Below are 72,089 nucleotides of genomic sequence, written 5' to 3'. Positions count from 1 at the left end.
CTTAATTTTCACAGATATTTTAGCAATAAATACCTTGGCTTCTGTCTCTTAGAAGATCTGAATTGACACTTAACAGAGAGAGATCCCTGAAAAACTTTGTGTTTCTTTATGACCATGTTAGTTTTGTTTATTTATATAAAGGATATATTGCTATAGATTACTTTTGGAATTATTTTATTTTATAGTTTTCCTCAACATTATGTTTATTGGGGAGATTTATCTCTTTTTAATTTTTTTTTTTCCAACATGGACTATTCTACCATAAGAATATATCACACATTGCTTTTCATTCCCCTTTTCATGTAACCTTAAGCTGTTTCTGGTCTTTGCTACTATAAAACATGTCATTTTAAGGATTCTAGTTATTTTCTTCCAGTGAACTGGTGGAAGAGTTTTTCTAGGGTATTTGAAATACTGGTTGTATAATTAATTGTACAAACATTTATTAAATGATTTGTAATTTCCATAAATACTAAAAAAGGCTTTCCCAAATTCATGCATCAGTTAAAACTCCTACTAGCAGTGCAGAGTCCTCTTTGCCTACATCCTTATTATCATTTGCCATTATTTCCTTTTGCAATTTTTGCCAGTCTGGTGAGAGATATATCAAATTTCATCTCTCTGGTTTTTAGCGAAGCTGAGAATCTTTCTATACATATATTTGTCACTTGGGATATCTTTTCTGTGAGTTACTTATTCATACCCTTTATCATTTGTTTTCTACTGGATTTCCTATCCTTTTAAATTTATAATTTCAAATTTCAGATTCTCCTTTCTTAAATGTCTTTCGAATACATGTGTGTGTGCATGTGTCATTTGTGCTTATTTATTGTAACAGGTTTATCAAGATATATTTGGCATACAATATATTGCACATAATTAAAATATATAATTTGACAACAATAGACATATGTATACACCCAGGAAACTATCACCGTAATCAGTATAATAAACACATACAACTCCCCTAAATGATTCCTTGTGTCACTTTGCAATTCTTTTCTCCAACCTCTTCCTTCCATACTTTTTTCTTTCTGCAGTCATCAGTTGTCTAGCTTTCTGTCATGATAGGTTACTTTGCATGTTCTTGTTCTTATATTAATAAACAATACATCATGCACTTGATCATGTACTGTCTCTCATCATAATAATTTTAAGATTTATCCATGGTATAGTGCCTACCAATGGTTCATGCCTTCTTTTTTTTTTTAACATCTTTATTGGAGTATAACTGTTTTACAATAGTGTGTTAGCTTCTCCTTTACAACAAAGTGAATCAGTTATACATATACATATGTTCCCATATCTCTTCCCTCTTGTGTCACCCTCCCTCCCACCCTCCTTATCCCACCCCTCTAGGTGGTCACAAAGCACAGAGGTGATCTCCCTGTGTTATGTGGCAGCTTCCCACTAGCTATCTAATTTACATTTGGTAGTGTATATATGTCCATGCCACTCTCTCAATTGGTCACAGCTTACCCTTCTTATTTTCAAGTAGCATTTTATTCATTTGTATATACCAGAGCTTGTTTTTCCGTTCACTTGTTAATGGACATTTGGGTTGTTACCAAATTTTTGCTATCTCAGATAAAGCTGCTCTAAACATTTCTGGAATACAGTTTTATTTATCTTATATAAATACCAAAGAGTGAAATGGCTGTGTTGTGTGGTAAGTGTATGTCTAACTTCTTAAGAAACTGCTAAAGTGTTTTCCAAAGTGTTTGTACCATTTTAAAGTTCCAGCACCAATGTATAAAACTCAGTCATGGTGCTTATACCCCAAAACATTGTGTGATCAGCCTTTTAAATTTTAGCCTTTCTAATTGGTGTGTATCTCATTTTGATGCTAGTTTGCATTTTCCTAATGAACAATGATTTCAAGCATCTATTCATATGCCTATTTGCAGCCTGTATATCTTCTTTGGTAAAGTTTAAAACAATTTTTTTTAACCTATCAGTATTAGATTATTTGACTTATTATTATTGAGAATTTTTAAAGTATTCTGATACAAGTTCTTTGTAAGATTTGTAAATATTTTTATCATTTCTTTATCTATCACTACCAGTTCACATTACAAATTTAATTTATTTTCTCTTTTATGATCTTTTTCTTATAATTCCTTCCTGAGAGAAATACTACTTATTTTAATGTTGTTAATTTTGTTGAGAATATAGAATAGTATGTTCATTGCATTTCCTAGAATCATATTTTATCTAGAGTAGATTCTCAAGGTCAATTTTTATTTCTTGGTTTACTTTTTCAACTTTTTAAAAGTTTATCTCTACATAGATTTATTTTTTTTTATTTTCAAACTTATTTTAAAAAAATTGGGGACTACGTACCAGTTTTACCATTTACTGAGAAATAAAGTAGATGGGCATCCATGTGAACTACTTTGGCCAAGAGATTTAATTTTTTTTTTTTTTTTTTTTTTTTTTTTGTGTGTGGTATGCGGGCCTCTCACTGCTGTGGCCTCTCCCGTTGCGGAGCACAGGCTCCGGACGCGCAGGCCTAGCGGCCATGGCTCACGGGCTTAGTTGCTCCGCGGCATGTGGGATCTTCCCGGACCAGGGCACGAACCCGTGACCCCTGCATTGGCAGGCGGATTCTCAACCACTGCGCCACCAGGGAAGCCTGAGATTTAATTTTTTATACATAATCTCAGAGCATTTGATCAAAATGTATTCTTTGACCTGTGATATAAGCATATCAACCAATGAAACAGAATGGAGAGTTCAGAAGGAGACCCACAGTTATATGATTAATTGATTTCAGTAAAAGTGCCAAGATGATTCAATAGAAAATAATTTTTTCACCAAATATTGTTAGAGTAAAGAGACAATAAAATTTTTTTAAATGGGAAAGAACTCACATAGGTAAAAAGACAGAACCTTTAGCTATCTCGCTGTGCTTACCACATACAAACATTATTGGTATTGGATTACAGTCCAAAATGTAAAACCTAAAAATACAAACATCTAGAAGAAAACATGTAGAGAATCTTTATAGCTTTGGATCAGGCAAAGTGGGTTTTTTTTATTTGACATAAAATAAATATGAAATATAAAATTTAAAAAGTGATGTAGAGCTTTATCAATTTTTAAAAATAATATTCAAAAGAATCTGTTGAGAAAATAAAAGATAGGAAGGAAGATCAAGATGGTGAAGTAAGAGGACATAGAACTCACATCCCTCCATGAACACATTCAAAATACATCTATATGTAGAGAGATTCTCACTGAAAGCTAAGTGGGGACAGGCAGAAAGACTCCTGTATAAGCAAGTCTGTATGAAAGATCCATAGGGAATCAGGTAGAAAGACAAAAGAAACAATTGGGCCTTAAACTATGCCCCTTGGAGGAGACTCAGAGGAAAATGGATATTACACAAGTGGAGATCCTTCCTGGGGAGTGAATGGTTTGAGCCACATATTGGGATCCCCAGCCCTGGGGTCATACACAGGAAATACGAGGCACCTTGGTTGGTTGGAGGGCCAGAGGGGCTAACAGAAGCATTGTGGAAAGCCTGGACTCTGCTCATGAAGAGCACATGCATGCTTTCTTGTTCTCAAAGCAAGGAAGAGAGGGAGAATTAAAAACTGCTCCAGTGATTGGCTGGTTTCCCATGACTGCCCAGGTGCTAGCCGAAGCCTGAGCTGGGCAAAGGCTCCAGCCCTGCTTGCTTTGCAATGCAGCTCCACACTGGGGTAAGGGCTTCACTGTGAGACAGAGAGGCAGCTGAGGCCTAAAGTAGCATCTGAGCAGGGTGGGGGCAGCCATTACTTGTGCTTACCCAGGCAATGCATCAGAACCAGTCTGGGTCTAGGACTCTGGTCAGACCACCACAGCCTGTTCCTAGAACCATGCTGAGTGCCCACATCAGACCCTCATGCTCCAGCACTGCTCCCTTCTGTGGTGAGGGTGTCAGTTCTAACACTTGGAGACAGTGAGCTGATCCTCAGGACTTTTGCTCCAGGAGCCTTGGACGTGATTGTGCCTCCAATAGGGTGGAGATGAGCACAGAGTAGAGGGGAAGCCCCTGCTCACACCCGGCTCTGGCCCTAGTCCCTTCATTTTCAGCCACACCTTCTACCAAGGTAATAGCTGCCACCATATCCTGAGGAAAGATATGACTTGTGTTCACAGCAAATTCTGCTCTCCCAACTAAGCCACTGGACATACACAGACTGTATAGGAGTGGCCCCAGCCAAGGACACCCATTCAAGACCACTATAGGAAGTTGTTCCACCTAATTTCATAGAGACAGAAAAAGTTAAGCAGAATGAGAAGACATAGAATTTTGTCTCAACTGAAAGAGCAAGAGAAAATGCCTTAACAAAAAACTAATAATGCAGAAATAAACAATTTATCAGGTAAATAATCCAAAGCATTAGTAATAAGAAAGGTAACTGAATTAGGGATAAGAATAACTGAACACAGTGAGAATTTTAACTAGGTGTTTGAAATAACAAACGAGAAAAATAACCAGTCAGAACTGGAGAATACAATAACTGAAATGAAAAACACACTAGAAGTAATTAATAGCAGACTAGGTGATACAGAAGAATGTATAAATTGATCTGGAAGGTAGAATAATGAAAATCACCCAATCAGAAAAACAAAAAGAAAAAATTTTTTAAAAATGAGAATAATTTAAGTGATTTCTGGGACAAGTTCAAGCCTACTAATATTTGCATTGTAGGGGACACAGAAGGAGAAGAGAAAGAGAAGTGGGTAGAAAATATATTTGATGATATTATGGATAAAAACTTCCTAAACCTGAAGAGGGAGACAGATATCCAGGTACAGGAAGCACAGAGGATTCCAAAAAAAACCAAAAAACAAACAAATAAAAATGAACCCAAACTGACTTACACTAAGACATATCATTATTAAGATATCAAAAGTTACAAAGAGAATTTTAAAGGCAACAAGAGAAAAATAGTCATATACAAGGAAACCCTCATTAGAATATCAGTTGATTTTTCAGCAGAAACATTGCAGGCCAGAGGAATGGCATGATATATTCAAAGTGCTGAAAGGGAAAAACCTGTGATTTAGGATACTCTATGCAACAAGATTATCATTTAGAACTGAAGGAGATATAAATAGCAACTCAGACAAGCAAAAACTAAAAGAGATCATCAATACTAAACCTACCCTAAAATAAATGTTATAGATTCTTCTCTAAGTGGAAAAGTAAAGGCTATAACAAGAGTAAGTAACTATAGGAAATGAAAAATTTCACTACCAAAGGCAAATATTTAGTAAAGTTGAGAGTCAACCTCTTTAATAAGCTAATATGAAGATTAAAGGACAAAATATTGTAAAATCAACTATAAATACAACAATCAGTAAAGGGATAAACATGAAGATGTAAAATACAAGCTCAAAACTAAGGGAGAGGTGTATAAAAATATAGATCTTTTAGAATGTGTTTGAACCTAAAAGACTACCTGTTTAAAATAAGTGTAGTTATAGATCAACAAGTATGAACCCCATGGTAACCAAAAATCAAAAACCTACAATAGATACTCAAAAACTTTAGAGAAAAGAACACAGGCATATCACTAATATAATCATCAAACTACAAGGTAAGAAAGAAAAAGAAGAAAAGAACATAGAAGAACTATAAAAACAACAAGAAAACCAGTAACAAAATGGTGATAAATTCATACTTATTGATAATTACTTTAAATGATAAAAGAATAATTGCTCCAATCAAAAGACATGAGTGCCTGATTGGATTAAAAGAATAAGACCCTTTAAAATGTTGTTTGCAAGAGGCTCACTTCTGAGCTAAAGACACACACAGACTGAAAGTGAGGGGATGGAAAAGGGTTTTATGCAAATAGAAATGACAAGAAAGTAGGGCTAGCTACACTTACATTAGACAAAATAGATTTTAAAAGAAAGGCTACACCAAAAAACAAAGAAGGGAATTTTATAGTGACAGTGATACAAGAAGAGGATATTACATTTGTTAACATATAAGCACCCAACACAGAAACACCTAAATATATAAAGGAAATATTAACAGATATGAAGGGAGAAATTGACAACAATACAATAACAGTAGGGACCTTTAACACCACATTTACATCAACAGACAGATGGCAGATAATCAATAAGGTAACAGTGGTCTCAAAAAACACAGTAGAAATGTTGGACTTAATAGTTATCAATAGGACTTTACAACTCCAAACAGCAGAACACACATTCTTTTCAAGTTCAGTGGAACATTCTCCAGGAGCAATCACATGCTGGCCACAAAAGAAGCCTCAACAAATTTAAGAGGATAAAAATTATATCAAGCATTTTTTTCCAAACCACAACAGTATAAAGCTAGAAATCAATTACAGGATGATATTTTGGAAAAGCACAAACATGTGGAGAATAAACAACATGATACTAAAAAAAAAAAAAAAAAAAAAAAGACTCATGAAAAAATCAGAGAGGAAATGAGAAAATACCTCAAGACAGAAGAAAATGGAAACACAACTTTCCAAAACATATGGAATGCAGCAAAAGCAGTTCTAAGAGGAAACTTATAGCTATACAGGCCAACCTCAAGAAACAAGAAAAATCTCAAATAAACAATCTAAACATTCATCTAAAGGAATTAGAAAAAGAGGAACAAAGAAAGCCCAAATTCAGCAGAGGGAAAGAAATAGTAAAGATAATAAAAATAAAGTAAATTTAAAAATAGAGACCAAGGAAACTGTAGAAAGGATCAATAAAACTAAGAGCTGTTTTATTTGAAAAGATAAACAAAATTGATAAATAGATAGGTCATTAAGAAATAGAGATGACTCTAATAAACAAAATATACAAATAATATATTTGTATATTAATATATTTGTATATAATAAACAAAAGAAAGAGGAGAAATAACAGCTGATACCAGAGAGATACAAAAAAATTGTAAGAGAATAACACATTTATATGCCAACAAATTGGACAACCTAGAAGAAATGGACAAATTTCTAGGAATATACAGCCTGCCAAGACTGAATCAGGAAGAAATAAAGACAATCTGAGTAGAACGATCACTAATAGTGAAATTGAATTTGTATAAAACAAAAACAAAACTTCCTATCAGACAAAAGCCCAGAACCAGACAACTTCACAGGAATATTCTATCACATATAAAGAACAGCTTATACCTTACTTTCTTACACTATTCCAAAAAATTGAAGAAAATGGAACACTCTCAAATCCATTCTATGAGGCCACAATTTCCCTCACACCAAAAGTAAACAAGACCACTACAAGAAAAGAAAATTACAGGCCCACATCTCTGACCAATACAGACACAAAAATCTTTAGCAAAATGTTAGCAAACTGAATTCACCAATATAAAAAAAAAAGGATCATATACCATAATCAAGCAAGATCATTTCCAGAGATGCAAAGATAGTTTGGTATTTGCAAATCAATGAATGTGATACTCCACATTAATAAAAAGAAGAATAAAAATCACATATCTCAATAGATTTGGAAAAACTATTTGACAAAGTTCAACATATGCTCATAATATGAATGTTCAACTCTCAGAAGAGTTGGTGTTGGGCTTCCCTGGTGGTGCAGTGGTTGAGAGTCTGCCTGCCGATGCAGGGGACGTGGATTCATGCCCCAGTCTGGGAGGATCCCACATGTCATGGAGCGGCTGGACCTGCGAGCCATGGCCACTGAGCCTGTGCATCTGGAGCCTATGCTCCACAGCGGGAGAGCCCACAACAGTGTTGAAGGAACATATCTCAACATATTAAAGGTCGTTTATGACTATACTACAGCTAAGATCATACTCAACAGTGAAAAGATGAAAACCTTTCCTCTAAAACCAGCACAAGACAAGGATGCCCGATTTTGACACTTCTATTTAACATAGTATTGGAAGTCCTAGTCACAGCAATCAGGAAAGATAAAGAAACAACAAGCATCCTAATTGTAAGGAAAGCAATAATACTGTTACTATTTACACATGACATGATGTTATATATGGAAAACCCTAAGTATTCACACAAAAAAACTTTTAGAACTAATACATTAATTCAGTAAAATTGCAGGATACAAGATTAAGGTAAGAAATCTTTTTCTTCTTTATACACTAACAAATACCTATAAATAAACTTAACCAAGTAGAAGAAAGACCTGTACTCTGAGAACTATAAAACACTGATGAAGAAATTTGAAAATGATACAATGAAATGGAAAGTTATCCCATGTTCTTGGAATGGAAGAATTAATATTTTTTAAATTTCCATGCTACCTATAGTTATCTACAAATTTAATGCAATCCCTATCAAAATATCTATGATATTTTTCACAGAACTAGAAAAATTGTCTGAAAAATTTATATGGGACCACAAAAGACCCTGAATTGCCCAAGACATCTTGAGAGAAAAAACAAAGCTAGAGATAGCACACTCCCTGACTTCACAACATTCTACAAAGCTACAGTAATCAAAACAGCATGGTACTGGCAAAAAACAGAAACATTGGTGAATGAAACAGAGTAGAGAGTCTAGAAATATGATCAAGAAGGTCAATTAATCTTTGACAAAGGTGGCAAGAATGTACAATGGAGAAAAGACAGTCTCTTCAATAAGTTGTGTTTGGAAACTGGACAGCTATAATACATGCAAAAGAATGAGATTAGAACAGTTTCTCACAATTACATAAAAGATTAAACTCAAAATGGATTAAAGACCTAAATTTAAGACTTGAAACCATAAAACTCCTAGAAGAGAACATAGAACACTTTTTGACATAAATCATAGCATTTTTTTCTTTTTTAGATTTGTCTCCTAAGACAAAATAAATAAAAGCAAAAATAAACAAATGAAACCTAGTTAAACTTAAAGCTTTGGCACTAAAAGCAAAGGAAACCATTGACAAAATAAAAAGAGAAGCAAGCTACTGAATGGGAGAAAATATTTGCCAATGATTTGATTGATAATTTGTTAATATCCAAAAATATATAAACACCTCACACAGCTCAATAACAACAAAAACAAAAAAAAACTGATTAAAAAATGAGAAGACCTGAATAGACATTTTTCCAAAGAAGACATACAGATGGCCAACAGGCAATGAAAAGTTGCTCAACTTTGCTAATAATCAGAGAAAAGTAAATCAAAACCCTGATGAGATATTACCTCACCTCTGTCATATTGGATTTCATCAAAAAGACCACAAATAACAAATGTTGACAAGGATGCAGTGAAAAGGGAATTTTTCTGCACTCTTCCTGGGAATGTAAATTGATGCAGCCACTGTAAAAAATAGTATGGGGATTCCTTAAAGCATTAAAAGTATAACTACCATATGATCCAGCAATTCCACTCCTGGTAATATATGTAAAGAAAACAAAACCAGTAATTTGAAAAGATACATGCATCCCGATGTTCATAGCAGCATTATTTACAATAGCTAAGATATGGAAGCAACCTAAGTGTTCACCAACAGTTGAATGGAAAAAGAAGATGTGACATATATACAATTAAATATTACTCAGCTATAAAAAATAATAAAATTCTTTGATTTTCTACAACATCATTGATATAGAGAGAGTATTATGCTTAGTGAAATAAGTCAGACAATGTATTCTATGATTTATGTGAGGAATCTAAAAATATAAATGGAATGAATGTAACAAGGCAGAAACAGACTCACTAATATAGAAAACAAAATAGTGGTTACTTGTGGGGAGAAGGAAGGGAGAGGTTCAAGATAGGGGTATGGAATTAAAAGATACAAACTACTATGTGTAAGGTAGATAATCACAGGATAGATTTTACAGCAGAGGGAAAAATAGCAATTATTTTATAATAACTTTAAATGGAGTATTTTTGGGAAAACTAATAAAATAGTCTTGTTGAGGCTTCAGAGGCAGAAGCAGGCCTCTGACTGACCTGTGACCCTGCCTGGACTGCTCTCCTGCTTACACACCTAACAATTGCTGCTAGCAAATCAAAGGCACTTATGATAAGAAAGGGAGTGAGTCTTGGAATTTCTTGAGCCTTGGGGACATGACCAGTCCCCTGAGGTCTGGAAAATCTTGGGAGCCACATGGTAAAACCAAAAGTCTTGTTAAAATGAGTCCAGAGAGTTAGAGTGAATCCATTTTGCACACAAAATGATGTCAGTTTGCAGACTGGAATTATAAATGGAAGCCCCCAGAACTCTAATCAGAAGTCTCACCCATGTGCTGGACACACTGCCTGGGACCCTTCTCAACTGATGTTCCAGAATGCTGTCACTCAGGACTTCCCAACTGCTGCTTGGATCTGGAAGTAGATATCTGCTGAATTCTGTGATGTATGTCCAGTTATGTTTCTCTGATATTCTTATTCCTTTCCTTCTAATGATTGGGTATTAAAATTAAGTCAGATCACCTTTCATTAAAGAATTGATTAAAGCTGTTTGTGTGTGATGAGTGGTTATTTTGCCAGCAAATCCAATGAAACTTAAAACCTAAAGCCTTTTGGCAAAACAAGTATAATCTATAAAAATGTTGAATCGCTATGTTTTATACCTGAAACAAATATACTCTTGTAAATCAAGTATACTTTAATAAAAAGAAAAGAAAATAAAAAGATAAGGCACAAATGAGAGATAAAATTTACAAAACACATATTTGAAAAAGGACTTTTGTCCAGTATATATCAAGAACTCTTAAAATTCAATGAGAAGAAGAAAACCCAATAAAAAATTGATTTAGGGATTCCCTGGTGGTGCAGTGGTTGAGAGTCCAAATGCCAATGTAAGGGACATGGGTTTGTGCCCCAGTCTGGGAAGATCCCACATGCCATGGAGCAGCTGGGCCCATGAGCCATGGCCACAGAGCCTGCATGCCCAGAACCTGTGCTCCACAAAGGGAGAGGCCGCAAGAGTGAGACGCCCATGTACCACACACACAAAAAAAAATTGATTTAAAAATGTGGGGGCTGGCTACACAGACCCAGGAGGCAGAGACCAAGTTTATCAACAGAGCTCTCCCTGGCGATGGTGCTGTAACAAGATGGTGGATGACACAGAGATGGAAGGCATAGCCGTGTAGCTGAAAGGGTCTTGGTTCTCCAGCCAGGTGTCAGGCCTGTGCTTCAGAGGTGGGACTCTTGAGTTCAGGACATTGGCTGACCAGAGAACTCCCAGCTGCACATAATATCAAATGGAAAAAGCTCTCCCAGAGATCTCAACACTAAGACTCAGCTCCACTCAACAACAAGCAAGCTACAATGCTGGACACCCTATGCCAAACAACTAGCAAGACAGGAACACATTGCCACCCATTAGCAGAGAGGCTACCTAAAATCATAATAAGGTCACAGACATGCCAGAACACACCATTGGATGTGGTCCTGCCCACTAGAAGACAAGATCCAGCCTCATCCACCAGAACACAGGCACTAGTCCCCTCCACCGGCAAGCCTATACAACCCCCTGAACCAACTTTAGCCACTTGGGGCAGACACCAAAAACGAGAACTACAATCTGGCAACCTGCAAAAAGGAGACCCCCAAAACAGTAAATTAAGCAAAATGAGAAGACAGAGAACCACACAGCAGATGAAGAAGCATGGCAAAAACCCACCAGACCAAACAAATGAAGAGGAAATAGGTGGTCTACCTGAAAAAGAATTCAGAATAATGATAGTAAATATGATCCAAAATCTTGGAAATAGAATGGAGTAAATACAAGAAATGTTTAACAAGGACCTAGATGAACTAAATAGCAAACAAACAATGATGAACAACACAATAAATGAAATTAAAACTTCGCTAGATGGAATCAATAGCAGAATAACTGAGGCAGAAGAACAGATAAGTGACCTGAAAGATAAAATAGTGGGAAAACTACTGCAGAGCAGAATAAAGAAAAAACAAATGGGGCTTCCCTGGTGGCGCAGTGGTTGAGAATCCGCCTGCCGATGCAGGAGACACGGGTTCGTGCCCTGGTCCGGGAAGATCCCACATGCCACGGAGCAACTAAGCCCGTGAGCCATGGCCGCTAGGCCTGTGCGTCCAGAGCCTGTGCCCCGCAACGGGAGAGGCCACAACAGTGAGAGGCCTGCATACCGCAAAAAAAAAAAAAAAAAAAATGAAAAGAATTGAGGACAGATTCAGAGACACTGAAACAACATTAAATGCACCAACATTCGAATTATAGGGGTTCCAGAAGAGGAAGAGAAAAAGAAAGTGACTGAGAAAATATTTGAAGAGATTATAGTTGAAAACTTCACTAATATGGGAAAGGGAATAGTTAATCAAGTCCAGGAAGCGCAAAGAGTCCCCCCATACATGATAAATCCAAGGAGAAAAACACCAAGACACATATTAATCAAACTATCAAAAATTAGGTACAAAAAAATATTAAAAGCAGCAAGGGAAAAAGAACAAATAACATACAAGGGAATCACCATAAGGTTAACACTGATCTTTCAGCACAAACTCTGCAAGTCAGAAGGGTGTGGCATGACATATTTAAAGTGATGAAAGGGAAAAAAGCTACAACCAAGATTACTCTACCCAGAAATGATCTCATTCAGATTCAATGGAAAAATTAAAACCTTTACAGGCAAGCAAAAGCTTAGAGAATTTGGCACCAACATATCAGCTTTACAACAAATGCTAAAGGAACTTCTCTAGGCAGGAAGCACAAGAGAAGAAAAAGACCTACAATACAAACCCAAAACAATTAGGAAAATGGAAATAGGGACATACATATCAAAAATTACCTTAAATGTAAATGGATTCAAGGCTCCCACCAAAAGACATAGACTGGCTGAATGGATACAAAAACAAGACCCATATATATGCTGTCTACAGGAGACCCACTTCAGACCTAGGGACACATAGAGACTGCAAGTGAGGGGATGGAAAAAGATATTCCATGAAAAGAGAAATCAAAAGAAAGGTAGAGTAGCAATTCCTGTATCAGTCAAAATAGACTTTAAAATAAAGATTATTACAATGGAAAAAGAAGGACACTAAATAATGATGAAGGGATCAATACAGGATGAAGATATAACAATTGTTAATCTTTATGCACCCAACATAGGAACACCTCAATACATAAGGTGAATGCTAACAGCCATAATAGGGGAAATCAACAGTAATGCAATCATAGTATGGAAATGTAACACCCACTTTCACCAATGGACAGATCATCCAAAATGAAAATAAATAAGGAAACACAAGCTTTAAATGATTCATTAAACAAGATGGACTTAATTGATATTTATAGGACATTCCATCCAAAAACAACAGAATACACATTTTTCTCAAGTGCTCATGGAACATTCTCCAGGATAGATCATATCTTGGGTCACAAATCTAGCCTTGGCAAATTTAAGAAAATTGAAATCATATCAAGTATCTTTCCAACCACAATGATATGAGACTAGATATCAATTACAGGAAAAGATATGTAAAAAATACAAAAACATGGAGGCTAAACAATACACTACTTAATAACAAAGTGATCACTGAACAAATCAAAAAATACTTAGAAACAAATGACAATGGAGACACGACGACCCAAAACCTATGAGATACAGCAAAAGCAGTTCTAAGAGGGAAGTTTATAGCAATACAATCCTACCTTAAGAAACAGGAAACATCTCGAATAAACAACCTAACTTTGCACTTAAAGCAATTAGAGAAAGAAGAACAAAAACCCCCAAATTTAGCAGAAAGAAAGAAATCACAAAGATCATATCAGAAATAAATGAAAAAGAAATGAAGGAAACAATAACAAAGATCAATAAAAATAAAAGCTTATTCTTTGAGAAGATAGATAAAACTGATAAACCATTAGCCAGAGTCATCAAGAAAAAAAGGGAGAAGACTCAAATCAATAGAATTAGAAATGAAAAAGGAGAGGTAACAAAGGACACTGCAGAAATACAAAAGATTATTTAGCGATTACTACAAGCAACTGTATGCCAATAAAATGGACAATCTGGAAGAAATGGACAAATTCTTAGAAATGCAAAAGCTGCTGAGTCTGAACCAGGAAGAAATAGAAAATATGAACAGACCAATCACAAGCACTGAAATTGAAACTGTGATTAAAAATCTTCCAACAAACAAAAGCCCAGGACCAGATGGCTTCACAGGCGAATTCTATCAAACATTTAGAGAAGAGCTAACACCTATCCTTCTCAAACTCTTCCAAAAGATAGCAGAGGGAAGAACACTCCCAAACTCATTCTATGAGGCCACCATCACCCTGATACCAAAACCAGACAAAGACGTCACAAAGAAAGAAAACTATAGGCCAATATCACTGATGAACATAGATGCAAAAATCCTCAACAAAATACTAGCAAACAGAATCCAACAGCACATTAAAAGGATCATACACCATGATCAAGTGGGGTTTATTCCAGGAATGCAAGGATTCTTCAATATATGCAAATCAATCAACGTGATACACCATATCAACAAACTGAAGGAGAAAAACCATATGATCATCTCAATAGATTCAGAGAAATCTTTTGACAAAATTCAACTTTCATTTATGATAAAAACCCTCCAGAAAGTAGGCATAGAGGGAACTTACCTCAACATCATAAAGGTCATATATGACAAACCCACAGCCAAATCATTCTTAATGGTATAAAACCATTTCCTACTAAGATGAAATGAAGACTAGGTTTCCCACTCTCAGCACTATAATTCAACATAGTTTTGGAAAGTTTGCCACAGTCATCACAGAAGAAAATGAAATTAAAAGATTCCAAATCAGAAAAGAAGAATTAGGCTGTCACTGTTTGCAGGGGACATGATACTATACAGAGAGAATCCTAAAGTTGCTACTATAAAACTAATGGAGCTAATCAATGAATTTTTAAAGTAGCAGGATACAAAATTAATGCACAGAATCCTTTTGCATTCCTATACCCTAATGATGAAAAATCTGAAACAGAAATTAAGGAAACACTCCCATTTACCTTTGAAACAAAAAGAACAAAATACCTAGGAATAAACCTACCTCAGGAGAAAAAAGACTTGTATGCAGAAAATTATAACACACTGATGAAAAAAATTAAAGATGATACAAACAGATAAGGGGATATACCATGTTCCTGGATTGGAAGAATCAACATTGTGAAAATGACTATACTACCCAAAGCTATCTACAGAGTCAATGCAATCCCTATCCAACTACCACTGGTATTTTTCACAGAACTAGAACAAAAAATGTAACAATTTGTATGGAAGCACAAAAGACCCTGAATAGCCAAAGCAGTCTTGAGAATGAAAAATTGAGCTGGAGGAATCAGGCTCCCAGACCTCAGACTATACTACAGAGCTACAGTAATCAAGACAGTATGGTACTGACACAAAAACAGAAATATAGATCAATGGGACAGGATAGAAAGCCCAGAGATAAACCCACATGCATATGGTCACTTTATTTTTGACAAAGGAGGCAAGGATATACAATGGAAAAAAGACAGCCTCTTCAATATGTGGTGCTGGGAAACGTGGACAGCTACATGTAAAAGAATGAAATTAGAACAGTCCCTAACACCATACACAAAAATAAACTCAAAATTGATTAAAGACCTAAATGTAAGTCCAGACACTATAAAACTCTTAGAAGAAAACATAGGCAGACACTTTTTGACATAATCACAGCAAGATCCTTTTTGACTGGGCTTCCCTGGTGGCACAGTGGTTGAGAGTCTGCCTGCTGATGAAGGGGATACAGGTTCATTCTCCAGTCTGGGAAGATCCCACATGCCGTGGAGCAGCTAGGCCCATGAGCCATGGCTGCTGAGCCTGCACGTCCAGAGCCTGTGCTCTGCAATGGGAGAGGCCACAACAGTGAGAGGCCAGTGTACTGCAATAAAAAGAAAAAAAAAGGATCCATTTTGACCCACCTCCTAGAAAAATGGAAATAAAAACAAAAATAAACAAATGGACCTAATGAAACTTAAAAGCTTTTGCCCAACAAATGAAACCATAAACAAGGTGAAAAGACAACCCTCAGAATGAGAAAAAATATTTGCAAATGAAGCAATTGGCAAAGGATTAATCTCCAAAATTTACAAGTGGCTCATGCAGCTCAATAACCAAAAAAATACCAGACAACCCAATCAAAAAATGGGCAGAACACCTAAATAGACATTTCTCCAAAGAAGATATACAGATTGCCAACAAACACATGAAAGAATGTTCAACATCACTAATCATTAGAGAAATGCAAATCAAAACTACAATGAAGTATCACCTCACACCAGTCAGAATGGCCATCATCAAAAAATCTACAAACAATGCTGGTGAGGGTGTGGAGAAAAGGGAGCCCTCTTGCACTGCTGGTGTGAATGTAAATTGATACAGCCACTATGGAGAACAGTATGGAGGTTCCTTAAAAAACTAAAAAGAGAAGTACCATACAACCCAGCAATCCTACTAGTGGCATATACACTGAGAAAACAATAATCCAAAAAAGTCATGTACCACAATGTTCATTGCAGCTCTATTTACAATAGTCAGAACATGAAAGCAACCTGTGTCCATTGACAGATGAATGGATGAAGAAGATGTGGCACATATATACAATGAAATATTACTCAGCCATAAAAAATGAAATTGAGTTATTTGTAGTGAGGTGGATGGATCTAGAGTCTGCATACAGAGTGAAGTAAGTCAGAAAGAGAAAATCAAATATTGTATGCTAACACATGTATATGGAATCTAAAAAAAAAAAAGTTAATTAAGAACCTAAGGGCAGGGCAGGAACAAAGACACAGACATACGGAATGGAATTGAGGACACAGGGAGTGAAAGTGTTAAGCTGGGATGAAGGGAGAGAGTGGCATGGATATATATATATACTACCATATATAAAATAGATAACTAGTGGGAAGCAGCCACATAGCACTGGGAGGTCAGCTCCATGCTTTGTGACCACCTAGAGGTGTGGGTTAGGGAGGGAGGGAGGGAGACATAAGAGGGAGGAGATATGGGGATATATGTATATGTATAGGTGATTCACTTTGTTTTAAAGCAGAAACTAACACACCATTGTAAAGCAATTATACTCCAATAAAGATGTTAAAAAAATGTAAACAAACACTTCACCAAGGAAGGAGAAATGGCAAATAAGCACATGGAAATAATTTTCAGCCTCAGTACTCTTTAGAGATGAGCAAATTAAAATTGCAATGAGATTTCACTGCACATATACTGGAAAGGCTAGAATTTAAACAAAATTAAACAGGCTGTACAAAGTTTTGGGAAGGATGTGATACAAGTGAACTCCCACACACTGCTGGGAGAATTCAAAATATATTTAACAGTAAAAAAGGAACTAACTACTGATGTATGCTCCAATATGAATTAAGTCCAAAAATGCTAAAGAAATGAGGCCAGAACCCCAAAAGCTATGGTGTTTCCATTAACATGTTATTTTGGAAAATGAGAGGTATAGGAACAGATATCATATCATCAGTTGCCAGGGACCAGATGTGGGGTGAAGGGGTCTGACTACAAAGGTGAATAGGGTAAGTTTGGTGGGTATTGGAAATATTTTATATTTTAATTATGTAGGTTGTTATACAACTGATTGAATTTCTCAAACCTCATGGAGCTGAACACTCTTTTCAAACCACACACACACACACACACACACACACAATTTTCACAGATATAAATTAAATATCAGTAAGCCTGAATTGATAAAAATATATGTTGTGACAACTGCTTTAGTGGAATATCCTTCTTCATCTCTTGATGTATCTTACTTCATAATCTTAAATTGTATTTTTATTTATTTACCTCTTTATTGGTCAATCTCCCTACTAGGATGCATGCTTCTCTGGCTCACTCCTTGTTCAATATGATATTCCTGATGTTTAGACGAGTACATGACGTCCAGGACATGCTTCTGTGTTGTTTCTTTTTCAACAATGAATAATTTAGAGATACTTTACACTGTTCAGTTATTTTTTTCCAATAGCTACAAAAGTAGGTTTTTTTTCTTCCAACATTGTTTCTACTCCAGAAGTTAAAAAAAAAAAAAATATATATATATATATATATATATATATATATATATATATATATATATATAATGAGTTAAGTTTCCAGGGTGGAATGGAGGGTTTCATCTCCTGCCTAGTCCCTCCTGTCATACTGTATTGTGAAACTGGGTCCCTAAAGATACTTACCTTCCTTTTCTATGACCAAACTTATTCTAGATGCATGTATCTCCAATAGGGAACTCATGGGACCTTATGCAGTTTCTTACTTTTGGAGAATTCAGCATTGTTTTAAAGACCTGAAAAGTGTGTTCTCAAGAAACAGTTTCTCATTTGAACAACATGTCTAATATTACCTACTTTTCAGGTTTGTGGTAAGGATTTAAAAAAATGGGTATATAATGTGCCAGGACTAATGAAAATTATTATTCAATACATATCTTTCTTCAAAAAATATTCAATATATATTTTCCACTTCTGGACTAAACAGAATAATTCCATTAAATTTTATAAGAGGAAATCCTTTATTTTCTGTCTAGATTTCCAAACATATAGAAAGGACTTTTATTTCTTTTCCCATGACTTTAGTGAACACAAAGTTCAGTGTTATCTTTATATCCTATGAAATCCAAGACAGATTTTCTGTACTGGTTAATTGGTATTTTGTTTTTTCCTGTATTATTGTTGGTGCTTTCCTACATATATATAGAAAATTCTATGTCCAGCCTACTGCCCCACCTCCTACTTCATTCTATATGCACCTCAAAGGCAAAAACTCTGCTTTATCTTTCTTTGGATCTTGACCTTAATACACTCTATATTGTAGGTTTTCCAAAACATGTTGTCTTGTTGATTAAGCTGTGGGAAGCAGCTCAGTTATACATTCAGAAATTGATGATCAAAATAATGTGAGTATTAAATATCCCCATAAAACAAACCAACAAATAACAGCAACAAAAGACTCCCACTATATATGAAGTTTTCTCCAAAATTTGGCTGGGTTAATTCATTTCTAAGATCATTTAGTAAGCATATGTAGGAAATTTCCCCTGTAGTGAATATAATGTGTAAGTCCATTGACATTGTGAACAATTACTCATGCAGTAGATAAAGGTCTACCAGTTGATCAAAGAACATCTAGCTCATTTTTCTTTCTTGCCTAGTCTAATTATACTTTAAGCTCAGGGAATGAAGAATACTATTTTACAAAGAATGGAGCACTGTACATTCCCCTAAGCACTACTATTTAAAAGTCTAGGGCTTCCCTGGTGGCGCAGTGGTTGAGAATCCGCCTGCCGATGCAGGAGACACGGGTTCGTGCCCTGGTCCGGGAAGATCCCACATGCCGCGGAGCAGCTAAGCCCGTGAGCCATGGCCGCTGAGCCTGTGCGTCCAGAGCCTGTGCTCCGCAACGGGAGAGGCCACAACAGTGAGAGGCCCGCATACCGCAAAAAAAAAAAAAAAAAAAAAAAAGTCTAAAGTTTTTTTTTAATTTTTATTTCATATTGAAGCATAGTTGATTAACAATGTTGTGTTAGTTTCAGGTGTACAGCAAAGTGATTCAATTATACATACACATATATCTCTTCTTTTTCAAATTATTTTCTCATTTATGTTATTACAGAATATTGAACAAAGTTCTCTGTGCTATACAGTAGGTCCTTGCTGGTTATCTATTTTAAATATAGCAGTGTGTATGTGACAACCCCAAATTCCAAGTTTATCTCTCCCCCAAATCCTTCTCGGTAACCATAAGCTTCTTCTCAAAGTCTGTGTATCTGTTTGGTACCTAAATTCATTTGTATATATTTTTATATTCCACATATAAGTGATATCATATGATATTTTTCTTTGTCTGACTTACTTCACATAATATGATAGTCTGCAGGGCTATCCAGGTTGCTGCAAATGGCATTATTTCATTCTTTTTAATGGCTGAGTAACATTCCATTGTATACATGTATCACATCTTCTTATCCATTCATCTGTCAATGGACATTTAGGTTGTTTCAATGTCTTGGCTATTGTAACAGTGCTGCAATAAACATGGGCATGCATATATCATTTTGAAACACGTTGTTCCTAGGATATATGCCCAGAAGTGGGATTTCTGGATCATATGTTAACTCTATAATTAGATTTTTAAGGAACCTCCATACTGTTCTCCATAGTGGCTGTACCAATTTACATTCCCACCAACTGTGTAAGAGGGTTCTCTTTTCTCCACACCCTCTCCAGCATTTATGGTTTATAGATTTTTTGATGATGGTCATTCTGACCACTGTGAGATGATATCTCATTGTAGTTTTGGTTTGTATTTCTCTAATAATTAGTAATGTTGAGAATCGTTTCATGTGCCTCTAGGCCATCTGTAATGTCTTCTCTGGAGAAATGTGTATTTAGGTCTTCTGCCCATTTTTTTGATTGGGTTGTTCATTTTTTTGATATTAAGCTGCATGAGCTGTTTGTAAATTTTGGAGATTAATCTCTTGTTGGTCACATCGTTTACATATATTTTATCTGATTCTGTCGGTTGTCTGTTCATTTTGTCTGTGGTTTCCTTTGCTGTGCAAAAGCTTATGAATTTAATTAGATTCTCTTTGTTTATTTTTGTTTCCATTACTCTAGGAAACAGCTCAAAAAGATATAGTTGCAATTTATGTCAAACAATCTTCTGCCTATGATTACCTCTAAGATGTTTATAGTATCTGGTCTTATATTTAGGTTTTTGATCTGTTTTGAGATTATTTTTGTGTATGGTGTTAAAGAATGTTCTAATTTCATATTTTTACATGTAGCTGTTCAGTTTCCACAGCACCATTTAATGAAGAGATGGTCTTTTCTCCATTGTATATTCTTGCCTCCTTTTTCATAGATTAGGTGACCATAGGGGCATGGGTTTATCTCTGGGCTTTCTATTCTTTTCCATTGATCTTTATTTCTGTTTTGTGCCAGTACCATACTGTCTTCATTACTGTAGCTTTGAAGTATAGTCTGAAGTCATGGAGCCTGATTCCTCTAACTCCATTTTTCTTTCCCAAGATTGCTTTGGCTATTCAGGGTCTTTTGTGTTTCCATAAAAATTGTAAATTTTTTTGTTTTAATTCTGGGAAAATGCCATTTGTAATTTGATAGGGATTGCATAGAATCTGTACACTGCCTTGGGTACTATAGCTATTTTGAAAATACTGAGAACATGGTATATCTTTCCATCTGTTCGTCTCATCTTCTATTCCTTTCATCAGAGTTGTATAGTTTTTAGAGAACAGGTATTTAGTCTTCTTAGGGAGGTTTATTCCTAGGTATTTTATTATTTTGGATGTGATGATAAATGGGATTGTTTCTTTAATTTCTCTTTCTGATCTTCTGTTGCTAACAAATAAAAGTGCAATAGATTTCTGTGTATTAATTTTGTATCCTGCAACTTTACTGAATTCATTGGTAAGCTCTAGTAGTTTTCTGGTGGTATCTTTAGTATTTTTTATGTATAGTATTATGTCATCTGCAAATAGTGACAGTTTTACTTCTTCTTTTCCAATTTGGATTATTTTATTTCTTTTTCTTCTCTGATTGCCATAGCTAAAGACTTCCACTAACTATGTTGAATAAAAGTGGAGTGATTGAACATCCTTGTTTTGTTCCTGATCTTAGAGGAAATGCTTTCAGCTTTTCATGGTTGAGTATAATGTTAGCTGCAGGTTTGTCATATATGGCCTTTATTATGTTAAGGTGTGTTCCCTCTATGCCCATTTTCTGGAGAGTTTTTTCATAAGTGGGTGTTAACTTTTGTCAAAAGCTTTTTCTGCATCTCTTCAGATCATCATACAGGTTTTTTTTGTGTGTGTGTGTTACGTGGGCCTCTCACTGTTGTGGCCTCTCCTTTTGTGGAGCACAGGATCTGGACGTGCAGGCTCAGTGGCCATGGCTCACGGGCCCAGCTGCTCCGCAACATGTGGGATCTTCCCAGACCGGGACATGAACCCATGTCTCCTGCATCAGCAGGTGGACTCTCAACCACTACACCACCAGGGAAGCCCCCAATCATACGGTTTTTATTCTTCAATCTGTTAATGTGGTGTGCCACATTGATTGATCTGCATGTATTGAAGAGTCCTTGCATCCCTTGGATAAATCCAACTTGATCATGGTATATGATACTTTTAATGTATTTTTAGATTTGGTTTGCTAGTATTTTGTCAAGGATTTTTGTGTCTGTTCATCAGCGACATGGGCCTGTAATTTTCTTTTTTTGTGTTATCTTTGGTTTTGGTATCAGGGTGATGGTGTGCTCATTGAATGAGTTTGGGAGTTTACTTCCTCTGAAATTTTTTGGAATAATTTCAGAAGCATAGGTGTTAATTCTTCTCTAAACGTTCGATAGAATTCACCTGTGAAACCATCTGGTGCTGAATTTTTTTTGTTGGTTTTAAACCACAGTTTCAATTTCAGTACTTGTTATTGGTCTGGTTATATATTCTATTTCTTCCTGGTTCAGTCTTGGGAGAGTGTACCTTTCTAAAAAGTTTGTCCATTTCTTTCAAGTTGTCCATTTTACTGGCATATAGTTGCTTGTAGTAATCTCTTATGATCCTTTGTATTTCTGTGGTGTCCATATTTTATTTCTAATTTTATTGATTTGCACCCTCTCCCTTTTTTTCTTGATGAGTCTGGCTAAAGGTTTATCCATTTTGTTTATCTTTTTAAAGAACAAGCTTTTATTTTCATTGAACTTTTCTACTGTTTTCGTCTCTCTTCCATTTATTTCTGCTCTTATTTTATGATTTCTTTCCCTCTACTAACTTTGGGTTTTGTTTGTTCTTCTTTCTCTAGTTGTTTTATGTATAAGGTAAGGTTGTTTATTTGAGATTTTTCTTGTTTCTTGAGGTATGATTGTAGTGCTATAAACTTTCCTTTTAGAACTGCTTTTGTTGCTTCCCATAGATTTTGGATCACCGTGCTTTCATTTTCATTTGTCTCTAGGTATTTTTAAATTTCCTCTTGATTTCTTCCATGATCCATTTGTTGTTTAGTAGCATATTGTTTAGCCTCCACATATTTATGTTTTTTACAGTTTTTTTCTTGTAGTTGATTTCCAATTTCACAGCATTGTGGTCAGAAAAGATGCTTGATATGATTTCAATCATCTTAAATTTATCAAGGCTCACTTTGTGGTCCAGCTTGTGGTCAATCTTGGAGAATGTTCCATGTGCACTTGAGATTAATATGTATTCTGTTGCTTTTGGATGGAATGCTCTATAAATATCAATTAACTCTATCTTTTCTAATGTGTCATTTAATCCTATGTTTACTTATTAATTTTCTGTGTGGATGATCTGTCCATTGGTGTAAGTGGGGTGTTAAGTTCCCCACTACTATTGTGTTACTGCTGATTTCCCCTTTTATGGCTGTTAGCATTTGCCTTATATATTGAGGTGTTCCTGCGTTGGGTGCATATATATTTACAATTGTTATATCTTATTCTTGGATTGTTCCCTTGATGATTATGTAGTGTCCATCTTTGTCTCTTATAAGAGTCTTTATTTTAAATTCTATTTTGCTTGATATGAGTATTGCTACTCCAGCTTCTTTTGATTTCCATTTGTATGGAATGCCTTTTCCATCCCCTCACTTTTAGTCTCTATGTGTCCCTAGATCTGAAGTGGGTGTCTTGTAGACAGCATATATACAAAACTTGTTTTTGTATCCATTAAGCCAGTCTTTATCTTTTGGTTGGAACATTTAATCCATTTACATTTAAGGTAATTATCCATGTGTATGTTCCTATTGCCATTTTCTTAATTGTTTGGGGTTTGTTTTTGTAGGTCTCTTTATTTCCTTTCCTCTTTTGTTCTTTTCTCTTGTGATTTGATGACTAACTTTAGTGTTGTGTTTGGATTCCTTTTTCTCTCTTGTGTGTTTATCTATTTTAGATTTTTGATTTGAGATGATCATGAGGATTTGATATAGAAGTCTGTATATAAAAAAGATTGTTCAAGTTGCTGGTCTTTTAATTTTAAGTGCATTTCCAATATCCTGCATTTGTGTTCTCCTCTTCTCACAATTGCTAGTTTTAATATATTTGTGTGCAGATGTTTTCCTACTTTTACTTTATGCTTGCCTTTACCAGCTTTCCATTCATAATATTCTTATTTCTAGTAGTGGCTTTTTTTTGTGCTTAGAGAAGTTCCTTTAGCATGTGTTGCAAAGCTAGTATGGTGGTGTTAAAGATTCTTTTAAAGTAGAAGAAAAGAAGTGCAAAGAAAGAAATTTTATCATCTTCCTTTTAAGTCTCCTCAAACTTTTTTTAAAGTTACCTTGAACCAGATTTTCAAGTACTAATTTCCTGAAGGCAGTGCCAAAAAATTGAACTTTAAAAGTGCCAAAAGTTGAACTTTATTTTCAAAATAATATATATATTTTAAAATTGTTGGTTTAAATGTATGGTCAGAAACTATCTCTGAATCACTTCCATTAGTTCCCTTATGCTGGGAATAGCCTTCTTTGGCCATGTATACTTATCTTCTGACTTAAGGTAAGGATTAAGAGGTGAGGATATAACAAATCTTAGCCAAGTTCCTGACAAGTAACATTAAATAAATATCTATTCTACTCCTGAAACTGTTCCCCTGCTCTTCTGGATGTCCTTCCTCAAAGTCATATATAATCACTGGTCAAGTCATGTAATTATGCAGTATACATGTATATTTACCCATTTGAAAGGATGGATATACAAAAAGAAAAATATACAGACCATATATAACAATAGAACTCTGACCAATCACTTTGTACTAACCAATCCAAAAGCAAATTGGCAACTTCCTCAGCAACGAGCCCAGGAAGCCAAACTAAAACTTCTAGCAACCAGCCAAGAAGGGTCAGGATCTGTCAACTTCCCTACTGTTGTCCCTGTTTCCAATTCAGGACCAACCAGAGTAAGCCAAACTTTTTCAATACACTCACATAGGATCCCCCATTTCTTGTTAGCCTGCCTCCAGTTTCCCCATGCCAACAACTTCTAATTAGAACAAATCTGAAGCCTTCATTTTTGCACTATAAAGCGTTCTCATTTGTTACCTATCTTGAGTGTGTGCCAAATGCAAGTGATAATGGTTGACTCTCTTGCTATACCAAGCTCTAAATAAATAGCCTCTCCTTTCATTTGGGTGATCTTCATTTATTTTCACACACTTTACATTTGAATTTATAATTTTAACTTTGAATATTTTGGTAACATCTTACTGTTTTCAACTCTGTTTTAAACTCTCACAATATCCTGTATATTTACAGCTACATCATATAGTTTTAACAGTTTGATACTTTAGTATTTAATCCAATTGTGTCAGTCTCTATTCAAATATTTGCATATATTTCTCACTTCCTGAAAGACAAATACACAATATTTCATATGACCAAAGCATTCCATGATTTAGTGTCACTTGGTCTCCTTTTTACCTTTTACATGTATTCTTTGCAATTCAACAACACTAAACTACTTAAAATTCCATGTTTATGCCAAGACAAGCCAGCACTATTCCTTTCCATTTGCTAAAACTTTTGCTTCAGATGATTTTTCTTGATTGTTTTCACCAAACACACTTACGTATTCTTTCATTCTCAGGTCAATTATTTGATAAGGTCACATTTGATAAGCTTTCTTAAATCCCATATATAGTTTAGTTAACATCATTATAACAAATGCCATATAATGTTGTAGTGGCTACTTAGGTATTTGGTTCTTTTCTAGATTTCAAGATGATGAAAAGAGAGTTCCTTTTCTTTTTACTTTTATATTCCCAGGGTATGACACTTGGTAGGTGTTCCAAAAATGTTAGTTGAAATAATGCAGGTATTGATGGATGCTCAGGGACCTGCCCAATAGTCAACTGCTTTTTCATTATTTCCAAATGAGTTGAGATTTATTTTTTATATGGGGAACTCTATTATAAGTGTTCCTTCTTAAGCATACAAAAATGAAAATGGATAAAAAAACGAAGACATATCATTTAAGTTTGTACACATTTTGACCACACCCAAGCTGTTTAATATACTAAGAGGCTGCTTTTAAGTACCATGAAAGAGGCCAGGGAAGGTGATTCATATTTTAAATCTTTTAACATACAACTTCCTGCAGATCCAAAATTAACATAAGGAGTGGTGTTTGCATAATTGTTTTTTTGCAATTAACCTAACCATACTCCTTTGGTAAGATTTTTCATCATATGTAGACTTATTCCCAAACTGTTTTCACAGGGGAATGCCTTGCACTTCATTATGCTGAATTTAAAAGCAGTTAGTATGTTATGACAAAGTATTCCATAACTGTCTGAGCGCAAGTGTCATTAAAATTTGCAAACTGAATGCTGAGTATTTACAGATATGGATAAACCATCCTTCACATTCTAGAAAGGCTTTGTTCCCTTAATAAAAAGGCAAAATGTGTAAAATTTTAAAAATCTATGTGCATATGTTTGCTTTTTCAAAACACATATTGGCTTTTCACTCAAACAAAATTATGTGGAAAAGAAGTTGGGCCAGATTGAAGGCTTACTTGTTGAGTTATAAATGCTTATAATATATCCAGGGCAATCTAACTGGCAGGCAGAGAACTATTATAATTTGAATCTTGGGAAAAAGTTATTAAATAAAAACTTATATATGGGTCAGGCAAAAAAGGGGAGTTTGAACTTTCAATGTTGTCACCTAAAGATAGTGTGCAAAGGAGAAGGTTGATGGACCAAATTAGGCAGTGCTAACATTTGAGAATAGGCAGTGCCAGACAAGCCTATAAAATTTAAAAAAGAAAAGAAAATAAAGGCTTACGTTACATCTACTAGCAGTCCTGGCACAAAAGCCTGATGCATGAAATAGTAAATTCAGCATAATGTGCATTAGTTATATAATAAGTATACACTTTAAGGTAATCAAAATAATATTAGATTAACAACTAATATGTTTAATTTCAAGAAATAATTAGTGTTTATTAGTCGTTTCCCTATTGGTTCACTCAAAACACATTTATTGAGTGGTGGACCTGTCGGACAAGATCCTTGCCTCATGAACCTTAAATTAAAGTTCATTATATGGACAATAAACAATGAAATAATGAAATGAGTAAATTTCAGATAATCATAGGTGCTGTGAAAACAAAACAAAGTCAAAACTCACTAGAGTAGGATGGTGTGAGGGCAGCAAGAGGTTGGTTAGTTGTTTTAGGTAAGGTGTTTAGATAGGCCGTTCTGAGGAAATGACGTTTGGACTGAAATTTTTCATGACAAGGAGCCTCCTTTGTACACACTTAGGGAAAAAATACAGGGAGAAGGAATAATTAAGGCAACAGTCTATTGAAGGATGAACTTAGCAATTTCAAAGACCAGAAAGACGGCTTATATGACTCAAGCCCAATTAAGAAGAGGAATATGATTTCTATGTGAGATCAGAGAGGTAACAGAGAGTCAGTTTGTACAGGACCTCACAAGCCATGGTGCATATTTGGATTTAATTTAATTTCAACAAAACAGTTTGGGAGAGGTTTAAGCAGAGAAGTAGAAAGATTTGATTAACCTTTCTTATTATATTTATTTTAATGATCAAACTGACTAAAGCTAGATTGAGAATGACAGTAGAGTAAAATGAGTGCCTCCCTGAGACTTGTTATTCAGGGGATGTGCTGTTCATAGCAGGGTTAATAGCAGTGGAAAATAAAACAGTTACATTTACAATATGTTTGACATACTTGACTAATTGTTGGAGAAACAAAAATAAAACAGATATCCATATACTTGAAAAGTTTATAGACCATCTAAAATAAAATAAGTAGTGTAATGACTGCTATAATTAAAGGAATGTAATGATATATTTAAAAATTTGTTTTTGGGAGCTAGACTGTTAAAAGGCACAAATCTAAGTCCTGACATTTATTAAAAATGAGACCTCACTAAATAACTTATGCTACTCTGAGACAATTTTCTTATTTCTAAAAAATATATACCATTTAATACTTTTAAGATGTCAATTCTTCTCATCTTGACATATAGGTAACAAAATACCAATCAAAATCACAAGCTATTTTGTAGATACTGACAAACTTATTCTGAAGTTCATGTGAAAAGGCAAAGCCCTTGAGTAAACAACACAGCACTGAAGAAGAACAAAGTGAGCCTGCTCACACTACTGAGGATCAAGGTTTGAGACAGAGTTACAGTCACCAGGACATCACAGTACTGGTAAAAGAATAGACACACAGATCAATGGAACAGAACAGAGAACTCAGAAATAGACATACAAATATAGTCAAGTTTGACAAAGGAGCAAAGACATTCAATGGAGAATGGATAATCAATTTGGTGCTAGAATGACTGGACGTCCATAAGCAAAATCCATAGACAGATAAACAAACCTAGACATAAATCTTATACTTTTCACAAAAATTACTAAAATGGATAGTAAATTTAAATATAGAACACAAAATTATAAAATGTCTAGAAGATAACATGCAAAAAAATTATGTGACTTTGGAATTGGTAATGGGCTTTTTATATATAAAACACTAGTATCATAAATCATGAAAAAAATTGGTAAGTTGGAATTTATTATACTTTAAAACTTCACTTTTTAAAAGACACTATTAAGACGATGAAAAGACAAACCACATATTAGGGGAAAATATGTGAAATATATATTTAATAAATGATTTCTCTCCAAAATATACAAAGAACTACTAAAACTGCACAACAAAGAAAAAAGTTAAACTGGGCAAAAATATGTGAACAAATATCTTACCAAAGAAGATACACTGCTTTCAAATAAGCATATAAAATATGATTAACATTATCTATTATTAGGTAATTTCAAATTAAAACACAAAGATAACACCACACACTTGTTAGAACAGTAAAAATCCAAAAAGTTGATGACACCAATTGCAAATAAAGGTACAGAACAACAGGGATTTTCATTCATTGCTAGTGAGAATGCAAGATGCCACTTCTGCTTTGGAAGTTTTCATAGCCTTGCCACATGATCCAGCAATCACAAATCCTAGGTACTTGCCCAGTTGATTTGGAAACCTATGTCCATACAAAAAGCTGCACATGAATGTTTATGGTGACTTTTTTCATAATTGAATAAAGCAGTAGTAACCAAGATGACATGTACTTAAATAGGTGAATGGATACACAAACCAGAACATCCATATAATAAAATTCTATTCAGCAGAAAAATAAAGGAATTATCAAGCCTTGAAAAGACAATGAAGAATCTTAAATGCATATTGTTAAATGAAAGAAGTCAGTCTGTAAAAGCTGCATGCTGTATACATGAGCCTAACTGTATTACATCTGGAAAATGCAAAGTTACAGTGATGCTATATTAGTTTCTTATGGCTGCCATAGCAAATATCACAAACTTGGTGGCTTAACACAATAGAAATTTATTATTTCATAGTTCTGGAGATTGTAAATCTAAAATAAAGATTTTGACAGGGTCACACTCCCTCCAAAGGTAATAGGTGACAATCTGTTCCTTGCATCTTCCAGCATCTGGAAGCATCTGGCTCCGGACATTCCCTGGCTGGTGGACATATCACTCCAATCTCTGCCTCAGTGGTCACATGGATTTCTCCTCTTCACTGTGTGTCTTCCTGCTGTTTGTTTCTTATAAGGTCATTTGTCATTGAATTTAGTGTCCACCTGATTCATTCAGGATTTTTAAATGTAAATCTTTAATTACATTTGCAAAGAGGCTTTTTGCAAATATGGAAGCATTCAATCCACTACAGATAGTAATGTTGTCAGTGGCTTAGGGAAGGGTGGAGGGTTGGATAGCTGAAACACAGATGATTTTTTAGGGTTTTAAAATGATTATATGATACTGAAGTGGTTGATATAAAACACTATGTGTTTGTTGAAAATCCATAAAACTTTATACCACAAAGTGTGAACCTTAATATATGCAAATTAAAAATAATTTTGGAGGCCAGAGAATTTCTGAATGGAATGGAAAATGTGACAAATCAATTGAACTATATTACAAATTTAGGAAATAATTCATTAAAGGGAGTGGGAAAAATAATGCTGAGCTAAGTAACTTTGGAAATGAGTAGAGTCTATAAAACTAAAGGCATATGAATCTGTCCATAGCACTGCAATTTAGTTGATAAAGTTGTTCCCCATGAAGTTATGGGTTAATAATTCTGATAACACTATACATGTACACTGGAGTTAAACAATTATGTTAAAAAATTGTGGCTTGTGGGAGCCAGGCTTCTCACTTTTGGAAAGGAACATTATACATGAGCAAGGGGAGGAGGTTAGACTGAACCATGTGATAATAGATTAGAGTTGGAGATATCAGTCTGAAGTCATGTTAGCTTAATATAAGTACAGATGGTTGCATACAGAAATATTTTTAGATACGACTATATATTAGTTAGTATATATACATATATTTCCTTGCTGCGTCAGCTAAGACATAGAAGCCATAATACTCTAGTAGGAGTAGGCACACCTGGTACTCAGATCTTTTTTTTTTTTTTTTTTTCTGACAGTACGCGAGCCTCTCACTGTTGTGGCCTCTCCCGTTGCACAGCACAGGCTCCGGACGCGCAGGCTCAGCGGCCATGGCTCATGGGCCCAGCTGCTCCATGGCATGTGGGATCTTCCCGGACTGGGGCACGAACCCGTGTCCCCTGCATTGGCAGGCGGACTCTCAACCACTGCACCACCAGGGAAGCCCTGGTACTCAGATCTTGATTTTTCAATCTATTCTCCAACAAAATTAACTACAGTTCATTGGAATAAATGTCCAATTATTGAACTGGGGCAGAAAATATGCAAGATGAGCCTGGGGAATCTAGTAGTGACCCAAAGTAAGGAAGTCTTTAATGAACGAACAAGCAAAAGCAAAACAAAATGATGAAACCAATAACCACACACACACACACACACAAAAACATAATGAGGTGAATATGTCAAAGTGACCAGGAGTCAACTGAAAAATCTCTCAATGGCCAAATCTGTTACCATGTGAATAATAAAATACATAAAGTTGTATTAGATTATAATCCAAAGTATAAAATGAATATCTAAGAGTCATCACTGATATAAATAAATGATTGAATAAATTAATATATGAGTGAGAATAGAGAAATCTCCCGTGTAGAAGAATTTCAAATTTATTTAGACACTCTACTGTCAAGAAGATGGGGTTTGGATCTCCACTCTTGATATGGGTGGTACATAGTGACTTCCTTCCAAAGTACAACATGCTCTTTCCAAAAAGTACTGTATGGGAGAAAGAGTAACTTTATAGTGAAGAGCTCTGACAAACATCACCTCAGCCAGGTGATTAAGGTTAACATCAACAGTTATGAGTCATATTGATAGTATGTATCCTTGATATGATGTGATGAAAATGGCAGTTTAGCTCTGTAGTCTTTCTCTCCCAAACACATAACCCTAGCCTAATCATGAGAGAGACTTAAGAAGATCTCAATCAAAAGACGTTCTGCAAAATACCTGACCAGTACTTTTCCCGTCAAGATAATCAAAATCAAGGAAAGTCTGGAGAAATCACAGCTAAGAGGAGACAAGAAGATATGACGGCTAAATTTATTGTGATATCCTGGATGGGATCCTGGAACTGAAATAGTACATTAGATAAATACTAAGAAAATATGAATAAAGTATGGACTTTATCTAATTATAATGTATCAATATTAGTTCACTAATTGGAACAAATGCATATATTAATGTAAGATACTGATAATAGTGGAAACTGAATGTGGGTTGTATGGGAAATCTCTGTACTGTCTTCGCAATTTTTCTTTAAAGCTAAAACTGTTCTAAAACTTTTAAAAGTTTATTTAAAAATGTAGATTAACAATATGGTGGAAGAAGATGTAAGAAAACTAAAACATTAACTGTGAAAGAATGTTAGCTCATTATATGGATGTATATATTATTTTTACTTTGAATAATTGAAACATCCTCCAGAATATAATAGCATTTAACTTTTCACAAGTGTCTGAACCTCCCACTTTGGCTGATGTTATTTTTTATCACTTCTTACTGTTGTCTTTTAAAATCCAACTTATTCTTTCAAGGTCTAACCCAAACCTATAAAGGCTTTTACACTCACCTCCCACAAAAATGTTGTCTTTCTTTTCTCTGCATTTACTAAGACAACCAGCTTATAAGACCACATTGTATTTAGAATGTGCACTTTTCTGTCTCTGAGAGAGTGAGCTTCTGACACACTGTGAATTTCTTGGAGTCAGCATAACACAGTGATTAGAAAATGGATACTCAATCAAGAAGACTTGGAATCAAATCATTAGCTACTTCATTTTCCAGTTACATGAACTTGGGCATTATTTAACCCTTCTGTGTCTCAGGTTTCTTATCTATAAGATGGGTCTACCTATAATGATATCATGAGGAATAAATGAGTTAATATGTATGAAAGTTAAGGAAAGTCCTGGTATATGGAATGAACTTCATAGAAAATTTCTATTATTATTAATGTTATTATTGTTTATCTTACTGTTGTTTTTATTACTGTTATTGAAATCTGTGTCACTGTTACCTGGCTTAAATAAGTAAAGTCTTATTAGATAGCCATTGTTTTTCTATTCAAGTTTAATAAATGCCATGGAGTAAAATGCAACCAATTCATTGCTCTGCATAAAGCTATGATGTAACTTTACAAAATAAGTTTAAGGAATAGGAAACTCCAAATCTCATCTGTATAGCAGGTTTCTTCCCAATTCCACTAAAACTGAAAGATTGCAGTAAATAATTCCTCTTTGAGTATAGTTGATTGGAGAATGATAGAGCCCATTTGTAAACTAGAAATGTCTCCAGTGTTTTTAAAAAAATATTGTTGGAAATTTGACAAATGTCTTTCACACGAAGCAAAATCAGTTGCCTTTAGTAAGGCAAAATGTTAATTATCTGAGACATCCTATAAACTTTAATATATGAAACATGGGTATGGTATTACCAAAAATACATTTAAATTTCTGTTCCCAGGGCCTAAGAAATTCATAAATGTAAATAATATTTGTGAAACATTAAGAATCAGAAGTGTTCATTTTTATTTTAAGTATATCATGGAGATTACCATAATTTTACCATAATTATGTTTGCATTTCCTAAAAATCCTAGAAATAATGTCTCAAATGTATTTTCAAATTTAAAAATAAGTAATTTGTCTTATCTTTTAATCACCTAACTTAGAAAGACCAGCATGTATATGACATCTAACATAAATAAACACATCATAGGAAGGACTATTATCCCAACAAAATAAACCCCTATCATACAGCAAATCAGGTAACTGTACCAAATATCAGTTTTATATGATACATTTATATATATATATACAAACACATTTTATGTATGATATAGAAAATGAGACAAATAGACAGCAGTGATTGGCAGTGGGTACAAAGCTGAAGAGAGTAGCTCTTAATTAGCATTGAGAGACTCTGTTTTTATGTTGTTATTTAGTGTAATCTCCCCTCTCTCATAAATACCAAGCTGGGACTACTCCTAATAGGCACACACACACACAGAAAGACACACACATGCACACATAGACATATATATACAAAAGAGATATTTTTTAATGACTGCTTCCCTCCCTAGAGCAAAAGAATACTTTCATATAAAATTAGTTTGCCATTTATTAACATGTCATCTTCAAGGTGTCTCATACAAATGTGATTATCTCTACAGAAAAACTGGGAGAATTACTAGAACTATTGTATGTGAATATCTTTTAAAAATGAGTTTATAATTATTGTTATTGATTAATAATTTTTCTTAAAGATTAAGAGAAATGATTAGTTTTAAGCCCTGGATATATTTCTTATGTTTTGATGATCATAATCACATTGAAAAAAAAGATGAGTCCTCTCTCTGGGTATTTGAGCAAAGATACATTCACTTTCACACACACACACACACACACACACACACACACACAAGCACAGTTCATGTAAACATCCAGGGTGTCTATGAATCACCTAAAGGTATATAGTCACCCAAAGACCCTAAATAAGAATGCTTGTTCTAAAATGTTTCAATTACATAAAACTTCTAGGACAGTGGAATATGGATGATAAGCAATATGAACAATGATTAGTGAAATACAAATGATAAGTTAGTGATCATTCAGTGTTCAAATATTCCCCACATTGAACTCGGCTTTAAACACTCCTGTTCAAATGGCAATATTCAAATGCAAAGTTTTATTGCAGGATCACAATTTGATTCAGAATTTTCAGCCTTCAAATTGAGTAGCATTTTTGTGAATTTTGTTAAGAGTACTGTGCTCCTCGTGACTGCTATCATAGCTTGAATACTAAAAAATCACACCCTCAGTTAACTTCAACATCTTCAGAAACACAAGCAGTAGGCTCTTCACAAATTCCCTGTCTTTTTGAAAATCAGTGTTTCAACCAAGAATTATTTCTTGTGGCTGACTTCAACGGCTGCCCCTTCGTTTCATTAACAATTTTTTTTTCTCAATGAAGGTATAAGTTGTAGACTGAAGGTCCTCATGCTGACTCTTCCCATGTGTAACATGGAATTCAGCAGAAACCACTTAAAGATTTACAGAGACTTTTAGTGCATTTTACCTTCTGATTAGGTTTGTATGTATTCACATTCTGAATGTCCCAAATGTAATTAACTTTTTCTGTTTACCAGTTATCTGGGAAGATTTGCCAAATACATCTTGACAGTGTTCTGACAGGAACTTGAAACAGTTACAAATTATTAGCAATAAGTTCATTTATACCATAGTGTAATTCTATGCTACATAAAGAATGAACACTATTTATTCATCCTCCTATACTAGAAACACTCTAAGGGATTTCTGTCAAAGAGAATTGGTCATCTTTTGTTGAAATGAACAAGTCATTAAGAAGTCCAACACATAAATCTCAATCAACAAAAAATTATTTCTTTCTAATTTTACCTTCATAGCTTTCAACCTAAGATATTTTCAATCAATGCAAAGCCAAGAATGAGTTAATCAGCTCTTAAAAATACATTAATGGTAATAATAAGTTATTCTGATTTTTCAGAAACTATGTATACTGAGCTTTAAAAGGTGATATAAGGATATATAAAATTTGAATTAAATAATGAAAACCGCATGTTAAACTCATGGCTATCCTCTTCATTTTGATATAGAAATTTCTGATAAACAATCAGTTTAAAGCTGAGCAGATGCTTCTAGCTAAGTTCACTGGTTATCATTCATTTTAGTAGAAAAAATAATTGTTTAGGTTTAAAATGTATTGTGTTCTTATAATAATTGAATACTAGATATTTATCTCTATGTGAACAAATCATATGTTTAAACAGAATGAGTGAGAGTCAAATTTGGTACTCATGCAAGGAGACATGATGAAAGGTTGAAATGCAAATGACCAGTAAACTTATTAAAATATTCTAACTCATTAGGAGTCAATGTAACACAAGCTATTTTAACAAAGAAATGCCCTTTTCACCTATAAAATTGGAAAATGAAAAAAAATGACTAAATAATAGATTACTACTACCTACCTATATATATATATGTATATATATATATATATATATATATATATATTCATTTAATCCTTCCTCCGTCTTTCCACAGGATTTGAGAAAACCAGAGGAAAAACAAACTTATTGAACAGTAACACACATATGCACCTTGACACACACATAAGCACACACAAACACCAAGAAATATATAAGTAAAATAAATTTACCAGCCAAATAGAGAAACTATATTTTAAATACACCTATTCTATATTTATAAAAACGTAAATATAATTTAACATTTCCCCCTTTTATTCTAAAAATAGCTCCTGTTTCAGTGATTTATATGATCATCTCAAAAAGAGGCTTTAGCTAACTTTAATGTGGAAAAGTCTCACTGAGAGGCTAAGAAGTTAATAAGATAGAAAACAAACAAAAAAGTAGACAGCAAAGATTAGGCCAAAAGTTTTTTTTACATTTAAGTGTTTAATCCATTTTGAGTTTATTTTTGTGTATAGTGTTAGGGAGTGTTCTAATTTCATGCATTTACATATAGCTGTCCAGTTTTCCCAGAATCACTTATTGAAGAGTCGGTTTTTCTTCCATTGTATATTCTTGCCTGCTTTGTAATAGATTAGGTGATCATAGGTACATGGATTTATCTCTGGACTTTCTATCCTTTTCCATTGATCTATCTTTCTGTTTTTGTACCAACACCAAACTGTTTTGATTACTGTAGCTTTGTAGTGTAGTCTGAAGTCAGGGAGCCTGATTCATCCAGCTCTGTTTTTCATTCTCAAGATTGCTTTGGCTATTCAGCATCTTTCATATCTCCATACAAATTGTACAATTTTTCGTTCTAATTCTGGGAAAAATGCCATTGGTAATTTGATAGGGATTACATTGAATCTGTAGATTGCTTCATATAGTACAGTCATTTTGACAATATCCATTCTTCCAATCAAAGAACATGATATATTTCTCCATCTGTCTGTGTCATCTTCAATTACTTTTATTAGTACCCTATAGTTTTCTGAGTACAGGTCTTTTGCCTCCTTAGGTAGGTTTATTCCTAGGTTTTTTTTTTTTTTTTCTTTTTGATGCAATGGTAAATGGGATTGTTTTCTTAGTTTATCTTTCTGATCTTTCATTTTTGTGTATAGTAATGCAAGAGATTTCTGTGTATTAATTGTGTATCCTTCAACTTTAACAAATTCATTGATGAGCTCTAGGAGTTTCCTGGTAGCATCTTTAGGATTTTCTATGTATAGCATTATGTCATCTTCAAACAGTGACAGTTTTACTTCTTCTTTTCCAATCTGGATTCCTTTTATTTATTTTTCTTCTCTGATTGCCATGGTTAATACTTCTAAAACTATGTTGAATAAAACTGGTGAGAGTTGACATCCTTGTCTTGTTCCTGACCTCATAGGAAATGTTTTCAGTTTTTCACCACTGAGTATAATGTTAGCTGTAGGTTTGTCATATATGATATTTATTATGTTGAGGTAAGTTCCCTCTATGCCCACTTTCTGGAGAATTTTTATCATAAATTGGTGTTGAATTTTCTCAAAAGCTTTTTCTGCATCTATTGAGATGATCATATGGCTTTTATTCCTTAATTTGTATCACATTGATTGATCTGCCTATATTAAAGAATCATTGCATCCCTGGGATAAATCTCACTTGGTCATGGTGTTTGCTCCTTTTAATGTGCTGCTGAATTTGGTTTGCTAGTATTTAGTTGAGGGTTTTTGTGTCTATGTTCATCATTGATATTGGCCTGTAATTTTCTTTTTGGGGGATTTTTTTTTCTGGTTTGGGTATCATGGTGATGGTGGCCTCATAGAGTGAGCTTGGGAGTGTTCCTTCCACTGAAAATATTTTGGAAGCATTTCAGAAGGGCGGGTGGTAACACTTCTCTAAATGTTTGATAGAATTCGCCTGTCAAGCCATCTGGCCTTGCACTTTTGTTTGTTGGAACTTTTAAAGTCACAGTTTCAATTCCAGTACTTGTGATTGGTCTGTTCATATATTCTATTTCTTTCTGCTTCAGTGTTGGGAGATTGTACCTTTCTAAGCATATGTTCATTTCTTCTGGTTGTCCATTTTACTGGCATACAGTTGTTTGTAGTAATCTCTTATGATCCTTTGTATTTCTATGGTGGCCATTGTAACTGCTACTTTTTCATCTCTAATTTTATTGATTTGAGCCCTCTCCCTTTTTTCTTGATGAATCTAGCTAAAGGTTAAGAAATTTTGTTTATATTTTCAAAGAACCAGCTTGTAGTTTCATTGATCTTTGCTATTGTTTAATTTGTCTCTATTTCATTTATTTCTGCTCTGATTTTATGATTTATTTCCTTCTGCTAACTTTGGAGTTTGTTCTTCTTTCTCTAGTTGCCTTAAGTGTAAGGTTATGTTGTTTATTTGAGATTTTTCATGTTTCCTAAGGTAAGACTGTATTGCTATAAACTTTCCTTTTAGAACTGTTTTTGCTGTATCCCATAGATTTTGTATTGTCATATTTTGGTTGTCATTTGTCTCTAGGTATTTTCTGACTTCCTCTTTGATTTCTTCAGTGATCCATTATTTGTATAGTAACATATTGTTTGGGATCCAAGTGTTTGTATTATTTTAGTTCTTTTTCCTGTAATTTATTTCTAATTTCATAGCTTTGTGGTCAGAAAAGAAGCTTGGTATGATTTCAGTTTTCTTAAATTTACTGAGGCTTGATTTGTTACCCAAGAGGTTATCTACCCTGGAGAATATTCCATGTGCACTTGAGAAGAAAGTATATTCTGCTGCTTTCAGATGGAATGTCCTATAAATATCAATCAAGTCTATCTGGTCTAATGTGTCATTTAATGCTTGTGTTTCCTTATTAATTTTCTGCCTGGATGATCTGTTCATTGGTGTAAGTGGGGTATTAATTCCCCCAATATCATTGTGTTACTGCTGATTTCCCCTTTTATGGCTGTTAGCATTTGCCTTATGTATTGGGGTGTTCCTATGTTGGGTGCATATATGTTTACAATTATTATATCTTCTTGGATTGATCATTTGATTATTATGTGTGTCCTTCTTTGTCTCTTCTGACAGTCTTTATTTTAAATTATATGTTTTTCTCATGTAAGTGTTGCTACTCCAGCTTTCTTTTGATTTCCATTTACATGGAATATCTTTTTCCATCCTCTCACTTTCAGTCTGTGTGTCTCTAGATCTGAAGTGGGTCTCTTGTAGACAGCATATATGGGTCTTGTTTCTGTATCCATTCAACCAGTCTGTGTCTTTTGGTTGGAGCATTTAATCCATTTACATTTAAGGTAATTATCCATATGTATGTTCCTATTTTCTTAATTGTTTTGGGTATGTTTCTGTAGACACTTTTTTGTTTTATTTTCTTCCTCTTTATTTTTTCTATTCTCTTGCTGTTTAATTACCATATTTAGTTTTATGTTTGGGTTGCTTTTTCTTTTTGTGTGTGTATCTATTACAGTTTTTGGTTTGCATTTCCCATGAGGTTTTGATATAGCAGTCTATCTATATATAAGGTTGTTTTAAGTTGTTGGTTCCTTAATTTCAAATGCAATTCATCTTTCTGGCATTTGTGTTCTCCTCTTCTCATGGTTGCTTATTTTGATATCATATTTGTGTATGGATAATTTCCTTCTTTTACCAGTGAGCTTTTCCATTTGTGATTTTCTTGTGACCTCTTGTTTTCCCTGTCTAGAGAAGTTCCTTTACTATTTGTTTTAAAACTGGTTTGGTGGTGTTGAATTCCCTTAGCTTTTTCTTGTCTGTACAGCTTTTGATTTCTCAACTGAATCTGAGTGAGAGTCTTGCTGGGTAGAATATTCTTCATTATAGGTTTTTCTCTTTCATCACTTTAAATATATCCTGCCACTCCCTCAGAGCCCACAACTGCTAAAGCCAGACCTGTCTCAGCTGCAGTAGCAATTGTTACCTGTTCAGATATTACATAGGTGCTGAATTTAGGAAAATGTCAGTGGAGGTGTAACTCCGGGTTTGCACAGCCCCAAGGAGAAATTTAGTTCTTCTTCCTTCATCACATGGCCCCTGTGTGTGGACCTCTGTGTGTGGGCCACTCACCAGCATCTGCTCCCAAGGCTGCCAGAGCACATGAGCCCATCAGGTGAGAGGAGGCAGAGACAGGCATCAGGCATGGGGCTGCCCAGGTGAGAGAGGGCCATGGTGTCTATTGGGATGCACAAGTCCATCACCAGGAGGGAGCTAAGGTGGTAATCAGGCAAGCAGTTCACCCAGGCAGGAGGGTGCTGAGGTGGTGATCTGGGTGAGTAGGTTGCCCAGGCAGAGAGGGGACAGGGGAGGCGATGGCCAGGGGGCAAAAGCCACTCAAGTGGGACAACTCCCTGGTGCCTATGGAGGCAGGGGACTGAGCATGAGGAGAGAGGCTGCAATGGTGACCTCACCCTTTGCATGGCACTTTTCTTCCATGGTGGTCTGGGCTTTCTCCCCAAGCATTCCTGGTTGCAGAGCTCCTCACTCCCATCCACTCAGGCTGTCTCCTCACAGCCAACAGCAGTTCTCTCCTTGGGTCTGCTTTCCAAACTCCAAGTTCCAGCACCCAGCCTCTGTGCACACCAGTGGACACCTGTCTCAGGCTGGGTCACAGAGGGCTGTGGCACAGACCATCTGTTTAGGTCTCACTCTGTCCTGCCTACTACAGACCAGTTGCTGTGTTCTCCTCCAAGCCCCCAAAACTCCCTCTCTGTCCCAGCTTATCTCCCTGCTAGTGAGGGGGCTTCTCCAGATGTGGGAACCTGTCCTCACCTTCAGCTCTCCTGCAGTGTCATAGGTCCCATTCCATTTCCTCTCTTCTTCCTTTTCCCTTCTTCTTTCTTTCATCCTACCCGATTACATGGGGATCTTTCTTGTTTTTTTAGGTGTCTGAGGTCCTCTGCTAGTGTTCAGAAGGTGCTCTGTGAGAATTGCTCTATTTGTAGATGTATTCTTGATGTGTTTGTGGGGAGAGATGAATTCCATGTCCTCCTACTCCTCTTCCATCTTGACTGTCCCCTTCATTATTATTTTAAAAAGTGAAACAGTAATTAAAATCATTCTATAATGAAAACTCCAAGTCTCTAGGATTTCATCATAGAATTCTAACAAATGAACAACTATTCAGTGGATAACCGAGCAGTTATACACATGCTCTTCTTCAGAAAAGTATTTTTAAAAATTATCTTGAGTTATGATTGACACAAGCAAAAGCTGTACATACTTAATGTTTACATCTTGAAAATGAAAAAATATTCTACTGTAAAAAAAAATCAGGCAAGTGTAATGATATACCTCCTTTGAATTTCTTTTCTACTTAGGTTAATAAAAGTGGACTTGTATTTGCCTCTATGTTCCTGATTAAAATTGGCCTGTAAGTTTTCTATCAATATTTTTGTCAGGTATTGTTATATCAGGGAACTATATTTTCCAGGAACCAAGGGACCAAGTACAATATCCACAGCAGTTATCATCTACTATCACTTGGACTTCTGCAATTGCAGGAGTACTGTATTGCAATTCTCTATAACCCTGGACACTTGCTACTATGTCAAGGATCTCTTCAATCTACAGTATCTTTGTAATATTTAAATTCCTGTGGTAAAACTTCTAGTTGGCCACAATTTTGATATTTGCAAAAGCTGTACCTTGCAGAAGATATTAAAAAATTGATATGGACTACTGTGTCTTAACTTTCACCCATCTTGGGATGCCACATAAATAAAAAATGAGCACATATCATTTTAGCTATCTAACAGCTGTACGAATTCTTTCTTATACTTTAGACCTCCCCCCCACACACAAATGTTTCTGCTTTATATAATGCAACTAACCCTTTTATAACTCAAAATGCACTCACACTTTCCTCAAGGGAACAAACAAAAATTTCATTAGTTACTGCACTCAGTCTAGGTCCAGAATTTCTTGGTCATGTGTATTACACTTTAAGTTCTGGTATTCTTATATTCTGAAGATTATAGAAATATTTTGTAGTTAATTATAAAATTAACCATCAAAATATATAAACTATTGAAGGAGAGGTAGTGAATATAAGGAACATTCATTAAAATATATAAAAATATGCATTACACATTCTATCTTCATTATTAATAATGTGCTCTGAATTGAACATCTATTAGCATAGAGAGCTTGAGACATGGTGAATCTTTAGAACTATAAGTGCAGAGTGGAGGTACACCCTGAACAAGCTGAAGAGCCTTTGCTGGCATGGGGCTCCACAATGAACTGACTATTTTGGGGAGTGAGTCAGGAAATGGGTTGGAGCATTCTCCTATATTGTGATATATATTCCCTCCAAAATCAATCAGGAGGCCTTTCTTAGTGACTGAGCATGAGGCTGTAGCATCTTTTTTTTTTTTTTTTTGGTGGTATGCAGGTCTCTCACTATTGTGGCCTCTCCTGTTGCAGAGCACAGGCTCCAGACATGCAGGCTCAGTGGCCATGACTCACGGGCCTAGCCGGTCCACAACATGTGAGATCTTCCCAGACCGGGGCACGAACCCATGTCCCCTGCATCGCAGGCGGACTCTCAACCACTGCGCCACCAGGGAAGCCCAGGCTGTAGCATCTTGACTTAACCCTTTAGAAGGAAGAGCCTGGCATGTTTCAGATCATAGGCCATTCAGAAATTTCCCTGACATAATCCAGTTCTTAAAACATAACATATTATGCATTATTTTGTTGACCAGTTAAATGTTTAAGTTCACTGAGATCTTAATTGTATTAAATAATTTTGTTTGTCACATGTGGTTTAACAGTTTGTGTACTGCACAAGAGCACTGATCTAAGGGAGTAAAGGTAAACTGCAATTGAGTCTGCACTCAGCTCACTCAGCTCTGTGCTCTGGAATTGGGCTACATTTGCCTGTAAGAAGGTACACAATATATGTCTTTTATGAGGTCTGTTCCTCTCCCTCTCGTGGAGCAAACTTCTTCTCAGGGTGAAATTTTTTCTAATTTGTCCACATATAAAGGTGTTTTTCTTCCCTCTAATTGAAAAAAAATAAAGGTACTTTAAAGGGTGGTGGGAGCCCAATAGAGAGGGTGGGTAATCCTAAAGCAAGTGATAACATTTTATTGCTGGGTTTGTGAGGTAAAATGAATCTTATTGTGCTGTTTTATCTTATTGTAATAGAGAAAAACTATTTGTCAGGTCAATAGCTGCTTGCCAACTGAAATGATTTGTTCCTACTACAAGAGAATACCTAGAGGAAAAGGTGCACTGGAGTGATGATATTATTAAGCTTAAGATATTCCAGGGCTTCCCTGATGGCGCAATGGTTTAGAGTCCGCCTGCCAATGCAGGGGACATGAGCTCATGCCTGAGTCCGGGAAGATCCTACATGCCACGGAGCGGCTGGGCCCGTGAGCCATGGCCACTTAACCTGCACGTCTGGAGCCTCTGCTCTGCAAAGAGAGAGGCCAGAACAGTGAGAGAACTGCATACTGCAAAAAAAAAAAAAAAAAAACAAAAAAAAAAACAAGATATTCCACTGTGTTCCTCCAAAAGGCATTTATTTTTTCATCAGCCAAGATAGAGTCTTAAATGTGAGTACAATAAGAGTCACCATTCCTAACCCTAAAGTTTTGATGTTGACTAGTATCTACAATTCCCTCAGGATTTGGTTTTGCTTTTGATTTTAATTGTCTTTTTCATCCATAACAGGCCTTGCTTGGTGTGTCAGTAAGCCATTGTGGTAGTTCTGCCAGAACCAAAGCATACATGTTTTGACTACACATACTATTTTAACAATCCTATCATGCGGAAAATTCAGATCTTCCTTCATTATCTGACCCTTTGATGGGCTGATGGACCTGTGATGTTCTGGTTCCCCAATAATTGGTATTAGCCAAAGATGGTGTCTAATAGTTTTTCCTTCCCATAGGCACAGTTACCCAGCTGAGATGCTGCAGGTCTCTTTCACGATAGTTGAGAGGAAGTCACTGTATACAACTGTCATGCTGTTGCATTCTTCCTTCTGAAGGAGATCTGGATTTTTCTTCATTTGCAGGGCATTGTTTGTGATCTGATTAGATAAACTCAGGAAAGTCTAAGCAAGGATTAACATGAAGATAACTATTTGTAGATATGTCATTGTTAAAACAGTTAAAGCCGGGCTTCCCTGGTGGCACAGTGGTTGAGAGTCTGCCTGCCAATGCAGGGGACACGGGTTCCTGCCCCAGTCCGGGAAAGATCCCACATGCCATGGAGTGGCTAGGCCTCTGAGCCATGGTCACTGAGCCTGGAGCCTCTGCTCTGCAACGGGAGAGGCCACAACAGTGAGAGGCCCACATACCACCAAAAAAAAAGAAAGAAAAAAAAAAAACAGTTAGAGCCAAACTAAGGAAAATATCCTGAAAGTAACCAACATAAAATTCTATAATATATAAAGAACAATTATGCTTCAATTTACTGTTGATTTTCATCAGAAAAAAAAAAAATGTCGAAGATAGTAAAACAGCATCTTGAGAGTACTGAATAAAATCCAACTAAATAAATCTACCATTCTAGAATTCTATATACAGCCAAAGTAAACCAGAAGACTAAAGGCAAAAGAAGACATTGAAGATACAAGAAAACTTAGAGAATTCTTTTGACATCAAATACACAATGCAAATAAATAAATAAATAAATAAATAAAAGAAAAGGAATTCTCCAAGCATCACAAGTTGGAAATCTTTGTCTTCAACAAAGAACAATGTCTATGGGAAATGTTAAACATTTGGATAAATATAAATTCTCCTTATTTCCTCTTTCTTTGAAAGTTATGTATCTTTCTGAAGCAAAAAAAAATGTAGCATTTTCTTCCATAGTTTATAAGGTACATACATGTAATATTTATAATGATAGCATAATGCAAAGGGCAACAAACTGTGGCCCATGGGCAACGTCTAGCCTACAGTCTCTATATTTGTAAACTTCAAGCTAAGAATGATTTTCTACATTTTAAAAATATTGTTAAAACAAAACAAAACAAAAACAAAGCAGAATATGCAACAGGAATGGTTTGTATCCTGCAAAATCTAGAATATTTACTATCTGGTCCATTACATAAAAAGTTTTCTACCTCTAGCATAAAGTGTGTGTGTGGTGGGGGGGAGGGTGGGGGAATTTATTAAATCTATATATTGGTGATATTTCAACATTTTAATGATGTGTTATAATGTTAACTCTAGTTTGTAAATCTAAACATGTTTATTGTAATCTCTAGAGCAATCATTTAAAATATATGTGAGATAAAAAACACATGAGCTAAAGAAACAATAACTAATTAAATATAGGAGAAAGGATTTTCTTGATATATCTTTTGATGTTCAAGGAGCATATGTCAATTTTGTAATGAACTAGCATATGAGTGTGAAATAAATGGAATAAAAAGAGAAACTGATGATTTTAAAATATATATATGTATATAAAAACAAAATATTTAAATAATTGAAAAAAAGCAGAAAAAGAGAAACTAAAAGGGACTGGCAAATAAAAACTAAACAGTAAAATGGTAGATCTAAATCTGACCATATAAATACTTTAAGTATTAATGGGCAGTCTTCAGAATCTTGGCAATGGTTCTTAGATATAACATTAATACCACAAGCAACATTTGAAAAATAGATAAATTGAACTTCACGATAATTAAGATTATTTTCCTACAAATTATACCATTAAGAAAGTGAAAAATAATCCAAAGAAAGAGGAAAATATTTGCAAATCATGAATTTCATACAGCTTTTGTATGCAGAAAATAAAGAACTATTATTATTCAATAATAAAAAACACAAGTAATGAAATTCAAAAAAACAGGAAAAGAACAAAGACCCAGCAATCTGCACAGCATGGGGAAAAAAAATCAACAAAGAAAAAAAAGAGAAAACAAAGAAAATAGAATTAGAAAATTAAAAATATATTAGAAAAAATAAAAATGAAACAACAAAAAGAACCACAACAGCCAAAAATAAAGAAAAAAATTTAAAAAGAATAAAATAAAAGGTTAAAAAAATGTTTAAAATAAAAAGTTCCCTGGTGCCTCATCTATCAGTGTCCTTGCACCCACGGTGAGCTACAGCCTACCCCCATGTGCTCAGTAGGTCTCCAATACCTCTAGATAGGTCTTTGGACCTGCTGTGTCAGCCCCACCTTTGCATGTTTTCCTCTCACCAGTGTCTGTTCCTGTAGCTGGCCTGGAGCACAAGGACCTGTGCAGGCCAGCTAGGATGCAGGCCTCCACAGGCATGTCAGCAGGGGCTGGTACAGCTGGAGGATGACTTGGAGGGGGTGGGGCTCAGTCCTGGGGACCCACGTGGCCAGAGGGGGCCCCAGGGTTTGGGTTTCAGGCCCAGGACACAAGCAGGCTCACTAGGGCTCAAGCAGGAGGGGGAGATGCTGGCTACTTCCTCCTCTGATTCTCTGATCCCTCAAAGGTCCCTCTCCATCTCCACTGATCCCTCACTGTGAGTGGACCCCTTTGAGCATGGGAACCTCTCTCCTCCCCCAGCCCCCATAAGGAGCACTGTCCTGTCCCCCTTTCACTTTTCTTCCCTCCCTAATGAACAGCACAATAGTTGAAATGAAAAATACACTAGAAGGAATCAAGAACAGAATAACTGAGACAGAAAAATGAATAAGTGAGCTGGAATATAGAATGGTGGAAATAACTGTTGAGGAGCAGAGTAAAGAAAAAAGAATGAAAAGATATGAGGACAGTCTCAGAGACCTCTGGGACAATATTAAATTCACGAACATTCAAATTATAGGGGTCCCAGAAGAAGAAGAGAAAGAGAAAGGGTCTGAGAAAATATTTGAAGACATTATAGTCAAAACATGGGAAAGGAAATAGCCACCCAAGTCCAAGAAATGCAGAGTCCCACACAGGATAAGCCCAAGGAGAAACACGCCAAGACACATATTAAACAAACTAACAAAAACTAAATACAAAGAAAAAATATTAAAATCAGCAAGGGAAAAGCAAAAAGTAATATACAAGGGAATCCCCATAAGGTTATCAGCTTATATTTCAGCAGAAACTCTGCAGTCCAGAAGAGAGTGTTAAGATATATTTAAAGTGTTGAAAGGAAAAACCTACAACCAAGATTACTCTATTGAGCAAGGATCTCATTCAGATTCGATGGAGAAATCAAAAGCTTTACAGATAAGCAAAAGCTAAGAGAATGCAGCACCACCAAACCAGCTTTACAACAAATGCTAAAGGAACTTCTTTAGGCAGGAAACACAGGAGAAGAAAAAGACCTACAAAAACAAACCCAAACAAATAAGAAAATGGTAATAGAAACATACATATTGAAAATTAACTTCAATGTAAATGGATTAAATGCTCCAAAAAAAGATAGACTGCCTGAATAGATACAAAAACAAGACACGTACATATGCAGTTTATGGAGAACAACTTCAGACCTAGGGACACATACAGACTGAAAATAAGGAGATGGAAAAAGATATTCCATACAAATGGAAATCAAAGAAAGCTGAAGTAGCAATACTCATACCTGATAAATGAGACTTTAAAATAAAGACTGTTACAAGAGACAATGAAGGACACTACATAATGATCAAGAGATCAATTCAAGAAGGCATAACAATTGTAAATATTTATGCATCCAACATAGGAGCACCTCAATACATAAGGCAAATGTTAACAACCATAAAAGGGGAAATCTAGCAGAAACTAACACAGCATTTTAAAGGAACTATAACTCAATAAGGGAGAAAAAAATAGGGAAAGAGTATAGATGTTTCTTCAAAGAAGGTGTACCAGTGGCTAATAAGCATATAAAACTGCTGAATATTATCAATCACTAGGAAAATACAAATCAAAACTATAATATGATGCCATTTCACACCCACTAGGATGACTATTAAAAAAAGACAAAATGACAAATATTGGCAAAGATACAGAGAAATTGGAACTCTCACATGTTGCTTATAAGATGTAAGAAAAAAATCAGTTGCATTTTTATGTACTAGTAGCAAACACAAATAAAATGGAAAAAATAATTTTATTCAGAGTAGCATTAAAGGACAAAATATTTAGGAATAAATTTTTTTTTAAATATGAAGGAAATCTCTAAAATGAAAGCCATAAAACATAGCTGAGATCAATTTAACAAGATGTAAATAAGTGAAGAGGTATATCATTCTCATTAACTGGAAAATTCAATATTATTAATATGTGTGTTCCACCCAATTTGATCTACAGATTCAATGTCATCCTAAAGTCCCAAAAGACTTCTCTGTAAACTTAGCACGCTGGTTAAAATATATATTGAATTGCAAAGAGACTAGAATATGCAAAGAAATCTTAAAAGAAGAAAAAAGTTTAAAAACCTTACATTACTTGATTTCAGAATTAACAATAAAGCTACCATAATCAAGACTGTACAATAAAACAATAACTATCAGAGACAGAGATCAATGTAACAAAATTTAAAATCTAGTAATAGACACATTGGTATATAGTCATTTAATTTTCAACAAAAGCACCAAAGCAACCCAGTGGGTTGAATTTTTATTTTTTCAGGAAATGCTGCCAGAAAAATTAAATATTCATAACAGAGAAAATGGAAAGACTAAAACCATAAAGCACTGTAGAAGAAATGCAGAAGTATATAGCTGTGACTTGAAATTAGCTAAATGTCTCTTATATTAGCCACAGCTATCAATAACAATAACTGCAATAAAAATCAATTTTAAAATGACCTAATAAAAAGAGGCAAGATTTAATAGACATTTTCAAAAGGTGTTCCATGTTGTAAGTCATCAAGGAAAAGGAAAATAAATTTATCATCCACCAAATGGGTTAAAACAAAAAAGATTGGTTATAACAAGTGTACCTGAGTATGTGGAGAAACTTTAATTCCTGTATATTGTTGGTGGAAATGTAAAATAATACAACCACCTTGGAAGCATTATGACAGTGTATTAGTTTTTTATAAAACTGAACATACACCTAGCATATGTCACAGAAATTAAACTTCTAGGTATTCACTCATGAAAAATGAAAAAAATATTAACACAAACACTTTTACACAAATATTCATGACCACTTCATTCATAATATTCCTAGAAAGAAGTTTCCATCAACAATATAATGAATATACAAACTAAGATATGTTTTTTAAATTCAATACTACTCAGTTACAAAAAGAAACAAACTACTTGTTTCAAACACAAAATGTATCAGTATCAAAAGCATCTGTAGGGCTTCCCTGGTGGTGCAGTGGTTGAGAATCTGCCTGCCGATGCAGGGGACACGGGTTCGTGCCCTGGTCTGGGAAGATCCCACATGCCGCAGAGTGGCTGGGTCCGTGAGCCACGGCCGCTGACCCTGTGCGTCCGGAGCTTGTGCTCCGCAACGGGAGAGGCCACAACAGTGAGAGGCCCGCATACCACACACACACACACACACACACACACACACACACACACACAAAGCATCTGTAGTATTTAAAAGCACAAGATAACATGCTGTATAATTCAACTTAAATGAAGTTCTTTACTAGGCAAAATTGATTAACAGTATGGAAGAATTAAAAGATTGTTGGTAGGTGTAGGGTTTATCTGGAAAAATGCACAAGGAAAGTTTCTGGAGTCATAATATTGTATATCTTGATATGCATCTGTGTTTCCCAGATGTAAGCATTTGTTAAAACACAGCAAATGTACACTTAATATTTGTATATTTATTGTATGTAAATTTTGCATCAAAGAGTCTGAAAAGAAATATTGAAGCTTAGCTAAGAGATTACATATTACAATATTTAGGTGGAAGTGTACTGATGCCTACAAATTACTTTGAAACATATCACAAATTACAATGTAATGTTGGATGGATAGGGTGTTGGGTTCATGGATGGATACATATATGATAAAGCCAGTATAGTAAAACATTAATGGTAGATACTAGATGATACATATATTGGTCTTCACTATGAAATACTTTCAGGTTGGTATATATTTGAAAAATCTCATAATAAAATTTTGGAGGAATTATTTTAAAGATGGATAAGTATTATACATATGAGCATGATGGGATGAATTCTAGATAAAAACCTCAGCAGATGGAAAAGATAGAGGCCTAGTAAATAAATTTATGAGTCATAATTAAATAATCTAGAGCTTGAGTCTCAAGAATAGAAATTTGTTTCTTTATATATAAATGGAGATGTTAAAACTAAGTTCTATGAGTTATTTTAAGGATTAAAAACTTAATAAACATGAGAGTATTTGATGTATAACATAACCATTAATAATTGTTAGCTTAACCACAATAACCACTATAATTGTTAGCTTTGTCTTAAGACAAAGAATAAACGGCAAGAAATCCAAGTGATTTATTTTAGCTCTATTACATGGAACCAAGAGGAAGATGTGGAAGTAATTAATACTTGGGAAATAGGCTAGGACAATGTGGTAAACAGAATTCTAACATGGCCCCCAAAATTCCTCCTCCTGGTGTACATGCCCTACATAGTGCCCTCCCTTTTGGTGTGGGGAGAAACTGTGAACATGATAGGATATTACTCCATGATTAGGTTACGTTATATAGAAAAAGTTAAAGGATTTCACAGATAGCAATAAGGTTTCAAATCAATTGACTATAAGTTAATGAAAGGGGAGATTATACTGAGTGGGCCTCACTTAATCAGCTGAATACCTTTAAGTGGGGAAATGGGCCCTTACTGAAGAGAAAAGCTCTTCCTGGCTTCAAAGAAGTAAGCTGCCAAGTTGTGGGAGGTTCACATGACTAGGACCTGAGGATGGTCCTTAGGAGCTGAGAGTGACCCTTTGCTGACAGCCAGCAAGAAAACAGGGACTTTAGTACCATAGTCACAAGGAACTGAATTCTCCTAACAATATGAGGGAGGCTGGAAGTTAATTTTTCTCAAATCAATCCTCTTGCAGGACCCCAGCCCAATTCATCATCTTGGTTGCAGGCTTGTGAGACCCCACTAAACTGTGCCTGGACTTTTGACCCATGAAAACTGTACCAAAATTAAACATGTGCTGTTTTCAGTAGTTGAGTTTGTGTCAATTGCTGCAAAGCACTCAAAAACTAATACAAGTAAGGTCATGATCTTGAATGCCACACTAAATATTCTGAACATTTATTGTTAATTGAAAAAGAGAGGAAAACCATGACACCCTTTAGGTAAGAAGTAACATGATCTGAGGGAAGTTAAAAAGACTAAGTAAGTACAGGTTTGCTCATAGTGTAACTTATAAACCCTTATATCTCACTTTCTTAATCAAACAAAGGTTTAGTTTTCACTTTGTAACAGTCTGCAACTTATTTCCACTGTCACCAAGGAGTATTGGGTCTGTGCATTCTGCAGCTCTGGCAACTTGGTGTTCTTTGCCTGCCTCAAAGCAAACAAGAGACAGAACACAGAAAACTCATATCCTAATTCTTTACTGTGTCGGAAAAGGAATGCACATCACTTCCACTCAAACCCATTTGGCACAATGAGTCACGTGTTCTCAATGTAACTTCAAGTGTGCCTGGGAAATGTACAGGAGCCCATGGAATATTTGGTGACCCCAAATTCTTTCTGCCCAGAGAGGAGAATTTCAAGAAGGAAGAAGGCAGCGTCAATTCAGAAAAGTAAAAATGATGATGACTGAAAATTAGCTATTTACATCAGGAGCCTGCAAATATAGCTCACAGGGCAAATCTTGTCCACTCCCTGTATTTATGAATAAAGTTTTATTGGAATACAGCTTGTTCTTTTTTATGTATTGTCTGTGGCTGCTTTTGTGCTACAATGGCAGAGTTTAGTTGTATCAGAGCCTGTTTAGCCAGTCAAGACTAATATATTTACTGTCAGACCTTTTTCAGAAATAGTTTGCCAAACCCAGGATTACAGGATTAGAAAGTTAATTATGATTTTTAAGCTGTGAATAGAACCAAGAGAGAAAGAATGATAGGTAGATGAGATAGAAGATTAATAAAGTAGATATAACTACTTCTAGAAGTTTGCTGGAGAAGAAAATAGAAAGACATTTTGTTGTTGTTTTTGTTGTTTTAACATCTTTATTGGAGTATAATTGCTTCACAATGGTGTGTTAGTTTCTGCTTTATAACAAAGTGAATCAGCTATACATACATATATCCCCATATCTTTTCCCTCTTGCATGCCCCTCCGACCCTCCCTATCCCACCCCTCTAGGTGGTCACAAAACACCGAGCTGATCTCTCTGTGCTATACAGCTGCTATGCTAACACATATATATGGAATCTAAAAAAAAAAAAAAAAAAAAAAAGGTTCTGAAGAACCTTGGGGCAGGACAGGAATGAAGATGCAGATGTAGAGAATGGACTTGAGGACATGGCAAGTAGGAAGGATAAGCTGGGAAGAAGTGGGAGAGTGGCATAGACATATATACACTACCAAATGTAAAATAGAAAGACATGTTTTTAAATTTTGTTACTTAGTTACTTATTCACTTGTTTCTTTTGTTCTATTTTGCCAAATTGTCATTTTGTGAAACCTGAGGATGTTGTAAACCACGGTGAAACTGACAATGGAGGTATATCATGAGATAACTGAGGATGTGAGGCCCTGAAGTAGTTAGAATGTGATGATATTACGAACATCAGTGGAAGATCCAGTCTTGCTAAGGATTATAGCATTACAATTCCACTGAGACAAGTTTGAAAAGAGAAGAAAGAGATCTCTATGTAACATTTCAATAAATGCTTTCTTTTTTTCCTGACTACAAATTTAGTTCAGTATGTAGACAGTTGAATACAATGGAAATTTAGAAAAAAAGTAAATAAATTTCTTCCATAATGAAACATGAATAACTGTTTATAAAAAGCAAGCATCAGTTCTTCTGTATTTTTCTGGCCTACATAATTTATGTATATTTTATACAGATAATATTTTATTCTATATACTGTTGTATACTTGCTTTCTTTACCATGTATTGTCAATTATGTATAGAGCTCTCTCTTTTTTAATAGAGCCATACAGAAGAACCCTTATATAGGTACCCTAGGTTTTATCTTAAGAATTCATATACATTCATGCATATTTATTTCTAATGTTAGTTATTATTAGGATACTTCAATTAGTATGTTTACCTATAAGCATGTCTTATTTTTATTAATGTTCCATAGAATAAATACTAAAGGTGGAATTAATAGTAATTTTAAACTGAAAAGGAAATTTTGAGGGACTGGACATTAAATAAGACACAAGCAGATTTTTCAGCTGTATATAAGATAGAAAGGCTGTATTCAAGGCTTGAAGAGACTGGAGAAGCTCTAGAACAAGTAATGCCATATGACAGTAATCTTGTAGTGATTTTTTTTTTCAAATTATAATACTATTTTATCCTTTTGCCACTGTATTCTTACAAAGCTTCTGGATGTTCTATGGCTATCCATAAAGTACATTTTTCATTGTTATGAAAATGTGATGGCTGACAGCAGAGCTAACTTTACCAAACCCCAACTAGGCTTCTCTTGTTCTTTCATCTGGATGCTGTGTTAAGTTAATATAATAAAACTGCTCTTTCAAAAGAAGGATAGCACACCACAAATATGAAAGTGTTTTATTTCTTCACATTGACCTCAATGTCAAGAAATATCAACTATTCAAAAGTCTATAGTTGGAATATTGGGAAAAATGGATCAGATATTTTTGCAGTGTTCTCTAGTTAACTGCATTATTGATTCATCTATCTATTATGACCAAATTTACTGATTTACCTTGCCAGTCTTTACAAAACAGGCTTCCAATACTCAAATTGTTCTCTTAGTAGAAAATGGTTAAATGTTTGAAGTTAGGCTAATAGATAGATATTTTTAATAGTTCTTTGCTTGTACATACATTCAGTGAATGTGCTTTGAGAGCTTACCCTGCATCAGGACTAAGCTAGAATGCTTAGAATACAAGCATGGGCAAGACATAGCATATGATTTCATGAAACTTTCAGCCTACTGAGGGAAAAAGACAAGCAGTTAAAATATTTTCCTATCATAGAGAAGTCAGGATGTCATTGACTTTACTGAATATTAAAATAAGTCATATGCAATGAGAAATTTGAACAAAGTGAAAGAAAGCATGGATTACTGGTAGTACTGAAAGTTATTTCAGAAGAACTGGATATTAGAAATTGGAGGGAATACTGCAAAGGGGAGATGAGTTACATAGAACAAAGTATCAGGACAAAATACTACAGAATATTACACCTTATTTCTTCATGCAGATAATGTGCATATATCTGATTATTATATTTGGAGAAATTAAAGGATTTATTCAAATTTTAAACAAAATATATTGAATTTGAAATTAGCAAAGCATTTATCCAAATTTTCCAGTAATAATAAAAATCAGTATAAACATTTTTACTTACATTTGGCATTTATATGTAAATGCATAGATATAATTTAGTTTTCTTTCTGAGTCCTATGGTGTCAAAAGACAGACAAGTATAAAATGAATTACAAATTACCTATATTTTCTAATATCTTTGTATAGAGAAGAACCTCCTTGCTATTTTCAGAGAACATTAAATTCAAAATAAATTAAGTGCAGCTCATTGCCATTTCCAAGCCTATTGTACCAGTAACATTAATTAGCATAAAAAATTTGTTGATTCCTATTGTTAACTCTAAGTACTCAATTTTCCCTGTTTATACCTTTTGGATTTTTTGGGTGAAGGAATGAGTGAAAGCTGATAAAAACAAAAGACTTAGCAGCTGTATATTTTAAATATTGCAGTTTTGCCTAAGGCTTGACTATTGTGTAAACAGAAACAATGTATATAAAGACTGCTAGCTCATTAGGTAATAATGATCATCTGCTTTCCCACAGCATTTCCCACTGCAATACAATTACATTTAGACCACTAGTTAATCACATTTATCTATCTATTGTTAAACTGGGCGTGCCACTGTCAGTGCTGTAGAATCTTATAGCTTGATTATAGCTTGCTATTGGAGTTTGGGAATTGCAACACAGGTTGAAAGCAATATTTTCTGTGAATTAATGAGGTACTCAGTTCATTTGCACTCCTTATCTCTATTGAACAGCTGCAAAATGGAAAAAGGATAATTATTTTAAATTTTGTTGTGCATGTATTAAAATTATATTCTACAAGTAACAACATGAAAGACTAAAAAAGATGTTAAGAGGCCTAATACACAGCAAAATTAAAAACTTACTTTTTGATGTATGCACCGAAACTATTAAGAATTTTTCCACTAGATTTTTCATGTAACATAAAATTTTTGATTATTAGGAAAAGAAATATATTTATTCAACATGTATTTGCAATTGACCAAAAATTTATTGTGTGGTTACATGGAAAACACTGTACTAGGCCCTGGGTATGCAAAAATAAATAACTTTTGGAGGATATTAAAATTTGGCCTGTGCAGACTGTGCCCTGCTTCTTTTCCTCATCATTTTTACAAGCTTTATGTATGTATTTGTTTGCTAATTTGCATTCTTCTCCCTTGCAGGCATTCTTTTCTTTTCCTTTTTTTGGCTAAAAACAACAGAAATTTATTGTTCCACAGTAGAGATTACCGATTAATCTTCTAGAGATTAAAAGTCCAAAATCAAGGTGTTAGTAGGACCAAAGTCCTTCTGAAAACTCTAGGAGAAGGTTCTTCCTTATCTCTTCCTGCTCTGGTAGCCCCAGGTGTTCCTTGGCTTGTGGCTGCATCACTCCAATCTCTGCCTCCATCTTCTGCCTTTGTGTCTGTGTCTCTATAAAAATGTCCCTCTTACAATGAAGACACCAGTCATATTAAATTTAGGTCCACCATAAGCCAATATGACCACATCTTAACTACATCTACAAAGACCCTATTTCCAAATAAGATCATATTCTGAGGTTCTGGTTATGCATTTCTTGGAGGACTATTCTGCCTAACACACATGCCATAGAAGAAGTGGTAGACATAGACAATATCATGTATTGGAAGCCATTCAATTACAGTAAACCTGAGGGACTCAGAGAGATGACTCTTACTAAAGATAATTCTGTTTTAGTCAGCATGAATAAAGGGTCAGATGTGACATTTGCTTAAGGTGGTTCTTTACCTTTTGAGAAAATTAGCTCATTCTCACTACAAACATAGTTTGGGAAGATGTTCTCTATTAATGCAGGCTGTATTCTGTTGACCAAAACATACCTAACACTGAGTAGGTACTCAAAAATATTTAAGAAGAAAAGAAGGAAGGACAAAAGGAAGAAAAAAAAGGAAGAATCTGTTCAATAGAATTTTCATAGAGATATTTTCTGAAATCCAAAGGAATACATAGGAACAACATCTAGCTCAGTCTGGGAAAGGTGAAGAATGTTTCCCTGGAGAGAAAAAGTGCTGAAACATTACATATATGAACATACCTCTTGTAGCCTTGATATTGTACAGTTTGGCTAAATATAACTTTCTACATTGGAGATAATTCTTCTTCACATTTAAGAACATTTTGCTTGGGCTTCCCTGGTGGCGCAGTGGTTGAGAGTCTGCCTGCCGATGCAGGGGACATGGGTTCATGCCCCAGCCTAGGAAGATCCCACATACCACAGAGCGGCTAGGCCTGTGAGCCATGACTGCTGAGCCTGCGCATCCGGAGCCTGTGCTCTGCAACAGGAGAGGCCACAACAGTGAGAGGCCTGCGTAGCACAAAAAAAAAAAAAGAACATTCTGTTTGATTTTTTTCCCTAACTTCTCATCTTGTTGTTAACAAACCCAACCTCCAATATTATTCTGGAATTTTGCTTAGTGGCTATATATATATATATATTTTTTTTTTTTCTGAAAATATGTAGATCTTCATTGCCAGAAAGTTTGGAGATGATCAATTGTTTTCTATTTTCTGGGGAACATAATAGACATTTCAATCTGTAAATTTATCCCTTCCAATGACAGAAAATATTCTTGTTATTTATTTGATAATCTCCTCCATTTCATTATAGTGAGGGGTTGATAGCTCAGAATCTTGAGTCACAATGCTTGGTTGCAGATCCAGGTTCTGTCCACACTAGCTGTATGACTAGAGCCAAATGGCTTAACCTTTCATACTATACTCTGTACAATTTTACAGATGCAATGTCTTCTCTTAAATCTCTGAGAGATGGGATATTATTTGGTTATAACTGCACACAATTTAAAGCAGTGCAAAGCATATTAGGGAAGAATTGCATCTTATACACACCTTCTTTTCTCACATTCTTGTACAGTGCTTTTTGCTATTTCTCTTTGCATTTACCTATTCATCTCTAAATAATGTTGTTACTGCTCTTCTATTTCTGTTTTAGAAATTACCTACTGACTTCGTACATAAGAGTATAAAAATCTCCTCCTCCAAGTGGGCCAGCACCAGCCCCAATTACCCCAGAACACATAATCAACTTATGGGAGCCCTCCCCCCTTTCCCCTCCAGAAAGTCCACAGTCACCACAAAAGACAGGTCCTTGCATCCAACCAGGCAGGGGGCCAGCCCTGCATACTAGTGCACCCACAGTAGTAGGCCAAACACAACAGAAGTACCAACATAGCTCACATAAGGGGCACCCCTAGAGAATATATCTTTGATGACTAGTGGAGAGTGTGCTTCTTGGCCACATAAGAGGTCTCTTACATAAGACCAGTGCCCCAAGATCAGGAAATGTAACTGACTTACCTAACACAAAAAGAAATAAACACAGAGAATTGGGCAAAATAAAGTGACAGAGGAACACTTTCTAAAGAAGGAACAGAATATAACCTCAGAAAAACAACTCAGTGCAGTGGAGATAAATGATCTACCTGAGAGAATTCAAAGTAATGATCATAAAGATGCTCAATAAACACAGGAGAAAAATGGATGAACACAGTTAGAATTTCAATAAAGAGTCAGAAAATATAAAGAAAACAAACAGGACTGAAGAATACAATAACTGAAATTAAAAGTACACCAGCAAGAATCAATAGTAGGTAAGACCATCAAAATGAAAGTATCATGGATCTGGAAGACAGAATAGTGGAAATCATCAAGCTGAACAGAAAAGAGAGAAAAAAAAAAGAATTTTAAAAATGAGGGTAGTTTAAGAGACATATGGGACTATGTCAAGCATACTGATATTTGTGTAATAAGAGTCAAAAATATATAAGAGAGAGATAAATGGGCAGAGAACTGATTTAAATAAATAATAGCTGAAACATTCCCTAACATGACAAATGAAACTGATGTCATAATCTCAAACAAGACAAAACCAAAGAGATCCACATCAAGACACATTATGATTATGATTAAAATGGCAAGAAATAAGATTAAGAGAGAATCTTTAAATAGCATAAGTGCTACAGTAAGTCCCCTACATATGAATGAATTCTGTTCTGAGAGAGTGTTCATAAGTCCCATTTGCTCATAAGTCCAACAAAGTTAGCCTAAGTACCCAACTAACATAATTGGCTATACAGTTCTGTACTGCAATAGGTTTATAATACTTTTCACAAAAATAATACATAAAAAACAAACAAACACAAAAATAAAGAAAACATTTTTAATTTTACAGTACAGTACCTTGAAAAATACAGCAATACCATACAACAGCTGGTGTACAGGGGCTGGCATCGAGTGAGCAGGCAAGAAAAGTTACTGACTGGAGGAGGGAGATGTTAGAGGTGAAGGATTGTCAGCAACAGGAGACAGAGGGAAATCTGCAATTTCACTCATGCCTGACATTGATGGAATGCCTGTTTGCATCTTTGAAAGTTTGCAACTTGAAGGTTTGTATGTAGGGTACTTACTGTAGTTACATACAAAGAAACTCTCATAAGATGGCTGACTTTTCAGTGGAACCTTTGAAGGACAGAAGGGAATGGCACAATATACTCTAAGTTATGAAAGGAAAAACGTACTACCAAGAATAAACTACCTGACAAGTTTATCATTCAGAATTGAATGGGAGAAAAATAATTTTATAGACAAACAAAAGCCAAAAGAGTTCAGTACCACTAGACTTACTTGTCAAGAAAAGTAAAAGGAAGAGAGCAAAAGAGGTGGCACTAAAGATAGTTATCAAATCACAAGAGGAGAGAGAGAAAAAAAAGAAGGAATGAAAAAGAACTACAAAAACAACCAGAACAGAATGAGCAAAATAACAGTAAGTGCACACCTATAAATTATTATAGGGCTTTCCTGGTGGTGCAATGGTTAAGAATCCACCTGCTAATACAAGGGACGTGGGTTTGAGCCCTGGTCTGGGGTGACCCACATGCCATGGAACAACTAAGCCCATGTGCGGCGAGCATTGCCCTCTGAGGAATGTGCCATTAAGACCCTCATAAGCCTCAGGGCCCGATTGTACTCTCCTTGGTATGCATCCTGGACTTTATGGTATGAACGTAAAAAAGGAGATGGCCAAAGGCCATCTCACTCCAGGGACCAGCTCAGATAATGAGAGTCCCTGGTTGTTCCCTAAAGCTAGGAAAAGCAACCCTGGAGGGGAAACTGGTGCCTTTGTGGAACAAGCGATAAACCCGCTGATGCAGATATGGTGGCAACTAAGCCTAGATGAAAGGCTAATTCTATAGAACAATGTTTATACAAACTGCTTTACAATGCTTTACAATGACTATGTAAAGTCTCTGCTTTAGGGGTATATATATGACTATGCTTTGTTATTAAATTTGCCTTGCAACCATTAGTTGTTTGTGCCCTTCTGATCCCTATACCTTTGTGCTTTCCGTTCCCTACCCCCTCTTGTCAATTGTTGCTGCACTTTGAGGACCCGCCGCGGCTGGCGACAAGTGGCGCCCGAACAGGGACCTGACGAGAGGGACATCTGAATCTCGGTAGGTGAACCCCCGGAGTTAAGAGTGAAAGTGTGGCCACATAGTAAAATTGATAGTAACTCGGGGCAATAGTCAGAAGTAAAAGAATATGGGACAAAAAGGATCTAAGGAGCGACAATTGTTCACTCAAGTTTTACTTTAGATGTTAAAAGCTCGCGGCACTACTGTGACTGCTTCTCAAGTTTCTGATTTTCTACAACATGTTTATGAAGTCTCTCCTTGGTTTCTAGAAGGGGGCTCTGTGGATGCCGCTATATGCAAGAGTGTTGGAAAGGATCTAAAAAGGCATTACGATAAAAATGGACCGGGTGGGTACCCGTTATTACGTTTAGTCTATGGAATTTGATTAAATACTGTTTCGAGCCCCATATATGATTCAGTACCTAACTTGTGTGATATTTCCCCTCCGGTCCCGACTGCTCCCGCCTTGATGGCTAAAATGGCTCTTGAAACCTCCTCTGATAAGGACGTCTGTTTCGATTTGGCTGATGCGGAAGCTAAATATAAAGCTGAAAAAATACCCCGATAAACATATTCTGGCTCAGGTGAAACAGTCTGTTAAAAATTTAACTTTATCTTCCTCTGCTCCTTTAAAACTGAACCCCTTACAGCAGGCTGTTAGAGGGGCATTATCTAGCGGTGAGGATCCTTTATTTTGTTGCCCTGTGGTTGAACGGCTGGATCCCCAGAATCCCCAACAAAATCTTCGATAGTATCAGCCCTTATCTTTTAAGATACTTAAGGGCTTGAAATCTGCCTGTGCCCAGTACGGGCCCATTGCACCATTTACTATAACTATGCTTGACACCATTGCTGCTGAAGCATTACCCCCTGCTGATTGGAAGTCGATAGCTCGTGCTTGTTTGAATGGAGGGGATTATTTGCTGTGGAAGTCAGATTATTATAAAAAGGCTGCCGAGCAGGCTGATCGCAATGGGGCTCATAATTTGCCAGTTACTTATGAAATGTTAGTAGGTGAAGGACAATATCTTGCATTACAGGATCAGTTAGCTTTTCCTTTTGTAGCCTATGCCCAAATTAATCACATTGTTCTTACAGCCTGGAAAAAGCTTCCCGCTTCTAGTCGAATGGAAGATCTTTCTAAGATACGTGAGGGGGCTGATGAACCTTATGCTGATTTTGTTGATAGACTACTACAAGCTGTTAGTCGTATTATTGCTGATGGCCCATCTGGTACAATTATAGTGAAACAATTAGCTTATGAGAATGCAAACAGTACTTGTCAAGCAGCTATTCATCCTTGGAAGAAAAAAGGAACTTTGGAAGACTACATTAGAGTTTATGCTGATATTGGCCCATCATATTTACAGGGAGCTGCCATTGCTGTCTCTCTCACTAAAGCTGGATTTGGTCCCCAAACTAAAAGGGTGCAAACATGCTTTAAATGCGGCAAGCCAGGTTATTTTGCCCTAGTATGCCGCCAGGCTGTATCAGAACCTGGAGCGGTGAAACCAGAAAATAATAATAACCCAACTAAACCTATGGGAATTTGCCCTCGATGTCAACGAGGACGACATTGGGCGAAGGAATGTAGATCCCAAACCCATAGAGATGGGACTCCTTTGTCGGGAAACTTCCTTTGGGGCCAGCCTCAGCCCCAACAAACAATAGGGGCAATGTCAGAAATACCCCCTCAATCGGTTCAGAAGAATTCAATGACAAGACCAACAATAAATTCCCCATCTCTGCCTTACAGCGGGCTACAGCAGGGAGTGCCGGATTGGACCTCTGTGCCTCCTCCGACCTCTTATTAACCCCTGATATGGGACCCCAAATAATAAATACAGGAGTTTATGGATCCCTTCCTAAGGGAACAGCTGGCATTATACTAGGGAGAAGCAGCATAACCCTAAAGGGCTTAACTATATTGCCTGGATTAATTGATGAGGACTATGAGGGAGAGATCAAAATTATGGTACAGTCTCAAAAATCTCCGATTATGATTGAAGCAGGTACACGTTTAGCTCAAATTTTGCTTATGCCATATATTCCCAAAGGGCAGGTTTTGCAACATCAAAAAAGAGGTACTAATGCTTTTGGCTCCTCTGATGCTATTTTTTGGGTTCAACAAGTTAAAAAGGAAAGGCCTCAGCTTGAATTAAAGATCAATGGAAAAATATGCACTGGATTAATCACTACTGGAGCTGACGTCTCTGTTATTTCTTGGATGCACTGGCCGCAACAATGGCCCACTCATTTTACAGTTACTCATTTACAGGGTATTGGTCAGTCCCATTCTCCGCAACAAAGTGCACAATTGCTGCATTGGCAAGTTTCTGAAGGTAATAATGGAATGTTTAAACCATGTGTTTTACCACATTTGCCTATTAACTTGTGGGACAGAGATGTGTTAGAAAAAATGGGAGTCTTATTAATAAGTTCTAATTCAGCAGTTAATCATATGTTATAGAATCAGGGATTTGATCCCAAATTAGGACTGGGAAAAAATCAACAGGGTATTAGAAACCCACTTGCTGCAATTTGAAAGTCGTCTAGAAAAGGTTTGGGTTTTTCTTAGGGGCCTTGGATTCTCCTCCACTCCATGCAGATCCGATCACTTGGTTAAGTGATGACCCAGTATGGGTGAACAAATGGCCCCCAACTAAGGAGAAACTTATTGCTGCACATGAATTAGTTCAAGAACAAGTTAAATTAGGTCGACTAGAAGTGTCCAATAGCCCTTGGAATACTCCTATTTTTGTCATAAAGAAGAAATCTGGCAAATATCATCTTCTTCAAGACTTAAGATCAGTAAATCAAACCATGCTTGCTATGGGGGCATTACATCCGGGTTTGCCTCCTCCTAGTGCTATACCTCGTGGATTTTCTTTAATAGTAATAGACTTAAAAGATTGCTTTTTTACTATCCCATTATTTCCCAAGGATAAAGAGTGATTTGCTTTTAGCTTGCCTGCTTTGAATTTTCGGGAACCCATGATGAGTTATCAATGGAAAATGCTCCCTCAAGGTATGGCCAATAGTCCAATCTTATGCCAACAGTTCGTAGCTCGAGCACTTAAGCCTATAAGGATAAAGTTTCCTTCTTTATATTTAATTCATTATATGGATGACATTCTTATCACTCATAAACATTCAGATGTCCTACAACAAGCATATAAGGAATTACAGTTACAACTTCAACAGCATGGCCTTATAATTGCCCCTGAAAAAATTCAAATGCATCCACCCTATTCATATTTGGGGAGATACATTTATGATCAAAAGATTGCTCCTCAAAAAATTGAAATAAGAACTGATTGTTTGCAAACATTAAATGATTTTCAAAAATTGTTAGGAGATATTAATTGGCTTCACCCTAGTTTAAAACTAACCACATTTCAATTACAACCACTTTTTGATATTTTAAAAGGGGATTCCAATCCTAATTCCCCTCAAGTTTTGACTGAGCCAGCATAAAAGGCCCTTGCTATTGTTAATCAAGCAATTCAAGCTGCGCAATTAACTCAGATTATCATTTACCAGTTTCTTTTATTGTTTGTCCTACACCTCATGTGCCTACTGCATTATTTTGGCAAGAATATGTAGTGCTAGAATGGGTTCATATGAAAAATACTTCTTCTAAAATAATAACTCCATATTATGAATTAGTTACACAATTAATACAAATGGGACAAAAAAGGGCTATTCAGTTAATGGGATCAGAGACAGCCAACATTATAATACCTTATACTGCTCAGCAACATTCCTGGTTATTGTTTACCTCCAATCACTGGGGACTCGCCTTTTGCAATTATCCTGGGAAAGTTGATAATCATTACCCATCTGATAAACTGGTACATTTTGCCCTACAGCCTTCTTTTATTTATCCGAAAATCATTACCTCCAAGCCAATCACTGGAGCTCGGAATGTATTCACTGATGGCTCTGCTAATGGTGTAGCAACACTCGTGTCTAATGATGTGGTAATAAAGGAAAAAACGTCATTTACCTCTGCACAAAGAGTAGAATTATATGCTATTGTTTTAGCCTTTAGAACATTTACCTCAGAATCTTTTAATCTTTATGCTGATAGTCATTATTTGATGACAGTTTTAAGGAATATAGAAACAGCTACAATCAGTCATACTAATGATTTACAATTGTTTAATATTTTTATACTATCACAGTCATATATTCAACAACATTCTCATCCTGTTGCGGTTTTGCACATTCGTTCACACTCTGGCTTGCCTGGCCCTTGGCGGATACTGCTACTAGACAAGTGTTTGCTGTGAATTACCTTACCAATGTACAACAAGCTGAACAATTGCATCACTTACATCATCAATCATCTAGTATGTTACAAAAGCAATTTAAAATTTTAAAGGAAAGCTCTAGACAAATTGTTAAAAATTGTGGAACTTGTGTTACTCATTTACCTATTCCCCATTTTGGAGTTAATCCTCGAGGTTTACTTCCTGGACAACTTTGGCAGATGGATGTAACCCATGTCCCCTTTTTGGGAAAATTACAATACGTTCATGTCACTATTGATACTTATTCTGGATTTATTCTTGCTACCCCCCTAGCCGGAGAGTCTACTAAATATGTTATTACACATTTATTACACTGTTTTACCTGTATGGGTATTCCAAAACAATTGAAAACAGATAATGCCCCAGGATATACTAGTGCCAGTTTTGCTCGCTTTTGTTCTATTTTTTCTATCCATCATATAACTAGAATTCCATATAACCCACAAGGACAAGGTATAATTGAGCACATGAATCAATAATTAAAACTTGTATTACAAAAAATAAAAAAGAGGGAGTATAATAGGACTCCACAGAATATGTTATGGCATGCAGTATTTATTTTAAATTTTTTAACAGTGAACAGATTTGGTCATACTCCTTATGAACGCCTTTTTTCCTCTACTTTGCAGAATTACGCTGAGGTTAAATGACGTGATCCCTTAACCAATGAATGGAAAGGTCCTGATCCTGTATTGATGTGGGGTCGAGGTTATGTTTGTGTTTTTCCAAAGGATTCTGAAGCTCCCCGTTGGCTCCCTGAACGATTGGTACGACATTATCATGCCTCCCACAATGGCCAATCTGACCTGAAGGATGCGGCGTCTCCACCTCAGTTGATCAGTGAGTGTCCCTCAAGCCCCACAGATACCTCGCAGGATGAGACGGAATTGAAGGCAGAGGAGGCGCCTGATACAGGAGGCAGGAAATGAACAAATAACTTGGTTTCACTTACAATGTTTAGTTTTTCAGGCACGGCGGTTGATGGAAGAAGGGCCAGGACCCTGTACCCCACTTACATTATTTTTGGCTATGATTGCAGTGCTTGGAGCTCCACCAGTTGAACGCCTTTCTTATTGGGCCTACATACCCGATCCACCTTTATTACAACCAGTTACTTGGGCAGAGGCTGATTTTCCTGTGTTTTATAATGATTCTACTTTTGGGAGAGTAATGGAGAATCTTCCCATCATGAATATGTCCATAAATTACACTAATTGGTTTAATTCGTTTCCTGTTTGTTTAAGCCCTTTGAATATAGAGTCAGGATGTGTTAAAGCTATAGCTTTGGAACATGCAATGGCTTATGAAACAACTATATAATCTCAATTTTATTCCAAGATTAATTCTGAATATAAGAAAGTAGGATCATCTGTACTTCTTCCTTGTAAACAAACTGTTTCTAAACGTGGGGATTTGACTATCAGTGTGTTTTGCTATAAAGATCATAAGCCTGTTCATTTTCAAGGTCGTATTTCCAGACTTAAGGTTGTGATCCCTTAGATCATTCTATTTTTATTGATCAGCTTCAGATGTCTGATACAGGATACTATTTGTGTGTTGAAGTATATGTAGGAGGGCAAGGGACTTTACAAGCCGGCCATAGTTTAAAGGTAGTTAAAGCTGTTACAAGTTTGAAGTTTCCCTCCTTTTTTCCTTCTGATTTTCCCCAATCTGATTTTGCAGTATGTAATGATACATGGAGTAATTCTCAAATCTGGTGCACCTTAAATTATAATAATGGTATCATTTTAATTTCTTCAGTTCCTGTTACTAATAATAGTTTGGTTTTTTATAAGCATTGGGATTTCTGGAAGTTTGCAATGTCTTATTCTTATCAACTGGTTATTACTTGTGTTGCACCCCCATATGCCTTACTAATAGGAGATTTACTAGCATGCAAGCTTGGCTAGAATTATCTGAAGATTTAAAAAGACCTAAATGATTCATTGGAATATTAATATGTAGCATATTAGCCTTAGCTGCTTTAACAGCCACAGCTGCTACTGCTGGTTTAGCATTAAGTAAAACTGTACAACAAGCACATTATCTTAATCAATTGTCTAAAAATACCAGTATTGCATTAGTATTACAAAGTCATATTGATACTCAACTAAAAACTGAAGTTGATGAGTTAAAAAATGTTCTCATAGGTTTAGGAGACCAAATTATGGCTTTAAAATTAAAAATGCATTTGATTTGCCATGTTAAATATACTTGGATTTGTGTGACTCAACACACTTATAATGAAACTGACTGGGATTGGAACAAAGTAAAAATACACATTTTAAGTGTATGGACTGATGGACACATTAGTTTGGACATACAAAAACTTAACGTGGAAATACAAACAATTCAAGAAGCTCATCTACAAGAAGACGGGCCCCAACAATTAATTCAAGGACTCTTGGATCAGCTTCAATGGTTAAACCCAATGCATTGGTTTCAAAATGGACTCACAAGATTGATTACCATGGGGTCATGCGTATTGTTGATTTTAATTGCATTACCTTGTTTATTATGCTTTATTGTCGGCCGTCTCGCTACTCTTCGTCAGGATGTGTATGGGTTGAAATTGCATTATCAAGCTTTAAAAAATAAAAGAGGGGAAGTGTGGTGAGCATTGCCCTCTGAGGAATGCGCCATTAAGACCCTCATAAGCCTCAGGGCCCGATTGTACTCTCCTTGGTATGCATCCTGGACTTTATGGTATGAACGTAAAAAAGGAGATGGCCTTTGGCCATCTCACTCCAGGGACCTGCTTAGATAATGATAGTCCCTGGTTGTTCCCTAAAGCTAGGAAAAGCAACCCTGGAGGGGAAATTGGTGCCTTTGTGGAACAAGAGATAAACCCACTGATGCAGATAATGTGGCGACTAAGCCGAGATGAAAGACTAGTTCTAAGAACAATGTTTATACAAAGTTTCTGCTTTACAATGACTATGCAAAGTCCCTGCTTTAGGGGTATATATATGACTATGCTTTTTTATTAAATTTGCCTTGCAACCATCAGTTGCTTGCGCCCTTCTGATCCCATACCTTGGTGCTTTCCGTTCCCTACCCCCTCTTGTCAATTGTTGCTGCACTTTGAGGACCCACCGTGGCTGGCGGCACCCATGAGCCACAACTACTAAACCTGTGCTCTAGATCCTGTGAGCCACAACTACTGAAGCTTGCATGCCTATATCCCATGCTCCTCAATAAGAGAAGCCACCACAATGAGAAGCCTGCTCACTGCAACGAAGAGTAGCCCCTGCTTGCCACAACTAGGGAAAGCCTGTGCACAGAAATGGAGACCCAACACAGCCAAAAATAAATAAATAAATAAAAGTTTTTTTAAAGATTGCTTTAAAATAATTATATTAAATGTAAATAGACTATATGCTCCAATTATATACATAGAGTGGCTGAATGGTTAAAATAAAAAACAATACCTATATATATGTTGCCTACAAGAAATTCACTTCAGATCTAAAGGCATACACACAGTGAAAGTGAGAGGATGGAGAAAGATATTCTATGCAAATTGAAATAAAAGGAAAGATGGGATTGTAATACTTATACTAGACAAAATAGACTTTAGAACAAAGACTAGACTAAGAGACAGAAAAGGACATTAAATAATGGTAAAAGGATTGATCCAGCAAGAAGATATATGTACCCAACATAGGAGCCCCTAAATACATAAAGCAAATATTAACAAACACAAAGGGAGAAACTGACAATAACACAATAACAGTAGGGGACTTTTATATCCCACTCACATCAGTGGAGAGATCAGTCAGAGAGAAAAGCAGTAAAGAAACACTGGCCTTAACCAACACATTAGATTAGTTGGTATTAATGGGTAGATAGAGGTTTCCATCCCAGATCACCAAAATACACAGTATTTTCAAGGCACATGAAATATTCTCCAGCATAGATCACATGCTAGGCCATAAAACAAATCTCAGTAAATTTAATAAAATTGAAATTATATTAATCATCTTTTCTGACCACAAAAGTATGGGACTAGAAATCAACTACAACAACAAAACTGAACAACAAACACACAAAAACACATAGAGATGAACCAACATATTACCTAACAACCAAGGGGTCAGGGAAGAAATAAAAGAGGAAATTAAAACATACCTGGAAACAAATGATAATGGAAAAACATGATCTAAAATCTATGGGATGCAGCAAACTTCTAAGAAGAAAGTTCATAGCAACTAAGCCTACCTTAGGAAACAAGGAAAAAAGTCTCAAGTAATCTCAATTTATGCCTACAGGAACTAGAAACAGAATAATCAAAACCCAAAGTTAGCAGAAGGAATGATAATAAATACCAGAAAAGAAAACCACGCAATAGAGACAAAAATAAATAAATAAATAAACCAAACAAAAACAAAACAAACAAACAAAAACAATAGAAAAGATCAATGAAACTAAGAGATGGTTCTTTGAAAGATAAACAAAATTGATAAAACATTAGAGAGACTCATTAAGAAAAAAGCAAAAAAGAGGGTCCATCCAATAAAGATGTTAAAACAAAAAAAGAGGGCCCAAATAAATAAAATCAGAAATGAAAGAGTAGAAATTACAACAGACCTTACATAAATACAAAGAATCATAAGAAATTACTGCAAACAATGTTATGCCAATAAAATATAAGACCCTCGAGTAAATTAATAAATTCCTAGAAAGATAAAATTTCTCAAGACTGAATCAAGAGAAATATAAAATATGAACAGACTTATTTTCAGTAGTGAAATTAAGTCAGTAATTTAAACAAACAAACAACCAACAAGAACAACAAAAAGCTCTCAATGAACAAAAGTCCAGGACCAGCTGGATTCACAGGTGAATTCTAACAAACATTTAAATAAAAGATAGCACCTCTCCTTCTCAAACTATTCCAAAGAATTGCAGAGGAAGTTAACACAGCCAAACTCATTCTAGGAGTCCAACATCACCTTGATACCAGAACCAAACAAAGACATTACAGAAAAAGAAAATTATAGGCTAGAATAACTAACATGAATGCCATAATCCTCAACTAAATATTAAGAAATCAAATTCAACAACACATTAAAAGAATCATATGCCATGATCATGTTTGATTTATCCCAGGCATGCAAAAATGCTTCAATATTCACAAATCAATCAATGTGATATACTACATTAACACACTGAAGAATAAAAATCATATTATCATCTCAATAGATGCAGAAAAAAACTTTTGACAAAATTCAACATCCTTTAATGATAAAAACCCTCAACAAAATGGTGTAGAAGGAACATGCCTCAACAAAATAAAGGTCCATAGCCAATGACAAACCCATAGCCAATATAATATCTAGTGTTGAAAAGCTGAAAACTTTTTCTTTAAAATCAGGTACAAGACAAGGATGCCCACTTTCACTAATTTTATCCAACACAGTATTGGAAGCCTTAGCCACAGCAATCAGACAAAGAAAATAAAGGAATCAAAGGAATCCTAATTGAAAAGGAAGAAGTAAACTGTTACTGCTGACAAATATAATAATAATAAAATATATGGAAAATCCTAATGGTACCATGAAAAATTACTAGAACTGATAAATAAATTCAGTAAAGTTGCAGGCTACAAAATTAATAGACAGAAATATGTTGAATTTCTATACACTAATAACAAACTCCCAGAAAGAAAACTTAAGAAAACAATTTCATTATAATTGCATTAAAATCAATAAATACCAAGGAAAAAATCTAACCAAAGAGATAAAAGTCTTGCACTTTGAAAACTATAAGACATTGGTGAAAGAAACTGAAGATGACACAAGCAAATGGAAAGATACACCATGCTCATGGATTGGAAAAATTAACATTGTTAAAATGACCATACTCTCCAAGGCAATCTATAGCTCTAATGCAATCCCTGTCAAAATACCAAAAGCATTTTTTTTTTCACAGAACTAGAACAAATAATTCTAAAATTCATATGGAAACAAAAAAATAGCCAAAGATATCTTGAAGAAGAATAACAAAACTGGAGGTATCACACTCCCTAATTTCAAATTACACTACCAAGCTACAGTAATCAAAACAATATGGTAAGGGCACCAAAAACAGACACATAAACAAATGGAATGGAATAGAGAGCCCAGAAATAAACCCACACTTATATGGTCAACTAATGTAGGCAAAGGAAGGAAGAATACATAATATTGTCTTCAATAAATCATGTTAGGAAAACTGGACAGTTCCATGCAAAAGAATCAAAGTGGACTTCTTTCTCCCACCATATACAAAAATAAACCCAAAATGTATTAAATACTTAAATTTAAGAATTGAAGCCATAAAACTTATAGAAAAAAACTTAAGCAGTATGCTCTATGACATTGGACTTAGCAACAATTTTTGGATCTGTCGCCTAAGGCAAGCAAAACAAAATTAAAAAATAAAAAAATGAACTATAACAAACTGAAAAGCTTTCGCACAGATGAGGAAACTATCATCAAAATGAAAAAGGCAGCCTACTGAATAAGAGAAACATTTGCAAATGATATATCTAATCAGGCATTAATATCTAAAATATATATGGAATTCTTACAGTTCAACATCGAAAAAACCTGATTAAAAAAATGAACAGAGGACCTGAAAAAACATTTTTTTAACATTACTAATCATCAAGATAATGCAAATTAAAGCTATAATAAGATATCACCTTACACCTCTCAGAATGGTATAATAAAAAGAGCAACAAATAACAAGTGTTGGTGAGGAGAAAATGAAACCCTCAGGCACTGTTAGTGGGAATGTAAATTGGTGCAGCCATTATTGGAAGCAGTATGGTGTTTCCTCAAAAAATTACAAATAGAACTGGCACAGGATCTAGGAATTTTACTTCTGGGTTTTACCTGAAGTAAATAAAAACATTAATTTGAAAATACATATGCACACCAATGATAGTTGCAACATTATTTACAATAGCCAAGATATGGAATGGATATAGATATTTGAAAATGAATGAATAAGGAAGATGTGGTATATATATATACAAAAATGAAATCTTTTCATTTGCTACAAGATGGATGGATCTAGAGTCTATTATGGAAAAGAAAATAAGTCAGACAATGGCTTATACAAAGACAAGTACCTTATGTTCTCTCTTATATGTAAACTTAAAAAATCCCCAAATGAACAAACAAAAATATGAAACCATCTCAGATACAGAGAACAAATAAAACAAACGGGTGATTGTTGAGGAGAAGAGTGTGGGGGGATGAAATGGATGAAAGGTATTAAAAGGTACAAACCTCTAGTTAGAAAATAAATAAGTCAAGGTGATATACTTAATATACAACATAAACAATATGGTCACAAATATTTTAATAACTTCGTGTAGGGACTCTTGATTATTAGTGATCATTGTAGTGATCATTTCATAATGTATGCAAATGTCAAGTCACTATGTAGTATACCTGAAAAGAATATTGCACAGCAACTATATTACAATAAAAACCAATTTCCTCTTCCATCCATTTATGGCACACACATACACACAGGAGTCCAGTAGCCCCTCTTCTATATAGTTATAATTTTGATTAATTGATATTCAGTTCATATATCAATATGGCTATTCAAATGCTATTTATATGTGAGCCATACAGTACTCTATAATTATTTTTTTTTTCAAGCACACATATCTATTCTCTCTTTTCTACACTTAATTATGTTATCATTTGTGTTTGCTTGCTTGGTTAAACAACTGATTTTTAAAAATATTATTTATGGGGCTTCCCTGGTGGTGCAGTGGTTGAGAGTCCGCTTGCCGATGCAGGGGACACAGGTTCATGCCCTGGTCCAGGAGGATCCCACATGCCGTGGAGTGGCTGGGTCCGTGAGCCATGGCCACTGAGCCTGCTCATCCGGAGCCTGTGCTCCACAATGGGAGAAAAAAAATTATTTATGAATCATCTCCAAATTTCAATCACCAATTACACAAATCACCTTTCCAATCTTTTCAGCATATCATACCTATCATCAATTTGATCTTCTTGTAGACACCTTTCCTGGAATTTCATGAACAATTCCACTCTGGAGGTGTTACTCCCCTGACCTGGGGCACAGCTATTATATTGTGATCTTCCTTCACAACTATCATAGTGATTCTGTTCATCTTGTGACAGATTTCTAGTTCTCAGATGTGATTGGTTTCCACTAATTTTAAAATTAAGACCAACATAATAAATATATACAAATATTGTTTCCTAGTGAAACCAAATCAATTTTTAGTGATGTCCTCTATGTCCAAGCCCTATTCAGGCCCTCACCATTTTAGTGGCCCAGTCTTAAACAAGCAGACACATGTCTTTGGACACCAGAGAAAGATTATAACATTAAAGGACCAAGACAAACAAATAAACAGTTAC

Source organism: Kogia breviceps, chromosome 19 (assembly GCF_026419965.1).
Source record: "Kogia breviceps isolate mKogBre1 chromosome 19, mKogBre1 haplotype 1, whole genome shotgun sequence".
NCBI classification, from domain to species: Eukaryota; Metazoa; Chordata; class Mammalia; order Artiodactyla; family Physeteridae; genus Kogia; species Kogia breviceps.
The sequence above is the reverse complement of the archived record's forward strand: the minus strand, read 5'-3'. Positions refer to the sequence as shown.